Below are 72,089 nucleotides of genomic sequence, written 5' to 3'. Positions count from 1 at the left end.
AAACAAACAATCAATCACCAAGACCACCTCTCTTACCAATTCCACGCCACCTCTCTTACCAATTCCACAAATACTATAATAAGCTGAAAGTACATAAAATTACACACCAAATACCACACACGATGTACCAAACCATCACAGGTAAAAAAGATGCATAAAACAATGTAATAATTGCAGCTAATCAAGACCAAGAAAATCATAACAAAACAACATAGCATTAAAAAAGAACTCCAAAGCCACAGAACAACTTCTGAGGAACAAGAATTACCTTGAAAAGTTTTCCAAACACACCAAAATAGACCAAGGCCCAGCAACAGAAGCACAAAAAATTCTATCAGCAATCCTGTAACCCAACAAAAAGCAAAAATAAGAATTTTTAAAGTTATTATCCAACAAGCAGTTGATATGCCACCCATTTTTGAATCCCAAATTCACACTTCATTTGTTACCACTCCAAATAACACAACAATTTTTAAATCAACACCACATGCCAATCCAGTGCTATAAGGATGAAAGCACCAATGACACTGGAAAACACATTGCAACTCTATGTAATTAGCTATTCTGAATCTAAGGTTCAATTTAGCAGCAAATTCAAAGTACAATCATATACAGATAACGAGAATCTATAAAGTTCAATTTGTCAGTAGATCCGAAATACAATCCACATACACCTATATAAAATGCACAGCAGGTAATATAATGTCAAGCCAACAAAGAACAACCTCCGAAAGAAAGACTTCAGCACAGGAAACTAAGGTCACCCACATCCAAAAAAATGAGAATCCAGCTAAACTATATATAGACCATGGGGAAACAGTCCACCTCCATTGATAAACCCCAGAAACCAAGTACAACAAAGTCATCCCCAAGTGTTTTTTTAATTCCTATAACAGGACACTGAAGTAGTGCCCAAGTAAGGCAGTCCATTCCTAGAAAAACCAAACACCAATTCTAGTCCTAAGCTAACATACAACCGAAGCAAAGCTTCCTAAGCTAACATGCAACCGAAACAAAGCCTCCTAAGCTAACATGCAACCGAAGCAAAGCTGAGAGCCAACAATTTCAACAAGAAAAAGAGAAAAAAACCATACCAGTCACTCTTGAACAGCATGCCAAACCAAACATTTCCCCTCCAAACCTCATCATTCAGACCAACAACACGAAAACCCAACCAGCAAAAGAGAAGACCCAAAGCTAACACCACAGCATACAACCAAACGATCCTTGGAAAGCAATTCCTACAAGAAACAAGGACACCTTAGCTGGCAACCAAAGAAGTATACGAAGACCAGCTGTCTCCTCTGCTACACATGGCAAGCAAATGCACATATAGCTAAGGAAGGGCAATTTCGACAATTCAATAAATGCAAGGGTGTCTTTGTAATAGCACTACATGGAACTATTCATAAGAATAGTAGTTTCTTTTGCATATTTTATAAGGGTTATAGATACATGTGTGAATGTGTGATAGAATGAAGTGCAAGAATCAAAAGAAAAACAAAAATGTAATTGTGGATATTTACCCCATGTGTGTAAAATTAGAAGAATATTGCGATAAATTATTTCTAGTCTATGTTTTAGGGTCGGGCTAGCAGGTCGGGCCATTGATGATCACCTATACCTTGATTATAATAAATGTAAAAAATAAAAAACTCCTACTGCTAAATTACTTCCACTCGCCCAACCCTAGCACATCAATAAGTAGATAATTGCCCATCTTTCACCCTATTTAAGATAACATGCTGATAGATATTATAGGATTATTATAATATTTGTCGCAGAATAGGATATATTTGTATATATTTGTGATATAGTTTGTATTCTTATCGTACTAGGTTTCCTAACATGATTAGGACTAGTATTGTAACACTATATATATTATTCAATGGTACACACTCCAACCCAAGGAGTTTTCCCGAAATCTAACATGGTATCACAGCCTAGATTTTTTAGGGTTCCACAAAATTAATTTTTTCTAAAAAATCCGATCCTTTCTTTGTTTCTTCCGCACACTCTAATCCTTCGTGGTATATTTCATCACCTAAATTGCTACCTTTTTGCTGCAACATCAAGTTCCTTTTGTTTTTTAGCCTTATTTTGGTTTCCAGTAACATATTGTTTCGGCATAATTAGCAATGGCCAAGGATGATGACCCACAACCCACACCTCCTCCTCCTCCACCATCAAACGACTACCACCCTGCTAATTCTATTAGTAATATCAAGAATGAGGTCCCGGAAATTCTTGATCGTGACAAAGGGAATTATGGTAGTTGGGTTGAACTCTTTGAGATTCATTGTCATTCATGCAATGTTATCGACCATATAGATCCAAAATCACCTCGTCCTACGGACCTCACCTCGGTGCAGTGGAACCGCCTTGACTCAATTGTGAAAAAGTGGATTTATAATACAATTTCTGCAGACTTACGAAGCACGGTGTTGTACAAGAATGCTACGGCACAAGAAACTTGGGGTAGACTCGCTAATATTTTTCAAGATAATGGTGAAATTCGTGCTATATACCTTGAAAATCAATTTAACAATCTTTTTGTTGAGAATTTTCCAGACGTGTCTTCTTATTGTCAGAAATTGAAGGAACTCAAAGACCAACTTGCTAATGTTGGTCAACCCGTATCCGAGAGAACTTTGGTTCTTCGTCTTTGTGCAGGTTTAATTGACTCGGACTATGATGGAGTGGCTCAATCCATCACTCAAATTCGCCCTCTTCCCGGATTTGATGAAGCAAGATCAAGAATTTTGTTAGAGGAGTCAAGAAAATCCGCTAAAGAAAATTCCGGGCAAGCCTTTGCAGCGCAACACAAGAACACCACCACCACCTCCACGGCAGCCGCCCAACAGCAGCAACCACCGCAGCAGCAGGGCAGGGGTGGTGGTGGCAGTGGGCGTGGCAGCAAGGGAAGGGGAGGCAAACCCAAAGGGAAAGGCAGGGGGCGTGGCCAAGGGCAGAGCCAACAGCCACAAACGGCCCAGGCCCAAACCACTCCCCACAATCAGTCCGCCCCAAGTCAGCAACAGCTCTGGGCCAGTTTTCAGCAGTGGGCCCAGCAAGCTTCTTGGGCTAGACCTCCTGCTCCTTTTCCAGTCCAGCATCAGCAGTCGATTCTCGGCCAGCCGAGACCCCAACAGGCGTACTCAGCCCAATACGGGCAGCCCATGACACCAACGGAATTGGCATCCTCCTTCTCCACGATGACTCTTCCAAATCCCGACAATCAGTGGTACGTGGATTCAGGTGCAACATCTCACATGACGAATAACGCTGGTAATCTCTTGCCCTTGTTTAATTTAAGCACTAAAAATCATATTTTAGTTGGTAATGGTCATCGTATTCCAGTAACAGGTTATGGTCATGGCACCCTTCCCCATACTAAAACACCTCTTGTCCTTCGTGATGTCCTTCTAGCACCTCAACTCATAAAGAACCTTATTTCAGTCCGTAAATTTACCTCTGATAATTCTGTGTCTATTGAGTTTGATCCTTTTGGTTTTTCTGTGAAGGATCTTCGTACGGGGAACATAATAACGAGATGTGATAGTTCGGGGGACCTATATCCAGTCAGAACCACTCCGTCAGCCTGTCTTGCTACTTCCCTCACTGCTGTTTCACCATCTACTTGGCATAGTCGTCTAGGACACCCTGGAGCTCAAGTTTTTAGCTTTCTTAAGTCTAAAAATCATATTTATTGTAATAAGGAGCATGACTCCAAGTTTTGCAATTCATGTCAATTAGGAAAACATACTCGACTCCTCTTTGATAATTCTAATAATACTACAGTTTGTGCTTTTGATATTATACATGTCGATTTATGGACATCTCCCATTCGTAGTACTCAAGGTCACAAATATTATCTAGTTTTATTAGATTATCATACTCACTTTGTGTGGACAATTCCTTTAAAATACAAATCTCAAGCTTTTCAATCCTTTATCAATTTCCGAAAATATGTTGAAACCCAGTTTGAACGTCAAATTAAATGTTTTCAATGTGATCATGGTAGGGAATTTGATAATGACCCATTTAAGCAAAAATGTATTGACCATGGAATGCTTTTCCGTTTCTCTTGTCCACACACATCTTCCCAAAATGGCAAAGCGAAACGTATGATTCGTACACTTAATAATATTAAGCGTACAATTCTCTTTCATGCGTCTCTCCCCCCATCGTATTGGTTTTATGCTCTTGAAACGGCCACTTATCTTCAAAATATTTTGCCAACCAAAGCTCTTAAAAACAGTACTCCTGCTCTTGCCTTGTTTGGGAAAACTCCTTCGTATGATCATATCCGTGTCTTTGGGTGTCTTTGTTTTCCTAATTTGTCTGCCACAGCTCCACATAAATTAGCTCCTAGATCAACACCATGTGTTTTCTTGGGTTATCCTATCGATCATAGAGGGTATAGGTGCCTTGATCTCACCACAAATAAAATCATCATCTCGCGTCATGTCAATTTTGATGAAACCGTTTTTCCTTTTCGGAATTTAGCACAAATTCGAAACACTGACTACGATTTTTTGGTGGATGATTGTCCATCTCCTGATCTGTTGCATCCCTTTTTACATAGCCCACAACAAGCAGGCCCATATCCCTCTCCAACCCAAAGCTGTGGCTCACAAACCACAGCTCCTCACCGTGGCCCAAACCCACGAACCCCTCCTGGCAGCCCAACTGCGAACAGCCCAAGTCCAAGCAGCCCACCCCAAACTACACAAAGTAGCTCCACGGTCCAGTCTACACCGCAGCTAGGCTGCGGCAGCCCAGCCCACTCCGCGGCAGGCCTGCGGACCTCTCTGCCCCCACCGCTGCCCACCACTCCTACGGCCAGCAGCCCAGCTACCCCATCACTTGCTTACTCCCCGCCTCCTTTGCGTGGAATACCACCTATACAACCCACTCGGCCACCACCACCCTCTCCCCGAGTAACCCGTAGTCAACGGGGAATTTTTAAGCCAAACCCGAAATATTGTAACCTCACCGTTCAACCTTCGGGACCCCATCTTCATAAATCACCACTTCCAAAGTCCTATAAACAAGCTTTAAATGACCATAATTGGAATGCGGCGATGAATGATGAATATAGTGCTTTAATTAAAACAGGGACATGGGAATTAGTGCCTAGGCCTACGGGGGTGAATGTTGTTAATTGTATGTGGCTATTTAAGCATAAATACAAGTCTAATGGTGACCTTGAAAGGCACAAAGCTCGTCTTGTATGTGATGGCAGGTCGCAGGAAATTGGTGTGGATTGTGATGAGACTTTCAGTCCGGTAGTTAAACCGTCCACTATTCGTACTGTTCTCAGCTTAGCTTTGGCTAAAAAGTGGTCGATTCATCAACTAGATGTCAAAAATGCCTTTTTACATGGTGACTTGCAAGAAGCTGTTTATATGCATCAACCTCCGGGTTTTCTTGATCAGAAAGCGCCCAATCATGTTTGTCGTCTCCGCAAGGCTCTCTATGGTTTAAAGCAAGCTCCCAGAGCTTGGTACCAACGCTTTGCAAATTTTCTCATTAAATTGGGCTTTGTCATTTCTAAGAGTGACACTTCTCTCTTCACTTTCCGACAGGGTGATGATATGGCATATTTGCTTCTTTATGTTGATGATATTATATTAGCTATCTCATCTGACAGGTTGCGTGCAGGGATTATATCTCAGTTACAAACTGAGTTCCCTATGACTGACTTGGGTCCTCTGAGTTATTTTTTGGGTATTGCAGTAACCCGAAAACCTTCTTATTTGCTACTTTCACAGGAGAAGTATGCACAGGAGATTTTAGAGCGTGCAGGTATGGGCTCTTGTAAACCTGCAGCCACTCCAGTTGACACTAAGTCCAAACTTAGTGCAGATGCAGGGCCACCTTTTCGGGATCCTACTTTGTATCGCAGTTTAGCAGGTGCTCTTCAGTATCTCACTTTTACTAGACCAGATATTGCATATGCGGTACAACAGGTGTGTCTTTTTATGCATGATCCCCGGGAACCTCACTATGAGGCATTGAAACGCATTCTGCGTTATGTTCAGGGTACCATTGATCACGGCTTACATTTATATCCGACTGCTTCTCATCGACTTATTATTTACACTGACGCTGACTGGGGAGGTTGTCCCGATACCCGACGTTCCACATCGGGCTATTGTTGTTTTCTTGGGGACAACCTCGTATCTTGGTCATCTAAGCGTCAACATACTTTGTCAAAGTCGAGTTCAGAAGCAGAATATCGAGGCATCGCAAATGTTGTCTCAGAGGCATGTTGGCTTCGTAATCTTTTACTTGAGTTACATTGTCCTCTACGGCAGGCTACTATTGTTTATTGTGATAATGTCAGTGCAATCTACCTTTCTGGCAACCAAGTACAACACCAACGCACCAAACATGTGGAGATGGATATTCATTTTGTTCGAGAAAAGGTTGCTTTGGGTGAAGTTCGGGTTCTGCATGTCCCTTCAAGATATCAGTTTGCAGACATTTTCACTAAAGGCCTACCACGAGATTTATTTTTGGATTTTAGATCCAGTCTTAGCGTACGCCCTCCTCCCGCTACGACTGCGGGGGTGTGATAGATATTATAGGATTATTATAATATTTGTCGCAGAGTAGGATATATTTGTATATATTTGTGATATAGTTTGTATTCTTATCGTACTAGGTTTCCTAACATGATTAGGACTAGTATTGTAACACTATATATATTATTTAATGGTACACACTCCAACCCAAGGAGTTTTCCCGAAATCTAACACATGCGTATTTTTTAAATGCAAAACCCACATTTAATTTGAGGTGATATGGGAGAGATGACTCTATTTAACTTGAAACACGGATTTAATTTGCTCTTGATATTTGTTAAAGTACTACATACCAATCATGCATGTAAATATGTAATACAAACTTGTACTACTATATGTACTCCATTTTTGACATTTTGGAAAAGATTACGTATATACATAGCAAAAGTATGTTCTTAATAGGTTAGTTCTATATATAGTTTTAACTTCATTTTTTTCATATGATCCATGTTTTTTACTCCATCAGTTAATATTAGGCCTGAGAGTGTTATATACAAGTATTTTTATAGGTGGAAAATGAAAAAAAAATATATGAAATGCATAGTTATGTTGTATAAATAGGTGAGACATGCATGTCATGCAGTGAAATATGCATGTTGTAGCCTTGTAGGGTGTGGCTAGGAGAGAGATATTTCACTACCATTTGTTGGTTTGGTACCACGTACTTGCTTTTTTCTTCAGAAATACCCATTAATTCGGATGGGACCATGGAACAATTCCTATTCTTGCTTCATGACAAAAATTTTCCACGTGACTATTATTAAACTTTGGATTAGGATCGATGATTTTGGCAAATTGTAATGCTAATGATGAAGTATATATAGCTCATTTAATTCATTAATGCTTCCCGGCCCTCCTGATTCTAGAGGATTTGGGATTGATTCTCATCACACGCCCGGCCTTGTGGCTGTCTAAACACCAAAAAATTAAAATACAATTAAAAGATTTAGGCCTTAATTGTAAGGGAACATAAACTAAAGCTAGTATGTCAATCATATCATAATACACATTTGATATACTCCCTCCGTCTCTTTATTAATGTTCACTTTCTCTTTATTAAGTGAGTAATAAATGATAGAAAGTGGACATTAATAAAAAGACGGAGGGAGTATAACACAGAAGCGTAATTTTTTTACCAATATGATGAAATACTATTCGTACCAATGGTTAGGATGCCTTAAATTGAGGATGAAACAGTGTAACACACATTCCACTACTTATCTGTGATGGTCCAAATTCTTGTCTTATCTTACTAGATCGATTTTCCCCAAAGAACACATGTTTAAGATCTTTCTGTTGAGGTATGGAAACAATTGTCATCATGTATATCATTATCACCACTAGATCACCATTTACTCTGTAGGTAACCTTAGGATTTAGCTTGTCTAATACTCTAAGGGCCTGTTCTGATTGACTAAACTTAACTAAGCTGAACTGAACTTATTGGAGTTGAACTGAACTGAATATTTTATGAGAGAAGGAAATTAAGATAAGAACTGAACTGAACTGAAAATTAGCTGAAGAGAACATGCCCTAATTAATCTGAACTTATTTTTGTTAAAAGATATTTTCAACAGTTTTGATAATAAGTGAATAATGAAACTAGCTAATACGATTACAATTTTTACATGTCACAACATTCCTCATTTATTGATTTTTGTGGATCCATTGAAATTATAAGAGAAGAAGAGTGATTATTATAGTCATTGTGTTTTACTAGTGTATACTTTGTATTTAACATAAGGTCAGATAAATACCAACCCTAATTGATTGATGATGAGACTTCTCACATGTTTCTATTGTGGGTTTGTGACGCAAAACTTCATAATATACACTTCGCATTGGATTTATCAATAATAATTAAACAGGTCGGATTTAATTTCAATGGCCAAAATGTATATTATTACAGCACTTTTTTAAAAAATAATGACCTTAATTTAATTTCTATGTCTTACAAATTGAAAAACAATCAAGAAAACTATACCACGGGCCTGTTCTCTTACGTTGAAATTCAGTTCAGTTCAGTTCGGTTCAGTTCAACTCAATTCAGTTCAGTTTAGTTCAGCTCTTAATTTCCTTCTCTTATAAAATATTCAGTTCAGTTCAATTCAGTTCAGCTCAGTTCAGTTCAGCTGAGTTCAGTTCAGTTAAGTTCAGCCGAGTTCAGTCAATGAGAACAGGCCCCACGTCAATGTCAATATATATATATATATATAAGGATTTTATGTGCAAAATTTTTGTACTGAATGTGCATATTTCTTTAATTGAATGTGCATATATTTTTCGACTTAAATTTTATGTGCATAAATTTTAAACAAAATGTGCATGATTTTACTTCTACATATGCATATTGTTCGTTTACTTCTCTTGTTCATTCACCTGAGAACATGGATTTGGGCAGAGAGAGGCACGACAATGCTAATTCCAGGTTATCTTTTGGATTTAATTTAATTGCTTAGTTTTATTATTCATTCACCTAGAAACGCCCTGCTTCTCATTTTCCCGTATCCTCTATTTCCATTAAAGAGTTGTGGAACAACATTCATCGGCGTTGCGGGGAGCTAAAAATGAAATCCATGATCTAAAATAGTGTAGATGATCAGATTGCTTCTACTGGATGAAAGAATTGAAGTCAAGGAGATAAGGGCTTGTTCTCATTGACTGAGCTCAGCTGAACTGAAATGAACTGAACTGAACTCAGCTGAACTGAACTGAACTGAAATGAATATTTTATAAGAGAAGGAAATTAGGAGCTGAACTGAACTGACTGAGCTGAACTGAACTGAACTTAATTGAGCTGAAGTGAATTGAACTGAACTCAGCTGAACTGTACTGAACTGAATTTCAACGTAAGAAAACAGGCCCTAAATACTCATAAAATTGGAGGGAGGAAGAGAGAGAGAAGACGAATTTTAAAAATTTCAGTACGACGTTCGGTCTTGTCAGATGGATGAGTAGCGTTAATAAGTGGGAACTAAGCTTAGCTTGATATTTGATCAGTAAAGAGATGGTGAGAGAGATGGAGTAGAGTATAGTGTTACAAAATTTCTAGCAAAGTATGTAACCTTAAGTATTCCCTAAACCCTAAAATACTCGAAGAAGCTAATCCAATGAGATAACTGGTTTACTAAATTAAATTATAAACATATCGATAATTCGATACATGCAGACGATGCTATCATGTTATCAAATCTTCCTTGTATACTAGTCTACAATAGACAGATAACTTGTTATCAGGGCCGTCTTAAATTTTTTCGGAGCCCTGTTCTAATTCTAAAAATTGGGCCCTATAACAAAGATGTCATTTTAACTCATCTACAAGAAGTAATTTAGACTATGATTAATACAACTAAAAAAAAAATTGACGTCAAAGCAAAAAAAAACAAAATAATCAAACAAATAGTGCACTGCACCTAGAACACACAAATCAACCAGAAATACTTGCGTGGACCTGGTCCACAATAATATTATTGTGGACCCGAGATTTATACACACGCAACTGACTTTATATTAAACATAGTGACCCTTATTTTTAACATAATAACCTTATTTTTAACATAGTAACCTTTATTAAAAGTTGTATAACGTTTAATACGATTGTGAACTTGAAGTACGAGTTATGACCCTAATTTTAACATAGTGACTTTTATTATTTATATTGACTTTATAAAATATTTCATTGAAAAAATTAACCTCTTATAGCCTATATATTACCAAAATGACTTTTCTTTTCAATATAGTGACCTTCATTTTATTATAGTGACTTTTTTTATTTATTAATAAAACGACTATAGTTTCTCTAATGTTAGTGGTCCACAATAAATTAGTGTGAATCAGGTCCATTTAAGAATTTGTACAAATCAACAAATTACAAACATTAACAATTGTTCAAATTCCAAATACTATGTGTTAAAAAAAAAAGAAAAAAATCCAAATACTTTGTTTAAAAAACCTCATTGCCGCTAATCGAAGTTACATGTAACCGATTTCTTTTACTTTTCACTTTAAAAATGTAACAATAAACTCAAAGCAAATCACAAAAAACTGAAATTACATTATTCAATACTAGGGGGGAAAGTAGTAAATTACACATACCTCATAAGTAGTACTCCCTTTGTTTTTAAATACTTGCTCCATTTCTCCATGCGCGGAGTTTTAAGAGAAATTGAAAAAAGTATAAAATATGGAGGTAGTGGGGTGGGTGAAATAATAAAAAATTGTATAAAGTAAAAGTAGTGGAGAGAATTGGAAGAGAGAAAATATGAAATTAATAAAATATGATTTATGTTGGGTCCACTAGGTGGGAGAAATTAATTAAATATTGTATAAGCATTCCAAATAAGGAAATGGAGCAAGTATTTAAAAACAGCCGGAAAAGAAAAGTGGAGCAAGTATTTAAAAACGGATGGAGTATACCAATAATATGACTGATTTTCCTCATGGAATGAATTTTGATTTTTAACCGAGTAAAATTAAGTAATCCAATTAGAGAAATTTGGATTTATTTGATACATATAACTTAAAAAATTTAAATTTCTTTTTCTATTAGAAGTAATTCAAGGAGTAAGAAAATACTACAGTACTCCATACTCATAACTAGCCATTGAATTAGAGCTATTTAGAAAAAAACATTGAATTAGAGAGGAAGGTGGACCAGTGGGCAGTGGGAGGGAGTACTAAAAATTTCAATATTGTTATGGTAATTGCGTGAATTAATTACTAATGGAGGATTTAAAGATGGAAATTAAAGTTTACTGTACCATATTTATAAGGAATGCAAACTAATCGGAGTTATTAAGGGTTAGAGAATCACGAGTAATTGACGCTTCATACTGCCGCACAAAGACCTTTTTTTTTTTAAAACAAAGCTGGGCTTCTACTGGAATTGGACCCTCAAGATTATGGGGCCCTGTGCTAAGGGTCTGTTTGCACAGGCCCTTAACCGGCCCTGCTTGTCATTACAGATCAAACACAGACAAAAAAAAAAAACAAACTACGACTTGAGCATTTTAAATTATCAAGACACAAAAAAAAAAAAAAAAAAAAAAAAAAAGTCAATTGCATCTAGCAATGGTTGTACGCACGCAAACATAATACTGTACTCCCGCCGTCCCTAAATTACATTCCTATTTGTTAATTACACGGGAATTAAGAAGGAAAGAATAAGACAAATAACAATAATGAAATATTTCAATAGGAAATACAAAACATTAAATGATGTCTTTGAGTAAAACAAAGATAGATTAATGATTAATGATGCCATGCCATCAATCCTTTGCAAAAAAAAAGGACCAATAACATGCTTCTAATTGAAAATTAAGAACCAATCATAGTCATTAGGCTAGTTATAGGAAGTACAAACTTGAGAAAAACGATGGAGAAAGAAATAAGAGTGAGATTAGGATAGTAAGAGTGAGAAAACATTAAATATACAACAGAAAAAGAGATTTAATTTGGGATATTTGGAAGAAAAAAAACTTACTAAAAATGGAAAGGGGGAATGTAATTTTGGAATACCTAAAATAGAAACCAGAAATGTAATTTAGAAACGGAGGGAGTACTTCGTACTTTGAGTAAGTTCACCACTCTTTTAAACTTGCCTTTTTTTTCTGTCCAAAAAAAAATAAACATCTTATTTTTATTTTATTTATAAAAAACAAATCAACATGTTTCGTCTAATTAATAGAAATGATAATTTTGGATTGGCCCTTTTTTAGTTAGAAAAAAGACCCTACTAAATCAAAACCTACCTCAACTATGCAGGTCATCGCTAAAGTTATAAGTTGAGTTTTCTATCAAACATGCTTGAATTTGTAATCATTTTGGATTGGTTAAGTTCATATGTATGTTAATTTGTTAAGTTATATTAGATTATTAGGAGCAAATACATATTGATATCCTATATCAACCAAAATATGTTGATATAAGGGCATTTCCGACTTATCACTCATTAAAGTAAGGATAAGAATGGAAAGTGAATGTTACCCCATTGCAAGCCCTCCGTTGCACTCAATTGCAGACGTTAAACTCTCCTAACGTCTGTTTCGCTGTCCTGGTCAATAATGGTGTTGACCTTTTAACAAACACTGCGATTTTTCGATTTTTTGCGATAAATTTCAAATTCGATTCAAGGGGCGATGATTTTGAAGTTGTTGATTTCAATTGCAAAGTCGAAGAATGGTTGATTGTTGAAATCCATTGAAAACTCCAGTTATTAACGAATTCGACTGCGTCTATTCTTGAATTCGCATGCGAATTCAAGGTATTCTAGAATTGTTGAGTTCGACTGCGAAATCAAGGGCCGATTTTGGAATTGTTGAGCTCGATTGCAAGATTGCTTAGCTTGAAGTTCAATTGGTGGATGTGGAATTCGATTGCAAGATTCCTTGAAGTTCAATTGCTTGAAGTTCAATTGCAACAATCCATTGCAAGATTGCTTGAAGTTCAATTGCAACAATCCATTGTAGATTGTTGTTGAGTTCAATTGGTGGATGTGGAATTCGATTGCAAAATCATGGTTAATGTCATTTCTTTGATTAAATAGTTGATGTATTAATCGAATCAATAATTGCTTGAAGTATTGTTACTGAGATCTATAAAAACTGCTCTGTTACTGAAAATAATTGCTTGAAGTATTGTTACTGAGATTAATAATCGAATCAATAATTGCTTGAAGTATTGTTGCTCGAATAAATAGTCTAACATAGGTAATCTATAAAAACTGCTCTGTTACTGAGATCTTGAAGCATAATTAACCAAACAATTAAATCGACAATCGTCAAAAATCCGAAATATTCAACAGGTGCGAATAAACAAAAAAAAATTAAATATATTTTCATTTAATTCTCAATAACAAATTACAATTAAGCAGCACGCATAATTAAACTACATTAGATATTAAGGACAGAAAATTTCATCTATAATTTCTGACCTTGAAATTTCGGGTCTACTGATCTACACTTCCATGTCGAAATTTGGAACTATCTCTCTCCTGCAATCCATGTCTACAGCTACATAATGTTGCGATTTGAAACGAAAATAGAATTTGTATTTCAATTTGAGTTTTTCTGGGACGATGATACAGGGTTCACTCTTGCAAGAGCGAGCACGAACCTGTTACTCTCTCTCCTCATCCATCTGGGATCTCAACAAAAAGTGGAGGTGATGGCGTTAATCTCTCCGTCAACAATGTACCGTTACAAGATTTAAGTAAAAAATTGGAAAAACGGAGTCCACATCAGCATTCCACTAGTGAGCATGTGGAATTCAGCAAAAAGTTCCCAAATATTACAACAATGTCATTATATCAACATATTTTGGTTGATATAGGATATCAATGGGGTGTGGCTCAATTATTAGGCTTATATGTTTTACTTAGGATTACTTGGCTATTTTATTATAACCCTAGCTAGTTATGTCATGGGCTTAGGCCGGATTTATTCTAAGTTGTATATAATGCCAATTGTTGAGCGATACAACTCAAGGAAAATGAATTTGGATAGAACTTGTCAAGTTCAAATTTTATAAGAATTACATACTTCTCTCTCTCTCTCTTTTTTTTTTTTTTTTTTTTTTTTTTTTTTTTTTTTTTTGGACGAACACTCAAGTTTAATACGGAGTATATAATTACAATACAATAAATTAAACAAAGTATTACATTAAGTTAAGCTTAATGCTTACAAATTCAAACGAAGTTCAAATAAATGAAATTAAGACAGTGGACAAATAATGCAAAGAGAAGAATTGAACTTGTTCACTTTAGCTTAATTTCAGTTCAGTTAAGCTCTAATCAGTTTAGTATAATTTCTAATTTTTTTTCTCTTATAAAATATGCAGTTCAATTCAACTTCAATCAATTCAGTTCAGCTCAGTTCAGTAAATGTGAAAAGATCTTAATGTTGGAATAAAGAAAAGAAATTCAAGGGGTTAGGATCGGGCGCGAGTTTGTCCATTGGGTTCTCAACGACTCTTCTTGGATTCTTTCCTCTTGTTTTCTTGTTGATTCCTTGTAATAACTCCCTCACTTATGGAGATGATTAAGATGATTTAATTCTCATCTTTATGTTGATTTATTCACTCTCATTGATGATTATAATTCTTCTATTATCTTTCATTTTCTTCCATGCTTCATTATAAATAGAAGAATTATTTTTCTGATTTTATACACTTGAAAAATCACCTTCAAATACAAGCCTAAACACATACTCTATATTGGGCATAAGTTACTTGGCTCCAACCTTCCACCAAAAGGTGCTTTTGTGTGGAAGTGGTGTGTTAACGGAACGTGCCGGTAAATACAATTGTGCACCTCGGTTGCGCCGGAATTTCGTTTTCAAGTCAGTGATTTACATCACGACACACCGTACTAAATCTGTATTTCATAGTCATAATATCATCTTTTCGATCTTATTATTTTAATTCCTTTATAGCCTTGAAAATACTTCTTATATTACAACACCCAGGAGTACAAAAAAAAAAAAGTGACTATTGCTTGGAATTTGAAATCCTCCATACAACTTATGGAGTAGAGAATATTGTAGAAGTGGTTGAGAAGAGTAAATGAGGGCAATGGAGGAGCGTTGAGTTATAATAAATTAATAAATAAACAACCCCCTTTTTTTTTCATTTACAAAAATGAAAAAATAAAAAAGGTTGGAAGAAGAAATAAATAAGATGGTTGACAAGGGAGAGGGGGAATCTGGAGAGTCCCTAAAAAAAAAAGAAAATGAAGGAGGGCGACTGAAATGTAACTGTAAGTCTTTTGCAGTCAGACAAAGATTCCCTCCAAAATAAATTCATCCTTCACTGTTTTTTCTCCATTTATTACATCTTACACACTTCCCACACACTTGTGTTCGATCTCTGTTTCATTTGTACTCGTTTTATTCAAATGTTGGAGTACAATTTCCCATTTCTCTAACCATCTTCTTAATTCAAATGTACTATGTTTGATAAATTGATAGTATTAGTTTGTTCTTTTGCACTTATTTCTAGTTCAGCTCAATTTAATTAAGTTCACTTTTGTTTAGTTTATTTTTACAATACATTTAGTCTAGTAACTCCAGTATAATTCTAATGAGTTTAGGGCATGTTCTCATACGATTATCTTCAGTTCAGTTCAGTTCTAATAAGTTCAGTTCAATTCAGCTCTAATAAGTTCAGTTCAGTTCAGCTCCTAATTTCTTTCTCTTATAAAATATTCATTTCAATTCAGTTCAGTTCGGCTCTAATAAGTTCAGCTCAGTTCGGTCAATGAGAACAAGCCCTTAGTTTAGTTTGTATCAGCTCTACTCTATTCAATTATACATGATATTTTAGTTCAACTTAATTAATTTCACTTTAGTTTAATTAAATCCAGTTCAATTCGAGTAACTTGTGTTCGATTAATTGAATTGAGCCAAGTGAACTAGACCATAAGGTGACTGGATTTCCTAGATAAATTGTCTATATCTTCATCGTAGTTGACTCTTAAAATTAGTAGTTTTACAAGAGATTTTGTCTTGAGAGCGGAATTCTAAATTTGTTGTTTCAGCCGTTCTAGGTATTATTTTGAAGCTTATAAAAACCAATTATGGTTGTAAATTGATTTTTCATATAGATGTATTATGCATAAATCTATTGTAATTTCAACCAAGATATTTTTAGTTGAACTTAAGCCCACTATGTGATAATGTATAACTTTAACCATTAATATATCTAATTATGCATTATTTTAAGTTACAAAAAATTGATATTATAAAAATATACTTCATGATTAATTTAACAAAAGTTTTTATAGCAACATCAGTTTTTTATGCGTTAAATCAAGTCAATTTTAGTACGTGAATAATACAAAAGTCAAAGTGATGCACGTCTTTATATATAGAACTATCAACCAGGAGTATTTTGAAGCTTATAAAAACCAATTATGTATTATTTTGAAGCTTATAAAAACCAATTATGGTTGTAAATTGATTTTTCATATAGATGTATTATGCATAAATCTATTGTAATTTCAACCAAGATATTTTTAGTTGAACTTAAGCCCACTATAGGCATCACTAATGTATAACTTTAACCATTAATATATCTAATTATGCATTATTTTAAGTTACAAAAAATTGATATTATAAAAATATACTTCATGATTAATTTAACAAAAGTTTTTATAGCAACATCAGTTTTTTATGCGTTAAATCAAGTCAATTTTAGTACGTGAATAATACAAAAGTCAAAGTGATGCACGTCTTTATATATAGAACTATCAGCCAGGAGTATTTGATGCAAATCAAAGGTATCACGCTTGAAAAATTAATTACTACAAAGTACGTACTAATGTTTAATTTCGCTCAAATCATCTATTAACCATATGATTGAAACAAACTAATACAATTGCATAAACAAACTACCAATAATTGAGAGTTTTAAGTTTCAACATACAGTTCAATTAGCCAATCAAAATTACGTACATTTTTTTATGTGATAAGACTTGAGTTTTGAAGATCAAAAGGTTTAAATCAATGGACATTATAAACAATATTTACTGCAAAATTATTTATATTTTGGAGAAAAACATACCCTGCTGATTACTAACCACTACCAAGCCAATGTAAAATAAAAAAGAAAGCATGTAACCAACACCAGAAAGCTCCACACAGCAAGAGAATTCTGCCTTGAGATCACTAAGAAGCAGATACATAGCTTTGTAGATACTTGAGTCATATAATGCAACCTATAAACGTTTTTAACAAAGAGCATGTTGCAAAAAGCGTCGCTACAAAGTCAGAGCCAAGGGTTGAACAGCTAGAACTATATAAGGGACCAACATACACATTCTAGACACTAACATGGATTGACAAGAGAGTATTATAGTCCCCATTCATCTCCAGATAGCTTACAACAGTTCTCTTATCTGCCATAGGCACCAGAGCGACGCCCATATCCTCTGTCTGGGCTTCCATAAGGAGAGTATGACCTTGACCTGTACCTCCTTGACCTTTCAGCATAAGGGGAGCGACGAGGAGAATAACCTCGACTACCTCGATAAGGTGAACGTCTTGGTGACCTCCTATGATCATAGTCATCACGACCACCATACCCACCACGGAATTTACGTCGATGTCCTGTAAAATTATATAATTCAAATATAAAATGGAAAATATTTAGCTGGGTCAATACATTAAAAAGATCTGCAAGAAAAAGAAGAAAAAAAGAGAGAGAGTCCAGATTTTACCTAAGCCAAGATACTGTCCGGGTGTCGGTGTCCTTGGCCGTTTTCTCCTTGACTGAAAAGCAAGACAAACATCTCATTCAAACTTTTCTCAAAACAAATTCTAAACAGTGTCAAGTAAATGGCATATAGGCAGAAAAGCACTCTTATGTTACTCAAATAGTCACTGAAATCATACAGCACGGGAACAAAGAAGTTGAAAGCAGAACAGAGGAAAAAGGCAGCCTAAGGGTATACAATGAGACATAGGGAGCATGAGTACAACTGCATACCGTTTGCTATTCTGATTCCAGAGCAAAAATAATCAAAGTGTATACATAGGCTTACACCTTACAGTGCCCTAGGCGATATGGGTTACACCTTAGATGCACTTTAAGTGCAATGCGCCTCATCTCATTGGAGTGAGGCACACTTGATAAAAACAAAAAAGGTTTGTGCGCCGAGCTAAAATTGCCTCGCCCTTGCATAGACCAAAAGCCACATGGTCCATATCACCTTGTGCCTCAATGCCTAGGCAAGCCTCATATGCACTGAGCATAAAAAGAGAAATAAAGTACATTGTACTCCCTCCGTCTCTATATTAGAGTCCCCTTTCTCTTTATTATGTGAGTAATAAATGTTGGAAAGGGGACTCTAATAGAGAGACGGGGGAGTATATACTACGTATAATGTATTTCTTCAAGAAATGTAAGCATGCACCAGAAGACATAATAAACTTGTATTAGATAATTAGTGTATTCAAACTAATTACTCTTTTCAAGCTAAACACACTTCAAGGGGGGATATCCTCCCACCGAGCAATCAATCAATCAATCAATCAATCAAAGCCTTAATCCCAAAAGTGGGGTCGGCTAACATGAACCAAATTTGATTATTCCGTGTAGTCATCAACATAAATCTTTCTCCTCCATCCCTTACGATCCAAAACTTCATCCTCACGTAAATCCATGCACTTCATATCCTTCCTCACTCCTTCCAACCAAGTCATCTTTGGTCTCCCTCTTCTTCGTTTAATCCCTCCATGGTCCCACTCTTCCACTCTTCGCACCGGTGCACCCTCGGGTCTCCGTCTTACATGTCCAAACCAACGCAGACGATTTTCCCTTAATTTATCTACAATGCCCGCCACACCTACTTTCTTGCGAATAACCTCATTTCTGATTCTATCTCTTAAAGTGTTTCCACACATCCACCTTAACATGCGCATTTCCGTAACCTCCATCTTTTTAATATGCTCTTTCTTAGAAGCCCAACATTCTGTACCATAGAGCAACACTGGTCTTATGGCAGTCCTGTAGAATTTTCCCTTCAACTTTAAGGGAATGCTGCGGTCGCATAACACTCCCGTGGCCGCTCTCCATTTAAGCCACCCTGACTTAATCCTGTGGGTCACGTCTTGATCAATGTCACCATTCTTCTGGATGATCGACCCTAGGTACTTAAAACATTCACTCATGGTCAAATCCTTTCCATCCAAACTCACCACTTCATTGCTTGTCCCCCTCTGAGTGCCAAAACGACATACCAAATATTCAGTCTTACTCCGACTTAGCTTAAACCCTCTAGATTCCAACCTTTGCCTCCATTGCTCCAACTTGACATTAACCCCATCCTTAGTCTCATCCACCAAAACGATATCATCTGCGAACAGCATACACCATGGAACCTCATCTTGAATTGGTCTAGTTAATTCATCTAGAACCGTTGCAAAAAGAAAAGGGCTTAATGCAGACCCTTGATGCAATCCGATTGTAATAGGGAAATCTTTTGTCAACCCTCCGCATGTCCTCACATTTGTTGACACATCCCGATACATATCCTTAACTAGGTCTACATACCTTCGTGGGATACCTTTCTTCAACATTGCCCACCAAAGTATCTCTCTTGGCACCTTGTCATATGCCTTCTCTAAATCAATAAAGACCATATGAAGATCTTTCTTCTTTACCCTATAAAACTCCATCATTTGTCTTATCAAATGGATTGCCTCCATAGTAGATCTCCCAGGCATAAAACCAAATTGCCTCCATAGCAGGTAGGCTCTAACCTATAAGTCACTTAAGATCTATAAACAAAAACTCAAAAATTATCGTACCACACCTATGAGGACCCAGGCCAACACTACAGATGTATGTATTATTAGATACTTGAGCATAATTCCCAGAAACTAATAGGAAAAGAAAAAAATGGTATAACCAAGACAAAGACAAAGACTTCTAACAAGACAGAGAAACATAACCATTGGTAGTCAGGAGAGGGGAATAAAATGTAAGAAAAAATAAAAACTGTAACGACAAACCAAACCATGGAGGAATGTAGGGAGCTCCAAGCCTCCAATAACACTCATATCCCCAAATAAAAGAAAGAAAAAGGTAGGTTGTGAGGTACAGATTACCGAATCCCAGAGTGCTCACAACTATAAAGACAGGAAGAACTGTTGATATAACAAGGCTTAAGTTTTCAAAATCTGTTCCATGGCATATAAATATACACATATATGACACATAAAATGGCAGACAAATCAGCTAATTGATGTACGCAAAGGCATAAGAAAGTATTTCAGTTATATTGGAACAGCAGTCAACCAAACAAGCCTTAAGCTATATGAGAATAGCAATACCAACATATGGTATCAAGTACCATAAATGCTTGTCTAGAAATGTTGAATGTTGAAAATTTCCGTTGATTAGTTGAGTTGATGGTGAGTGCAGTTGTTCTAAGTTGTTGGGCAATATTTGCTATGTTTAGTTGATCAGATGCATGAGATATATGTTTAGCTGGCCGTTTGATCAAGCTGTTTGTCTAAAGTTGAGATGGATGAAACTCATCATCTTTGATTGCTGCCAACAAAGCTGATGCAATGTAGTCTGAATGTAACCAAAAACCTCCAAGTTAACGGAGAAGGTCAATATACCTCTTCCAATACAAAATGCCAACAAAAGCAAAAATACCTTCTCAACAGTGATGTAGCGACCTTCAAGAACAGATTGATTGAGGTACTTGATACAACGATCAGCATCTTCAACAGTATCCATAGTCACAAAAGCAAAGCCTCTTGATATGCGTGTACGTGGCTCCATAACCAAGAATACTGAGCTTACCTGAAACCAAAACAATACAATACAATGAAGAATATTAATATAATGGATTATAGTATGCAAAATGAAGCTCCAATGTAGATCCTAATTACTTCCTCATTTTTATTTTATTTTTTTTTCCTCCCCAATTGCAACTCTTGGAATCATGCACTATTCACATGCTCTTCTTCAATTAGTTTTGATGATTTAAAGTCATGGTGTTAAATTCGCCTCTCACACTTACGGTATCAAAGCTTTGATTGATTGATTAATTGATTGTGTTAGATTCGCCTCGATTTGTACTTTCTTACTATATCACATTTTAATAACTTTTACTTGATGCTAATTAGATATATAGGCGTTGATATATTGCATTGACAAGCATGAAATCAGAAGCATCACAAGTTTTTCAAAAAAAAAAAAAAAAAAACACTCATACACACACACAATAAAAAAGAAAAAAATACAAAGAATTTTGTTTTCTTCTTATCAAATTGATGTTGATACGTAAAACAACTTGCCAAATTAGAAATTCAGATTTGTGAGGTCCATCTCTATATTACTTCCTCTTATTCTTTTAACTTGCAACGATTCTCATTTCACGCTAACCAATGCATAATATCAATCATAAATATCTCTAATTACAATAAGTAATATATATAAAAATTGTACATTATGAAATCATAAACCAAGACGAATCTAAAAAGATCCTATGTGACAATTTTTACCTTAACTATACATCACTTAAGTCGGTCAAATTAGTGTGAGTATGTGAATAGTGTAAAAATCAAATCTCGGTAACACGTTTAGTCCGGTTCACTTCATTTTGCTAAACCCGTAATACGCGAAGCAGCTGAGCGATAGCTCTTCGACCTCGAATGAAAGATATGAGGAATTTCATTGCCTCTCTTTTCTGGCTAAGGGGGTCCCGTAAACCTAGCTCGCCATAGGATTGTGCGGGTAAGTAAAGTAATATGTATGTCATAAATGAGTAACCAAATAAAAATGAAAGAGATCTACCCGATCGATCAAGACTCGAACCGAACTCGCAATATTTAAAAAGTACTTGTTACCAAAACCATTTACGACGCTTCTTTTAAGGGATTCGCGACGATTGAGCAAGAGAACCCGGATCAGCAAGAGAGCATCTGTTGAGGCGTCAGCGAGCGCCCGCTCCCTCCCCGTGTCCACTAGCGCTCTTGGCCAGAGCGAAGAGAAGGCGAAAAAGCGCCGTCGAAGGAATGAAATGAACCCCCGGATGAAGAAAAAATATCCCCTCCCTTTTACTAAAGGGGAGCCCCTATAGACGTAAAGACTTGACTTCACTGAACCGGCACTACTATTTGTCTTGGGACGGCCCTAATGTTGTGTTGGCTTTGCCAACTTCTTGAAGTGTTACAAGTAAAAAGAGGCACAAGAAGTAGATATTGCATACATATTAAGAAAAAAAAAAACTACACCGAGCCAAAAGAAATCTAGTCTCTTTTCTAGAAGATCAAATTTTCAGAATGGATCTAGTAGTCACCTTTCCTTCCTTGGAAAAAAAATCCTCAAGTTCTCTTTGAGTAACTCTAGAAGAGAGACCAGTAACAAAAAGTGTATTTCCAGGATTCGTCTCAACCCTGCCAGTTGCATAAAGGATCAGCAGTCAAGCACAAAGGTGAACAATGAAAATAGTTTTAAGGCTTCAAGCTAACCTGCCACGGCTCGCAGACCTTGACCTTGAACGAGTACGAGAACCGTATCTAGGAGGAGACATTGATCTTGACCTGGATCTAGACCTGGACTGAGACCTAGATCTTGCTTTCCGAGGTGATGGAGATCTCGAATACCTACAGTATCCAACAAATAAGACAAGTTCAAGTGAAAGAAAACATAAGTTAAAGAATTCCATACATCAGTAGACTAAAAGACAGTCAAATAGCACATTTTCCAGGCTTCCATAGCATATGCAATAAGACATCGCAAGTCAAAAAGTTGAATCAATTTTGTATCAGTAATATCTATCCTTAGAATAGAAGCTCTAATAAGTTATCAAAGAGTTTGCAAATCCCCAATGAACCTAGAGATAAAACATATAACTGATTTTTCCTTCACAAAAAAAAAAACAAAAAAAAAAAAAAAAAAAGAAAGAAAAAAAAAAGCTTAGTCATCAAATTCCCAAGTCATCAAATTTACATCACCATTGAGCAGCTAAGTCTATAGCTACAAAAGCTAAGATATATAAAGAGGCACTGCACCAATTTCTCCACACTTCAGCTCATCATACAAATGCAAAATCTTGGGAGCAAACTACAGTATACACATCAACAGAAAGGCATATGCCTCCCCCTCCCTCCCAAGAGTTTCAAGAAAAAAGCGACTGCCATTCAAAGATCATCAATAGGCCAGATCCTCATGTCTTAACAGTGTGTTTGGATAACATTAGAGGAAGGAAAAGAAGGGGAGGGAGGAGGGGGGGGAGAGAAGAATGGTGAGTTTTCCTTCCAACTTTCTTCATTGTTGGAGGGATCATTTTCCTATAATTTAATCCCTCCATCTCTCCCCTCCAATTCCCTTCCTCATTTGTTATCCAAATGAAAGATAACACATCTCTCCATTTCTCTCCCCTTCTTTTCCTTCCATTTCCTTCTATCCAAACACACCGTAAATGCTTATAAATCCTTAAGAAGACATTCTGAAAAAAATAGCTTTTATTTCCTATTACTCATCTTTTCCCCTTAAATTTTACTCATTTCTTCCCCCTATTGAAACCAACTACTATAATCTTCCACCCAAGAATGAAGAAAAAATTTATTATTCCCAGAGTAAATGGCATAGACATTTAATTAAATAAAGAAATCATCAACAAAATCACCTAAATGTAATCTAAGTCAAGCTCTCCTGTTATTAAATTATACAAAGTAATTTTTTAATCCCAACACAGAATTGATAGCATTAGATACATAGATGTAAAATCGAAATAGATATAATAAGTATAGTACGATCACCAGCTTTCGTAAGAAATTCAAAAAATAGCTTTACTAAATTGCATATAACATTCAAAAAATTATCAGACAAACTGAACTCTGAATGACAATCTAAAGGTAATATAGTCAAAGAGGATAAATCAGTACCCAAAAGTTATTAATTTACAATTCAAACAACAATTAACATATTGAAATCAAGGAAACCCAATGCAAACAAAATTCTAATTGATGCACCCTTAATCGCAAACCCCTAAATTTAGATTAAACTCCATCAAATTGGGCGGATCGCAGAAATCAAAACATCGAAAATTACTCAAGGAACATAAATAAATATCTTAATAGCGATTAATTTAACAAAATTAAAGATTTCAGGAGAGATTAACCTCTTGCGCTGAGAATCGGCCTGCAAAATTGAAAAAGGGGAAAAATAATCAGCCGAACAATAAAATTGATGAAAAATAACACTGCTTTGATAAATTGGGGAGAAGAAATTGCGAGAAATTTACCATTTTCTCTGTGATTTAGAGAGAGGAAAGAGGAACGATTTCGGGAGGAAGAAGAAAGAGGGGTGCCAAACTGCCAATTAGGGTTGTAGTTGTGCACTTGTGCAGCTGTGACGTTTTTAGTTTGGGTAATGTTCCGAGTAAACAGGGCTATATGGTTTTTTTTTTTTTTTTTTTTTTTTTTTTTGGTGTTTCAATTGTTGTTTTTAAAAAATTTAAGGCAAGTAATTTCAATTCATTAAATTAAATTTTGTTTAGTAATGTTTTTTGTAATTTTCATTGATTAAAGTCGTACGCTACTTACAATTGATGATTAACAACAAAGAAAATAGATTTAACAAAATCAAACAAGAAATAATTGGAGAAGGGCTAAGAATCCAAATACATATATATAACAATTCGGCATATTCTGGATTCGTTGTCTCATACAACTTTTTGCGTGGATTTGTCGTTGCTTCGTAATTTTGGAGGAAGAAAATTGTTGTGACAATTTTATATCATGTATCAGAGTAACCAATATCAATCATAGCTCCGCATAACTTGATATTATTCCAAGCGCAGAGAATACGTGGCTTTTGAAGGAGATGGAAAAAACCTTGTATTTCAAAAGTGAAAAACCCTTTCTTTTGAGGGAGACAAGTTTCTCGAACAATGGAAGTATGGAACCATTATTATAAGCTTAAATAAAACAAAAGGCCAAAAAAACTTAGGGCCTGTTCTCATTGACTGAACTGAACTCAGCTAAACTGAACTGAACTCAGCTGAATTGAACTGAACTGAACTGAAATGAATATTTTATAAGAGAAGGAAATTAGGAGCAAAACTGAAATGAACTAAACTGAACTGAACTAAACTGAATTGAGCTGAACTAAACTGAACTTAGCTGAACTGAACTGAACTGAATTTCAACGTAAGAGAACAGGCCCTTAGATTGGGGCTTTCCACCGGCAAAATATGATGGAAGCCCCTCAAAAATTAACAATGGAGGCTAAAAATTAGAAGGAAGGAGAGAAGAGTTTGGTAAAATGTTTTTAGTTCACTAAAAAGCAGCAACTTTAAAAAAAATATAATGGGAATCAGTAAAAATTAATTCCAATTCAGTATTAATAATTTAAGTTCAACAAAAATGATTCCAACTCAATAAAAAACTGAGTTCAGTTCAGCAAATAAAAGATTTCAGCTCGATAAAATTAATTTCAGCTCAGTCAAGAATGAAATTAAAATTTGTTGTAAATTTAAGTTTCAAATCTTTTTGGTGGGAATTTATCCGTAAATTTAAGATATTTATTTTTATTTATGATTTAAAGATTTATCTAAGGCCCTGATCTTTTGAGCTTCTGGGCAGAGCAGAGCAGATTTCAGCAGAGCAGAGCAAAGCAGAGCAGATTTCAGCAGAGCAGAGCAGATTGAAGCAGAGCAAAGCAGAGCCGAGCAGAGCAGAGCAGATTTCATTATTATTATTATTATTATTATTATTATCATCATCATTATTGTTATTATTATTACTATTATTATCATTATTGTTATTATTATTAATATTATTATTATTATTACTATAATAATAATACTAATGATTTATTATTGTTATTAAATATTTAATATTATTATTATTATTATTATTATTATTATTATTACAACTACTACTACTACAACAACTACTACTACTACTACTACTATTATTACTATTATTATAATCATTAAATTTTATTATTAAATATTAATTATTATTAATAATATTAATATTTTTAAATATTAATTATATTATTATTCTTAATAATATTATTATTATTAAATATTATTAAAATTATTATTAATATTATTATTATTAAATATTAATTATTATTATTAAATATTAATTCTTATTATTAAATATTAATTATTATTATTAAATATTAATTTTTAATAATATTATTATTATTACTAAATTTAATTATTATTATTATTAAATATTAATTATTATTATTATTAAATATTAATTGTATATTATTATTAAAAATTAATTATTATCATTAAGTATTAATTATTTATTATTATTATTAAATATACATTATTATTATAATAATTCAATATTAAGTATTAATTTTAAGCACAGCAGAGCAGAGCAGATTGAAGCAGAGCAGAACAAAGCAGAGCAGATTTCAGCAGAGCAAAGCAAAGCAGAGCAGATTTCAGCAGAGTAGAGCAGCTCTAAAGAACGGGGCCTAAGTTGAAATGCAACTTGTATTGATTATTTTAATGATTTTGATTGGTAATACACTTGTTTCATTATATATATACAAAAATAGATTATCATGTCGAATTTGGGTTGACCCGAACTTGGACAAATCATGTTAGAGTTGAGAATTATGACCTAAAAATTTAAACAGGTCAAATTTAGGTACGGGGTTTCAACCCGAATCTGAACTTACCCAAACACGAAAACAACCTAGCTGATATGTTTGCCACCTCCAGGGTGAAGTATATTTTACAATTTAAATTTTTTTACTTTTAAACAGGTAGAAAAACCGATAAGCCTTAATGGGATGGGTTTGGGCATCAAGTTTCAGTCCGCTGCCTTGCTCGGCCCGACTTGACTACATTATAAATGGGAGATGGACTAGACTTGGACAAAGTGACACGTGGACTCCCGTAACATGAACTTAAGTGGACATTGAATTGGACTAGCAATGAACAGGAGGCGTTTTAAACCGTTAACAGTGAGCCGCAAAATAATATGTCTCACAAGGATTGAAATTACGCTCTCAGTGGTAGTTGTCCCGTTATTTTATTCACCTTTTCCACATGAATAAACTTAGAAAACTTTGAACTTGGACTTTGACAAGAGTTAGTGGGCTTAAGATCTAGTATTGGACTTACATTGGATTGAGCCTTTTTTATTTATAAAATGGCTTGACTTGTTGGGCCTAGGAATTTACAAGGCTCGAATTGAAGTTGGACTATACCTTGGTAGGACTTGTGGTCTAACAATGGTTAGAAATCGCAAGACTTGAGGTTAGATGACTTAACTTGAAGCTTAGATCATGGTTTGACTCAAAGTTAGGCTATACATGTCTTAATTCGAGAGTTGGACCATGGTTTGACGTGACTTAATCACAAAATGACTTGGGTTTTAAAATCTATAACTAATACTATTTTCCAAAAAAAAAAAAAAAAAAAAAAAAATCTATAACTAATACTAACCGCTGATGTCAACTTTTTTTTCAAAATTGTACACACAATATATCATGAAAAGATTTCCCGCTCAAATGCTATTTTTTTAAAAACAAAATGCTAATTAATTTTAAATAGGTAATAGCTATTATTTAGGTAATGAATTTAAATAGATACCTATTATTTTGGTAATTTATGTTAATATTAGGTTGTTGGAGTCTTTATAGGAGTTGTTAGCATAGTGTGAATCTTGTGCATCGCACGGGTGCTATCCTAGTTGACAAAACATAAGAAAGATAAGAATAGAGTATATAAAATAAAAAACAAAAAGGGCAATACATAAATATAGTAGGAAGATGAGATAAATTATGACTCCGATTTGACGATTAGAATAGGATAAGAATTTTGAAACCCTACTTGATATGAGTTGACATGGATCATAATCCTAAATGAATTGAGAAATCTATTATGATTTATACCTAGACAAGTTTGACATGAAATGATATAGAAGTTGAACATTTCTAAATTGGAAATGTCAGATTTTTGTTAGATTTTGGTAAAAACTTTCTATATGTGACTCTAATTGGGATGGAATCAACCCTAAATGAAATTTAAAATTTGGGGCTATAGATCCATAGATGCCACGACACGTAATTATTTCTAGAATATGGAATATGATAGTTACAATATGAAGCTCATGCAAAGTACAAACAAATTCAAGTTGAATTAGACTTAGACGAAGGACTCTTAAGGATCGACTCTATTGTGATAGTAAGCTAGACAAATAAAAATTTAATAAATAAAAAACAAAGCAAAATAAAAGAATAAGTAATGTTATGTACTTGAAGGACATGAATTTTGCAACCTAAAGGCCTACGTTTGGATCTATGTTCATATCATGATTAGGCTTAGGATACTCAAAACTCAAAAGGGTCGTCCATAGACTTTGTGCGTAGAGGCCAAGGGCATGCTCGGCGCTAGCTTTTGAGTAGCTTTTAGTGGTTTGACCAAGTCAAACCACTATTTAACAAAAAATGTGAGTGTTTGGCAAAGTAGTGGTTAGGGTAGCTTTTAGTGGTGGAGGTAGCTTTTATGAAAAGTTAGAAAGATTAACTTTTGGAATTAGAGGTAGCTTTTGAGGTAGCCGTTGAAAATTTAATCTATAGTTTTAAAAATAAAATATTGATTTTTATACATAACAGCTAATCAACCGCTACTTTACCGAACATTCATATCTAAATTATTTATCTTCACAGCTAACAGCTTGTTGACAGCTAACAGCTTGTTGACAGCTAACAACTACCTACACAGCTGACAGCTGCCTCCACAGCTACAGCTACCTTCACAGCTATATTTTACCGAACACGTCCCAAGTCATTGCCAATCTGCCATTAAAAATTGTACTCTGTACATAATTATTCATTTTTGTTGAGTTTGAAATTAAGCTAATAAACTAAATTAGGGTATCAAGGTCATTTCACCATCAAATATATCCTTCTGATATGTTTATTTATTTACACCATGATGATGAGAGTGAGGGATAACTCGAGTGGTTAGAGCTTCTCTTCTGGTTCTAAGAGATCGTGGGATCGAATCTCACCCCTGCCTTTGTGACTCTTTAAATACTATGAGTCCATACATAACATAGCATGTTGGGTCTTATTTGATTCGTCTCAATGAATAGATTATTTATATTTAATTTTATGGTCAAAGTGTTACATTGGCAAACGTACACAATCCAAATGAGAACTATAAAAAGGGCGTAGGGAATATGAGTTTATGAGTGCTTACTTTTCAAAACTTTAACTAATAAGCTATAAAATGTTGACAAAGTATACCTCATTGACTATTTTTTAATTTTTTTTTTTTTAATTTTCAACAATAACAAATAGAGAAGTTATTGTTTAAGGTGTAATTAACTTTTTTTTTTTTATTTGATATATTAAAGGTGTAATTAACCTAGACAATGAAATACCTTCTTCTTCTTTTCTTTTTTTTTTTTCTTTTTTTTTTTTTTAATTGTTATTTTTTTGATACAACATTTGTTTACCCTCCCAAAATTCCACAACATCAGATATAATCTAACAACAACCAATAAAAAAGCAGATAGCACCCCTAATTGGCCCACAAATCACAAAATCCATTTATCCAAAGCCACTAAAATTTCCCTCCAATTCAAACCACACAAAGCAATTAAAGCATACCACCATATCCTCCATTTTATCACCTCTTATTAAATCCCATCCTCACTCTCTTCACTCTTTGGCAATTGGCATTTTTTCTTTACACCTAAAACTCCTCTAAACTCCTCTTACAATGGCCACTGTCTCTTCCTCTGCCGCCGTCGCCGTCCCATCTTTTACCGGCCTCAAGGCCGCAGTTCCCGCCAAGGCATCAACCGCCAAGGTCATCCCCACCACCACCGTCGTCCCAAGAATGTCAATCAAGGCATCCCTGAAGAACGTCGGCGCCGCCGTGGTCGCCACCGCCGCCGCCGGAATCCTCGCCGGAAACGCCATGGCCCTTGACGTCTTGCTCGGAGGCGATGACGGGTCATTGGCTTTCATCCCCGGTGACTTCACCGTTGCCTCCGGCGAGGAGATCGTGTTCAAGAACAATGCCGGATTTCCACACAACGTCGTGTTCGACGAAGACGAGATCCCTTCCGGTGTTGATGCTGGAAAGATATCGATGTCCGAGGAGGATTTGTTGAATGCAGCTGGTGAGACATACAAAGTTACCCTCACTGAGAAAGGAACATACAAGTTTTACTGCTCCCCTCACCAGGGTGCTGGTATGGTGGGAAAAGTTACCGTTAATTAACTAATATTTGAATAAATTGGTTTTTATTCATATGAGTTTGTTGTAGAGCTATTATTATATTTAAAAAAATCTTGTTAATTGGTATAATTAGCACTTTCGTGTAAATTTTTTTTTCTTCCCTTTAATTATTGTTTTATATCTTGTGTAGTTAGTTGTATGAGTTAATAATTTTACAATTTGCTATTTGAGGCTAATGATTTGCGACGAAAATAAGTTAAATCATACATAAACTGGTTACATTAAGCAATGCTACCTGCGTATCTAGTACTCTATGTGTAGATTTGACACAAATCTCTCTAAGAATAACGTAGAGTTCAAAATTAGTATAAATTTATTGGGTGTTATTGCAGTGATAATGTTGGAAATTAAGGAATAATAAGACTTAAAGAGTACATTATTAGTATGGTAATATGAGCTATTGCAACACGTAGCAACAACCGAAATTGTGGCTAGAAATTAAGCTCGGATGGATATTGTTGCTAGTAAAGAAGTAACCAATTTTTTTTACAATGCCCACTTATTATTGTAAAATTCTATTTGGTTATTAAATCATTGGTCCATATTGCTTGTTAAAAAAAGGAAAAAAAAAAAAAAAAAAAAGAATTCAGTGATTAGATTGATTATGGGATTGATTTTGATTTAGGCAAATTTATACCATGAAGACATCAAGTTTGGCTAAGTGCCCAAGTGCAAACCGGAATCTGAACTTACAACGCAAATGCCACCATCATATATTTTCTTGCATGAATTCTGCTGAGATTTTCCAGAAACATAACTTAAATCAATATCTGCAGGAGCAAGTGACAACTTCTGGCGCACAATTACTAAGTAGAAATGAGAGTGTAACATTAATTTATACACTCTTCTATACAGTTTACATCTTTGTTACTTCATAATTAACAATATTATGATTTAAGTAATCTTCTCATCTTCACAAGTTCAAACATCACCCGAATAACCACTTGGAAAAAAAACAAGGGAACGAAAAGCAAAAAAAAACTGTGCCATTTCCTAAACCTTTGTCATGTGTTAGTTATGTTAAGGTCAGTCTGTAGTTTATACACAGGTATTATATGCAGAAGAACAGCATGATCAAGCAACAAAAAATGTTTCAACTTTCAAGTAGTGAGTGCATCTGGAAGGGAGTTAGCAGCTCCTAGCACCTTACCACCAACATCAGGGAAATATTCGTGCCCACGTAATGACTGAACCTTTCCATCCTTATCCACATCTAGAGGATATCTAAGGAGGTGTCCTTGCAATGGAGAATAATCTTCTGCTACAAATTTCTTCCAGTTTTCATCAGCTATATTGTTTACAGATCTGACACAATCCAAATTTTCGGCTTCCTTAAAGAGATCGTCTAGCCCTCCTAGATGCTCTGCCCACAATGACATTCTATACCCGTAGACCTGAATTGAAACAATTACATACAAAGGTGTTGGTTCTTTTTATCATAATGAAAAATGTCATCTCTCATCTCACAAACCCAAAAAAATGGACTAGTTGTGATTACTAACCTGGCCGAGTGGATGTCTCTTCTTTCTACCCCAAGTGTGATGCGGTTGATAAGCACCCATAGCTATCTCGGTGTCTCTTGAACCAGCCATTGATCTCTGGTTGATGTTGGCTGACCCCAATATCACATACTCGTCATCAACTATCATTCCCTTGGCGTGGACATATATCATGAATCTTCTGTACTTTTGTGAAGGTAAAACCTGAGAGAATGACGCAAAATCTAAGAACTTTTCTCATGCAATTTAACAATTTTTATAAAATGAGGAACAAACAATAATGTCAAAACAACTTGTTGTATCATGGAGCCTTAACTTAATAGTCAACAAAGAAGATTAAGGTTTTATAATAAAGGGTAAAATCTAAATATAAATTTAAAGCTTTGTATCAACCATCAAAGAGCTTAAGAGTGTTACCCCTTCACCATTTTTGGATGACAGTGGACTATCTCCCAAGACCAGGGCTGGTTCGCGATTTCCTAGACAATAAAAATTTAAGTAGTCTTGTGGGTGTGCATCCTCAAGGTTCATTGCTTTAATCTCCTGTGCTATTATGCTGTACATCATTTGCATGGTTTCTCCCTGTTAAAATGCACACGTTAGGCTATATTGAATCAGTCCATAACAATCCTGAACCACGACCGGTTTAATATATTACCTGCCAGAAAAGAATTTCTTGCACGGAAGCAGAGGTGGTTACGCCCTCAGGCCACATAGGGATGACAACATACACAGCAAATCTCTCTTTGGCTCGGATTTTGCTAACAATCTTCAGTGCCAACTCCATTGGTATCAAATGATCAGCACCTGCCAGTACATTTTTATCATTAAGCACACTTGCTATCGAATCCAACAAGAACATTCACATTTTCTAAACAACTTCAACAGCAATATAAGAAAGGGAAACTGAAAATTTCATACCAGCATTTTTGTAATTTGGCCAAGCATATGATGATCCAAGGAAATACTGGTTTTCTATATAAATGAAATGTTGAGCAGATCTGATTGCTTCAATGTATGCTGTTTGGATGCTCTTGTCTATCACCAAATTCTTTGCACAAACCAGGTTCTGCAATGAATTCATGTACGTTGAATCCAAATTGATTTCATTATCAAATATACGACAAATATACGTAGCTAACAGTACAATTAGGACAAAAGCAAAACATCTTGTTGACGAACCTGAGACTCAGCCTCCTGAACATCCTTTGGAAATCCTTGTACAGAACCTGAATCTATAGACCGAAAAACCTACAACACAGTTTTAGATAAAAAGTTAAAATTAGTTGCACATCTAGGTACTACATCCATTCTTCTAAATGTTCCCGGTTGTATTTTTCTTGAAAAATTTTGGCAATAATCATGCCTGACAATACTCATATTTGACTAATTAGCACAGCAAGAAATCAGGATAGAGTTATTAGTTACCTGAACTTGCCAACCCTCTGGATCATTCTCTTCACAAGCCCAAAGTAACGGGTCGTTAGGGGATGTACAATTAACAGGGCTTAGTATCCAAGATATACGCTTTATTTTCAGTAAGGCATCATCATGCCAGTGAGAGATGCTCTTGATTTTACGTCTTAGAGATGATTTTGTGGCTTTTCTCCATCGCTGCTCAAAGTTTGTAAGCACATCATATGCTGCTGGCCCTTCGATTTTGCAGTGAAGATCATGCCATGGTTCTCTAGGACCCTTTGTTCCCTGTCAAAAAATATAAACAAAATGTTTAGATTAAACTCTGATTTTTTACTGCTCCAAAGGAACAAGCCTTTGTTTGTTTGTCAGAAACTCACTTCAAATGTAGGATTGTGGTAATCATCATTGAAAACGGTGTCAAGGTCACGAAAGAGACGATGCCCTGGGGTATCATACCGGCCATCACAAAGGTCTAAACCTCCCAAAAAAGCTGTTATCTTCCTGTTATTCCCAGGTGCTTGAGAATCCACAATGACACATTTCTGATGGTGTGTATACAGGGTACCAACAACCTGAGGTCAAAACATCATCATAAGCATCAATACAACCAATACTTAAAAAGGAAAAAAAGAGCTTAGAAAACAAAGCATTCATAAATTTTTCTTCTCAATACCAAGAAATATTAGATGGATTTTGAAACAGAGGAACTTGCTGAAATCATGAACACGAATAACAATTTTATTTTAAAGTGGCAAACTGGTAACTCACTCAATGCATACTTATCAAGAGCCTGTTTGGTTTTAGGACTATATTTGCAGATTAAAGATCATTAAACAGCATATATTAGTTATTATTTCTATAAGAAGAGAATAGAAGTTGAGCTACCATAAATATAAAGGGTTTGTAACTTTGTATGGATTGGTCAAATAGACTAATCTTTGATGGTATGTGATTTACCAGAATGGCAGGAACATTTTATTCGTTTCCTAAAACAGTTATGGTTTATGATTGGAAGTCTAATAAAAGTATCTTAATTGTTCTAAGTATTATAAGCACTTCTCCATATTAGAGATGAATATACTCCATGCTTAGCAAAAGCTGAATTATTGTCATTTCTTGTGCAGCGAAATTCTTTCCGTTAATGTCACAGAAATGAGTAAACACAGAAGCAAGAACCAGATACAAAAAACATTTAAAGAAGGATAAACAATATACAACAAAAGCATGCCTGCTGCTTGATAATGCTAAGCTTACTGCTGGCATAACGCGGCGACAGAGTGCAAATGACAGAGGAATGCTTGAAAAACTTCTTTGTTTCTTCATCATGAGTTTGCATTACACCTTGCTGCAACATAAAAAGGAAAATAATCATATGAAAAATCAATCGGTTAAATCAAAACCTTAAGCATATCAAGCTCATAATAAGATACATACCGTGTTGATGAAGAATTTACTATGGGAAGTCTTATCATCCCAAACAAGCAACAACACTCTGACCCCTTCCTGGGACTTATACTTCAATAGGTCCCCTAGACTCAAGTCCCCTCCATTAGGCAACGGTCTAGAAGGCTCTCGAACCAGTTTAACCTTATGGTAAACTGACCACCCTACAATGTACACCAAGTGATGTGCCTCCAATATAGCATGGCATATATCCTCCCAACACCTCCCATGTTGATACTCCACCCCTTGCTCTAGCTCAATCCTTGGCAAGTCGTCGTCCAGTACATGAGCGTCTTGGTACAATGTCACCCTCCCCCCTGGTCGCGCAGGGAAGTAGCTCCGTTCCACCCTATGTTCCCCATCTGCGTTGTTCTGGTTGGCATCACAGGGGATGAATCTGTACACAATTTTGCCATGGAATCAAATGAGCAAGTCTAGGTTGAAACTGTTTGTTACCACAATAAATTATCATTCCAAAGCTCTAAATTTAGAAGGAATCTTTGAAATTCATGTAGAGTATGTCACTAATATACTTGCAACACTAGATTTTTTCCTTCCTTAATAGGACTATATTCTACGGAATAATAAAAAATATAAACAAATATTATGTACCCATTACCCAATTCATAAAGCAATCATTTTTACCCATGTTTAAAACAATCTTATTGTGTACTCATTCATAGATTCCCCTTTTAATGAACTAATTAAGTAAGGAGTAATTATACATAGGAAGGGCAACTCAAAGAATCTAACCAAAGTTTACTTCTACAACATACTATACAAAGATAGCTTAGAATGCAAATATGAACTCGACTCTGGTCGAGTCCATACGAGCTTTTGTGCTCTAGATAAAACTACTTGTATAAACAAAACCCAAAGAAGACCTGTTCCAAGTTTCTATCCACCTTCTCAGATCCCAAAATCCGGAATTTCTTTGTTGAAAAAAATAATCCCATAGAATATTGAAGCTGGGAAGGAAGGTTCGAAATTCAACCAATCAAATATCACTATCTCTATCAACCACCATCATCCTCTACATTATTATGATCAGTTACTGAATATAGAATTTTCTTTCAAATAAAATTACTTCCATTATATGGTCTTTTACTCAATTCACACACTTCTCTACCAGTACTTGTAATTTCTATGTACGGAAATAGTGTCAGATTTAAATTAGTGAATACTTTTTTGAAAAATTGAAAATTTTAATTACTAAAGTTGTACATTAATAAACATAAAACTTTTAAAAAAATATAACAAAAAGTCAAAGAAATTTGTACATTGATAAAACATAAAACATTTAACAAAAATAAAAAGTTGTGCATTGACGAACATAAAACTTTAGAAAAATTTAACAAAAATAGAAAGTTGTGCATTGACGAACATAAAACATTTGGAAAAATATAACAAACATAGATATAAAACCTGAGACGTAGATGAACCGCTGCTTTAGGCTTAGGAGGTTTCCCGTTATCTCTAAGAATGGGGAACCAGTCGTCGATCTCCTCACCTGAAAAAATCGACGAAGCCGGGACGGTAGCGATCCCGATCATGTCAGCCCCAAGGACATCATTATCCTTAACCTTAAACTCAATATCAGACACAGCATGAGCTAAGGGGATACTAAAATGCTCCTCCCATTTCGGGTTTTGCGAGTTCGATATCACACGGGTACGTGCCACCGTGGCCCCTCCTATATTAACCGTTACGTACGGGTCGCTCGTGATGATCTTATTATTCTTTAAATGAAGTTTATGATCGGGATCGTGGTTTTTCCCCTCGGATGATACTTTCCTCCTCCTAGAGAAAGGAGCGCGACACGAGGAAAAAACCCGACGAAAGTTCTCGGAGAAGAGGTCCATGTTGGGGAGACAACGCGCTTCAATAATGTGGAGGTCAAGATCACCGTGAAGGTAGATCCCATGATTATTTTCCTTTTCGTTCTCCATTAAAATGTGAATTATGTAATAAAATGTTATTTAATTTTAGGAAGAGAATGTAAAGAGGAGGTTACCGGTTAATGAGGGGATGTTGACGGTTACATGTAAGCAAGGAAGTGCGGGTCAACGGTTCCCGGCAAAAAATGTTCGCCGGTAACCGGTGGTTGCCGGTTAATGTAAGGAAGAAGAGAAGTAAATTTGAAAAGAAGAAAAAATAAAATAAAATAAAAATAATGTTGATGGTGTTTGATAATTGGGTATGGGAGGCGTATGTTGAGATATACGTGGGGAGGAGAGAAAAAAGTTGTTAAACGGCAGAGTTTAATTAGGTGAGTGTTTTATTCTGTTTAATGTTGTGTATATATATATGGTGCGGCTATTTTGGAGAAATGGTCCAAATAATTGGTAAGATTTATCAAAAAGGAGGATCTTCGTTGAGACTCATAGGATCGAGTACGACTGTACTAGATGATATGGTTAAAGTTATTATGTGAATAGTTTCAAAGTTACAAAATAATTTGGCATGAGCATAATAATTTGTCTGGACTCAAACTTGATAACTAGAGCCAACCCAAACCCTTATTAGTGAACTTCTAGAAGATGGAGGTGTTAAGAGAATCCTCACCCAATCGGCAGCCACCACCTAATTGCTTCTAATAGGGATTAATCCCATAATTTTATAGTTGTAAGATGTCATCTATTTAGGGCTTGTTCACATTTACTTATTTCAGTTCAGTTCAGTTTAATTCAGCTCCAATCAGTTCAGTTCAGTTCAGTTAAGCTCCAATCAGTTACTATGGCCGCTTTATATATTATAAATTGGTCTAAGACCTGCCACGTTGTCCAAGAGTGTTTTGGTAAGATTTTCAGATAGTTATTGTATTCAGATTTAAAGACGTAATGTAACAGAATTTGCATCATTATTGACTCATCGTGAAAGCCGTGATCTCTTCCATAACAATTTAACAAATAAAATAAATAAAAGTCATAATCTTACAATTTGCACTTGGCAGTTGTTGCAGTAGCTGTTACAGCTAATGCTCTTTATGCTTTATAATATGGTTTTGACAACATCTTTTTAAGTAATTAATCCTCAGTGTTACGTCTTTAGTAGTTTTCGTTATATTTTGATAGGTTATTAGATATTGCTAAATGAATTTGACGGTTGACTTTGATATGTATGTTAGTTGTAACACTCTTTTTCACTTAAGAAAGAAGGAGTAGAATCAATGATCTTACCACTCCTGGCCTCCAATAAGATACAATCCCATCGAAAAAAAAAACAGATATGATAAAAATACGTACAAATTATGTTACTTGCTACTTTTATACACTGTGTGATTGTTTCATTATTGACATATAATAAATTAATAAGAGAAATGAAACTTTTTAAAAAATTCTAAGATGAGAGTGATGTTTAGCTTAGGTAGTTAGAATTTTCCTCCCAATTCCAAGAGATCGTGAGATTGATTGTGTCATCACCTGTCTCGTAGCTCTTTAAAAACCAAAAAAAAAAAAAAAAAAAAAAAAGCAGCTAAGATAATTTTGATTGACATATATATTTGGTGAAATGGGAAAGTGAATATATATGCCTGCTTCATTCACAAATAAAGTGTAGGAATTTGCTTCCTTAAATTCCCTCTTGATAAATGGTAAGTAAAAAAAATGTGTTAAGCTACTTTATCCATTGCTAATCAAATAACCTTTCCATAAATTTTGATTATGAAATGATTCAATGAGGTCCCATACAAATTCTTAAATGAACCTGGTTCACACTAATTTATTGTGGACCACTAACATTAGAGAAACTATGGTTGTTTTATTAATAAAAAAATAAATCACTATAATAAAATGAAGGTCACTATGTTGAAAATAAAAGTCATTTTGGTAATATAAGGCTATAAAAAGTTAATTTTTTAATGAAATATTTTATAAGGTCAATATAAATAATAAAGGTCACTATGTTAAAATTAGGGTCATAACGTTGTACTTCAAGTTCACAATAGTATTAAACGTTATATAACTTTTAATAAAGGTTATTATATTAAAAACAAGGTTACTACGTTAAAAATAAGGGTCACTATGTTCAATATAATGTCACTTGCGTAAGTATAGACTTTGGGTCCACAATAATATTATTGTGGACCAGGTCCACGCAAGTATTTCTGTGAAGTCCCATAAATTTGAATTTTATGGATAATTCTGTTTTTCTAAGGTACAAGTGTTTCTCCTTTTATTGAACACTTTTCTCCTCATCCGTAACAATCTCTCCCCATTCATGTACTTTCCGTTATTATCATACTTTTTAGAAACTTGAATCATAAATGCTAGTCTACTTGCAATCGGAAGAATAATCTCTTCTAGATCCCAATTATAATCATGAACATTGGTTGACAAAATCAAGAATTTCAATAATAATAATGATAATATAAAAAATTAATAATAAATAACTTCTAAATAAGTATTTCAAAAAAAAAAAAAAAGTAAAAAATAAAAAAAAAAATTTGTAATTTGGAAATGATATTTCTATGTTTTAGAAGCACTTGTTTATAATTGAGGGCCTTCTTTATTTTAATCGCACAAGGGGAGCCAGCTTGTGGAGTTCAAATTGAGAGTTAATTATGTTTGGAGCTTCTAAATGTGTCGTGTTGTGTCTAGCTGAATTTGTATTCGTGTCACTTATCAATAAACATGCTGAACTTTTTTGAAATTAACACGATGACATGTTTAATTAATTGTGTCAAAATTCTTGACAATAAATTGATTAGTTTGATTAAATGGTTGGACAATGGACAGATCTAACTTATTTAAGCTAAAACTTTGAGAATGTTAATACAATATAATAATTTCTAATGTTTGATTTGCTACATTATATTGTTGTGCCAATTGCATGTTTAGGTTAGGGTAGCCCTAAATTAATAATATGTTAACAGTTTGAAGAACTAGAGTACTAGTTAAAATGATTATAATGGATGGAAGATAGTTGTTATAAATTAGATAAAAACCTCAAATGAAATTTGCAATTATATATTGATAATATGTCATTTTGTGAGTTTATTTTATAAACTGTACAAAGTACATTATTATATTTCAAAATCACAATAAAAAATCAAAGATATTCTCATATACATACTACGTTACTTATTATGTTTAAAAAATAGTGTTTGTGATAAGCGGCCGAGCTAATCAATGTATCATACATTCATACTCTACGAGAACATATTTGATTACCAAGGTATTCGGGGCAGATTTTATTCCCTTTTGATTTAACTTTGTAGATTCTAGAAAACATGATAAGTGCATAGTCCATACTCTGTCTTTGGATTATAGGAATATTCTTTAGGCAACAAAACATGATTAAATTGGACAAATGTAACAACATACAAAATAGTGAAATACTTCGTATAAATTAAGCTAAACATGTGCATCCCACGTCCTGAAATCCTGACTCGGCAACATTGGATTTGTTACTCTAATACCGTACCACATTACCACTAACTAATGTTTCTTAAACAACTGTAATTAGGGAAATTAAATTGAATGAAAATATGAACTTAATTAATAGATCGGACCACATTTCATGTCTCTTTCAGCCTTTATAAAATGTGGGCATGCAATTCAACTTTCTATCTACCTCTTTCAATTTGTTGCTCGTATGATCTGTGACCATACGCATGGCTCTTAGCCATCTATTTGTCATTTTCTTTTATCCACCACCGTCTTTGCGTACGCCTACTTCGTACATGTTTTTGTTATGAAAGCCTTAAGGTTATCAACACTGTCTATTAGATAATTATCCTACCTTTTAAAAAAGTATGAGATAATTCTTGTAAATAGTGTTTGAACAATTATACCATGTAAAAGGTTTATTTATTTAATTGTCTTCATTAATACGTGATTAATTAACTACGGAGTATTTTTTAAAGGAACTTTTAAGAATAGTGCATTTATAGCCCTAAAACATTTGTTTACATATTTATCCTAATTAATGCTACTAACAACTAAAGTTGTGATGTAAGACTAAATTTAAAGAGCTTCCCAAATACTGCAAGTTATGGTATGCGCATAGCGCACGTTAGCCACCCTACTAAAGATAAAAATGTTAACGAGTTCATATACTCTTAGCCATCTATGTGTCATTATCTTCTAGCTAGCCTAGCATAACAGGGTACCCTGTTAATTCCGAAAACCACAACCATAGTGGCTTTTTGCAACATTTTTTAAAAAAGTGGTTATATGGAAAAAAAAAAAAAAGATTTAAAAGGTAGTTATATGTAAAATTTTCTAAAAAATATTTATCACAATTTCAAAATTTCTAATTTACTTCGGTAGATTATTAGGGGTCCAATTAGTAATTTTTCCAACAGGCCGGCCACCAAAATACTAGAAACGGCCTTGGAGAGGAGTCGTACACTTAAACTAGATATGAAATCCAAAAAAAATGTCTTGTGGAAGGTCTTTTTGTAAAAATGTATGCAAACTGATATCTAGTAGGAACGTGTAGAGCCTGGATGTTTCCCAAAGCAACCTTTTCACGAACAAAATGAATATGCATCTCCATAAGTTTGGTGCATTGATGTTGAACCGGGTTGCTGGAAAGGTAGATAATGTTGACATTATCACAATAAACAATAGTAGTCCGATGAAGAGCGAGGACAATGTAGCTCAATTATACAAGAGACTATGAAGCCAACAAGCCACAAAGATAACATTTGCGATGCCTTGGTATTTGTCTTTTACACTCGATCTGGATAAAGTAGGCTTATGCTTTTATGACCAAAAAATTTTAATTCAAGTGGATTGAATTAATAAAAAGGAAAAAGGTCAAAATAATATTTGAGATCTAAACCTAATTACCTAAGCTTGTTTGTAATTTTTTGGAAGGGGGATTTGTGAAGAGATCGATGGACCCGAGGTGACCATAGCTTGGTTATATTTTGGGTTCGGCTTGAAATTAAAATTCCTTGTTGACTATGGGTGATGTGGGTTGTTAGTTGAGGGAAGTGGTGACCGACTGGGCTGAATAGGGGATGTTAAAGATATGAGATATCGGAAAATATATGTGTGATATATTTTTCGTCAATACCATTAAGAGAATAATATATTTATGTTTATTTATGTTAAAGATATTATTTAGCCTTTAGGTTTATGGTTATGTTAGTATATCTTTTAGAAATATTGTTTTTTATCTTATGAGCATAAGTTTTGTATAAATACTCTACTTATTGCTGAATAATAAACAAAAATTCTATTCTCTCTATATCCTATTTTGGGCTTGTTTTCTTCAGCTTAATTTCAGTTCAGTTCAATTCAGCTCCAATCAGTTTAGTTCAATTTAGCACTTAATTTCCTTCTCTCATAAACAATTCATTTCAGCTCAGTTTAGTTCAGTTCAATTTAGCTTGTTTAGTTCAGTTCAGCTCAGCTCAGCTCAATTTGTCAGAACAAGCCCTTTACCGGGGCAACACCACGTAGCGATGGTGGGGTGTGTGGTACGATGGATGGCCGACTGTGGGTGTGGCAGGGCTGCCGGGGGCGTGGCTGAAATTGGAGAGCCACGGGTACCCTGTGGAATGGAGTACTTGAGGAAGTAGCTTTGTGGGATTTGTGTTGGCTTGAATGTTGGGCCGCATGATTTGTATGATGACTTGATGAGTGTACCGCATGAGCAAAGGTGAATTTTTAAATTTATCATCATGGCCTAAAGAGTCACGAAGTACGTAGTATAAATTATAATCATGTAAACAAAAGGAACTCAAGTTTTTGTAATGAAATGATTGTTCATTAAATGTGACGCCCAACAAGTCTTCTACTTTTTTGCGTGTTTGAACACGAGATGTGATGTTAAGGCCCTATTCGACCCGATTATTTAATCACCTCTAGCCAAACTATCATATCCCATCATGTGGGACAATACATTTCCTCCAAAAAAAGAAAACAGCTAAAGCCTCCTTACTTCCTTAGCATTATTTCCAACAATATATGTTGTCTTTTTATGAATTTGAGATAGCAAATATCACAATTTAATTGCTAAATTGATATAATGAGTTGTAACATGAATATATAGTTTCAAATAGAATGAAAGTTAAAATATATCAAGAAATATTCAAATTACTTCATCCGTCTTTTATTAGATGCATCACCTTTAAAATTTCTGACTCTTAGACAATTTTTGGAGTAGAGATGGATAAAGAGAAAAAAAAAGTAAAGAAGGCACATGTGACATGTGGTACAAGATAAATAGAAAGAATCTATTGACCGAAAAAGAAATTGATGCTCTTAAATTGAAACTTTCATATGTAGAAAGTGTTGCCTATAAAAATGGAGGAAGTATTATATATTGAATTGATTATAAATTTATGAGAGATTAACATTAATATTAAGGAAAAATTATTTTAATAATTGCATCTTTGACCGATTTTCTTTAAATAACCCCAACTTTTGATTAATTACAACTTATATAGGTATTTTCTCATAATAATTTGAACTTTTTATTTTGTTATAAATAATTGTCTTAAAAGGGATCAGCAAAAGCAACAAAATAACACTTCAGATTACTTTGGAAGATACATATATAAGTTGGGTTATATAAGAATAATTAAAAGTTAGGATTATTTAAAGAAAATCATTCAAAATTGGGATTATAAAAATCAAATTTTTTCATACTTAAAATAGAGGTAGATTTGGAAGTTTAAATTTTAATGAAATTTAAGTCGTCCTACAATAATTCAATATGCATTTATCACCATGCCACCAATCTGTAAAATCAATAAATTTAATAAAAAATTTTATAAAATTGAATTTAATAAAATAATTTCAATTGAGAAAAATTATAAAAGTCTTATATGTAGCTGGCCACACGGCCAGACATAATAGGGTTACATCGTTATTGTTACATGGGTTACACGTTAGTGTTACAAGGGTTACTTCATCAACTGTTATAAGGGTTAATAGGTCATAATTATAGGGTACTCAGTTATTATTATAGAGTACTCAATCATAATTACAAGGATTACTCGATAAATATGGTGTGCCCAGCCGCTTACAAGACACATCGGAAAATTTTAAGGTAAATAAGATTAAAAATTAAATGAAAATAAATACAGACTATGTCCTTCAAGTATTCAACAAGGGTCTGTTATTGTCAGCTTAATTTTAGTTCAATTCAGTTCAGCTCCAATCATTTCAATTTAGTTCAGTTTACTTCGTACTGTACTTTGTAAATGTGAATGAACGATCGCCGATGATGTTATTAGATCAGACGGTTGATACTGTATACGTCACTAAACTTCCTTCTATGTTTGCATTTTTTTTTTTTATCCCTTTAAAGCTGTTCATTTTACGCTGCAATTTCTCTCTCCTCCATTGAAGCGTACTCTTCAGTTCTCCATTGAAGCGGCTTCTGAGCTTTCTCTCCTCCATTGAAGCAGTTTCTACGGTATGATGTTTTCTCTTATCTTTTAATCACTCAGTATTAACTGTCATTATAGTGAATTTAGGGTTCAATTTCTCACTTTCGGCAATTTAATTGTCATTATAGTGAATTTAGGGTTCTTCTAAGGTTGATTTTTGAACTATTGGCTATAATTACTCCAGTTGTGAAAGCTTTTGATGTGCAATTTTGTTGCTAGAATTTTGCTATGTGCAGTTTACGTTATTTCTTAAGCTAGAAGAAGTTTATGTGAATTTTTGAGCCTAAATTGATAATTGAGTCAAATTTGGTTGTTAATGTGCTGCGTTTTTCTAGCCTACGAGCCGAACTGAACTGATTGAGGCTAATTGAGCGTGAGCTTGAACCTAGTTTGATATTCGAGTAGCATTTGGAAAGAGTAGTTATTTGTTGTATATCTATAGTTCTATACCATTGATTAGTGATTAGACCATTAGGTGTAGGTTTGGGCAATGTAGATAATAGTATGTTGCTGAAGGACTCTAGAAAAAACTTTGGTATAGTTAGAGTGGCAATTGAGGTGGATGATGGATACTTATTCTCTTTGGAAGTCGGGTATAAAGTGGAAATAAAGATCATGATATTAGATACTAGGAAAATTTCACAAGAAAAATCCAACCTTTCGCTGGTTCTCCCAAAATAACCCAACTTTTAGATTAACCTTGAATAATCCCACCTTTAATTATTATTTTCCCACACCGCCCCCAGCACGTCACCATACCCCCTATGACCGGTTGCAAGCCACGTGTTAACTTCTAATTGGTTTGTTTGTTTTTTTTATTTATTTTTTATTTAAAACTTAATTTTATAAAAAAAAACTCTAAAAAATGAAAAAAAAAATTCCCAAAAATTGAAAAAAAACCCAGAAACCCACCCTTAGCTTCCCACTATCAATCCCACCGTTAATCCACCATCATCTGCACCGCCACAGCCGCCCAAAACACCATAGCACCATCACAACCCCACCATCAATCCACCCACACCAACCCACCTCCACACCACCATCAACCAAACCAGAAACCCCCACTGTCCCAACTTCTGTCTTCTTGTGACAAAATCAACCAACCTATAAACCTCCACGCACCATCAACCAGCCACAAACCTCCGCACCACCATCAATCAACACACAATCCCCCGCCGTCACACCAAAACCCATGGAAACCACCCCCTCCTGCCTCCTCTTTCAAAACCTCCCTTTCCCCGTTTTCCTTCTCTCTCCCTTCATGGTAGTCAACTAGTGATTGTGGTTTGTAATATGGAGAAAAGATGAAGGAGGTGAAGACGAAAATGGAGGTGGTGGTTATTGTGGTTTGTGGTGATGGAAGAAGGATGAAGGATGAAGGACAAGGTGATAATGGAGGCTAGGATGAAGGTTGTGTTCATGGAGGAAGGAGGAAGAAAGGTGTTCATGGAGGAAGGATGAAGAAAGGTGTTCATGAAGGAAGAGAGAGAAAGAAGTGGTCATGGAGGGAAAAAAAAAGGAAAAAAAAAAAATTAAATTACCTAATCTTTAGGTAACACGTCACTTAGGTTCAGTATGGGAGAATATATACCAAAGGTAGGATTATTTAGGGTTAATCCAAAGGTTGGATTATTTTAGGAGAACTAGCGAAAGGTTGGATTATTCTTGTGAAATTTTCCTAGATACTATTAAGTTGTTGGCCTTTGGTGTTTAATATATCATGGTACATACTCCCTTAGGCCTTAGCCCCTATATTGGATCTTAGCTCTTTTGTTGGTACATATTCTCTTGGTAAATAAATTGCATACTCTTGGAATGGAGATTAATGTGAACATATAATATGGAAGTGGCAACTTGGCAGGAAGTGGCAACTTGGCAAGTGGGTGGGGAGGAGAAAAAGCGCATGTAAGAAAAATGTTTACGTAGAACAGATTGTGGCACTATTTGAGAGGTAAAAATAAGAGAGGTTCTAAGGCGAAGCAAGTAGAAAGATTGAATTATAAAAGACAGGTGCAACCGTGCGACATGTTTTAGGATGTCCAAACTCCAAAGTTAAAAATATAGCAATGTAATTAATTGTTTTGAGATGGAGGGAGTAATATATTGTAGCAACTGGATTTATGATGTTAGATAGGTATTGAGGCAATTTTTAGGAGTTGTATATTTTTGCAAGTGTTTGGTTGGAGTCAAGGCAATATCAATGTATTTTACATGTGTTTAATTGATCAAGTTTTCATCTTCTCAACTTTGGACAATTGTCCCTTCAACTGTTTGTTATTTTCTTTTGAGGAAAAGGGTGTGGGGTGTCTGGTTGGGATGCAGTCTATAGTTTCTATGTATGATGTTGCAATTAACCACTTGCAAGTTGCAGGCTCTTGGGCAGTACTCTTTGTGAGCTTTTGGCAAGTCAAATGGCCATTTCACCTTGTGGAACCACATGGGGAGTTCAGTGGGGTGTTCGCCCCCTACTTATGTCAAGTCATTTGGTGGAAAGTAAATTTGCAACCATTTCAAGTTGGTGAGAATTCAGCACATTCTTTTTATTAAGCTCATGTCTCGTCAATTTCCCTTGAAGTTACACCAAGAACCTTAAGTATGGTGAATGACCAATACCTACTGTATTAATTTGATTTTTCCTTACACAGTTGTTAAAATTTTTGAAGTGTTTGTTGTTGCCTAAGCATTAATAGTTTCACATCATGTACCTGAATTGAACTTTTTTTTTTTTTGATTCATTAGTTACACACTTTGGCTTTGTTTCATTCAACTCATTTTATCAGTATGAAGTTAATTGAACTAGTTTTGTCTGTGAAAAAAAAAATAATTAACTGTCTTAAAATGTCCTACCTGTCTATGATATTGTCTAATAAAATTGTCTTGCCTTTTTCTTTTTTTTTTTTTTTTTTTTTTTTTTTTTTTTTTTTTTTGGCATAAAATTGTTTGAACTTATCGGAATAAGTTAACATGAGTTGAATATAATGGGGCCTGAGTCACTTATTCTTGTCGATAGAGGGCCTTAAAGGCTAAGATGCATGCCTTTCGGATACAAGGTGCACCATTTTAGTTGATTTTTTATTTCTCTCGTATTTAATTTTTGGTAAGGAAAACAATCCCAACTTATACTTGTCATAAACTCACAGCAGGGGTGCAAAAGTAATTACAATTAAAAAAGTAAAGGGGCGAGGAGGTGAGAGGAAGGACTGAGGAGGGGGTTCAACAACCTTATTGACTACTTTAGTCACTGGCTCACCACTTTAGAAGGTGCGGGGAAGTGGAGAGCTACCTAGATTAGGGTGACTGAAAGAGGCCATAAAAGAAAGGTGCATTTTAAAATTTAAACGGTGTTGAAGCTTTCAGATTGATAAACAAGTGAACTTAAAGAGTGGGAATGATTGAAACTTAAAGACAAATCAAAGAGATAAAGATAAATTAAACAGAGAAAAATACAGACTGAAAAGAAGATATAAGAGAGAAAAAGAGTGGAGAATAAGAAATTACATACCTCACATCAACAGCAAGTGGAGGTTGGAATTTGATCGTCATTGGCAAGAAAATTATTAATGAAAATTTTATCATGGATTTGGGGTTATCTTAGACTAATCCTAAACCATGGTAGGTAACTAGGTAAGTAAGTCATAATGAGAAATCTTAGACATACCTTGAGAATGGATGTAGACCCACTTTTATTAAAGATCTTTGGCATTTTACCTAGTTTGAATCGTCCTTTCTTTCTTTTCATCCTTTTAGAAACCCAATAAGTCATTCCTTCTCTTTGTTGCCTCCGATATTTGAGAGGTACTCCAAGTGTTTACACCCTTTATGGTACTTCCTTTGTTTCGATTCAATTGCACTATTTTAAAAGGCACATTGTTTAATAAAGAGGAAACAAAATGTAAACATGTGACGCTACCCTTGTATTGTTGAGTAAAGAGATGTGAGTGGGGTCATGAAAGGAAATTTGAAGGGTAAAATAGTCTCTTGTCATAAAATACTTACCGAATAAGGAGATAGTGCAATTATAATGACATTTCCTAAAAAGACAGAGTAAGTATCCTCACCAATAAGCATATTATCAACAAATGTAAACAGGTGAGCATAATTACTTTTACCTTTGAAAATACATTCCTCTTGTGCACGAGAGTATCAATTTTTTAGTACAATTCCTTTAACCTAGCTTTGTTTGAGCATGCATATTGTGTTTCCTTGCTTGGAACTTGAATTCATTTGGTTTCATATTTGTCTCTCATCTAGATTACCATGTAGAATTGCGGTATAATCTGATGAGAAAATATAGCCAACAAGGCAACAAAATCCAAAAAGCAACAAGCTTCACAATAACTAGCTTTATACGTGGAGCATCAACATAAGCCTATTGTTGTTAATCATGTGGGGCAAGTACAATCCCATTGAGGAATAAGAACGTCATCTTTTGAAATTCCCTCCAACTCTACTAACTCCTCTTCAAACTTCATATTTTTGTAAAAACCATAGTCCTTATACAATTTTTGTCTCATTAAAAGAAACATTGTAGTGTCTCAAAAATTTTCTTCCTCTTGGTTTCTAAAAACGATACTTACATTTTTCCTAACAATATCCTATAAAGAAGCTTTTTTTTGACCTTTGGGTTTAAATCCTCACAAAATTATTTTGAAGCAACATAATCAAAAAATTTATATTAAGAAAGATTCACCACTTTTCCATTCCATAACACTTTTAAAACTGACGGCCCTTTGTTTACCCAACTAATATGATGTGTTAGGCCGTCATTTCCCCATATTCCTATATCGTTCTATTTGTTTCCTATTAATCCTCTCAAGAGTAGTCCTCTTTAAATTGATTTTGTATTTCTTACAGTGGCGGATCCAGGATTTTTATGGTTATGGGTGCTGGGTCATCGTGAACCATCGACCGCTTAGTTTCCCCAAATCCAAACCCCTAAAGTGGATACGATCCAATGAGTAATTGCATATTTATCAATCACAACTAGTAAAATTGAACAAAGAGCATACCCAATTACAAGACTACTATTTGTGGAAAAAATTACAAGACTACTAGTTGTCAAAAAATTACTAGACTACTAGTTGCATAATATTGCTTTTCAGCCTCCAAATTAATAGGAATCATAGTCATAAAATTTCACCTAATTTGGGTTAAAAGTTGACAAATTCCTATAGAATTAACTTAATATGGTAAAATTTATTTTAATTTAGATAACAGTTACAATGTAAACAAAAATAAACTTAAATTTTAGTATCACTTTTAATGACTTTAGCTAACTAACCTCATTCCACCCAAGTTCTCCTAATAATAGGAAAAACAACTTTCAAGTAGTATTGTTAATGGAAGCAACTCTAGTGGGCTGCAGAGTAAGTGACAACAACCCAAGATTTAGTGGTGGTATGGTTGTGCGGAATAATCAGCCCAAAAATTGGAAAAAAAAATATATAAAGTGTTTGGTATGGGGTTTTGGTCCCGTGCCAACTAGGTTTAGGTAAGAGATCAATGAAAGCTTTCAACCACTGAACCATAGAAATGCATGTGTAATATTCTTGCTTTCAATTTTATTCTAACCCTTAAATTTACTGGGTCACGTGACCTAGCCTGAACAACGCTGGTCCGCCACTGATTTCTTACCCCATTATTATACATTTATACTTAATGTGCCTAATTTTATCTTATCAATCTGATCGACTTCTACTTATCACTTTTGAAGGTATCACAAACCTTGGACTTATGCTTAATGAAATAAACTCACATTTTCCTATGTTTTTGTTGTTAGATGATGCGAGCTGTCAAACATTAGTGGGCACCAACTCTAGTTTTCTAGCCTTCAACTCTATATTGGCTTTAGTGAGTGTTAGTTCCCTTCGACTCTTTTCAAATAAATATACCGCTAAATAACAATAGCACATACAATGTGTCTTTTTTTTTTTTTCCTTAATTAATACTCCCATCCGTCCCTTAATAGTCCTATTTATCTCTAGTCATATACACACGTATCTAGGAAATGAATTTAAAAAACAAAAGATGGTGGTGTTTGTTGATTAAAGATGAATATAAAACAGAATATAGTGGGGTTTGATTAATTAAATTTTTTTTTTTAAAAATGTGCGCCAATATCAATTAAACCACCCAAACACTTGTCTATTTGTCAGGTTGATACACCTTTTGGTACAGGCAGGTAGTCCTTAACTTGCATCTTACAAAAGGCATAATCTTTCCCATTGAACTTCTCAATCTTTGCATCCTTTATTGTTGATTGTATCTAAATATAGACATTTCGCATCCTTTATTGTTGATTGTTTCTAAATTTAGACATTTCGCATCCTTTATTGTTGATTCTTTTTAAATTTAAACTATTATTTGATTGATACTACTTGTATATAGCAACTGATAATGCAATCTATCTAATAACAATCAAACAATAGTATCTTCAACCAAATGATCAAAGTAAATGATCTAGACTATTATTTGATTGATACCACTTGTATATAGCAATTGATAATGCCATCTATCTAATAACAATCAAACAATAGTATCTTCAACAAAATGATCAAAGAAAATGATTTTTTAAAAAATTATTTTATTTTATTTTATTTTGACGGGAAGAAAATGATTGAATGAAGGGACAAAGGGTTTAACATGAAAAAAATCTCTTCTTTGTCATAAAAGAGTAAAAAACCCAAACGTGCTCTAGAAGTGTAAGATGTTTTATAATGGTGTACAAAAGCTCTCCAAAATCTTCCAAACGCTTTTTTTTTTCTCTCTCCTAACATGAGAATAATAATCTAGTTATTGTAATAATAGGTTATTATGTAAGTCAAAAATTCTAATGTTTCGTCAAAGAGGTAGGATATGTTGCATCAAAGAGTTAGGTTATGTTGCTTATGTGGTCGCTTGAGGTAGAGTTAAACTAATGGAGGAACTTGCCCTGCAAGCAGACCCCTCCTTGAGCAAGCCGAAATCCTCCTGGCCAGTAAATTCTAAAATTTAGTTAATCTTCTGTTTTTCACCTCTTAATATCTTCCTATTATGAGTTGCATTTACTTGAGACGTCTTTCATGCTTAACCATGTCCACACACCAAACCTTTTCCTGTCTATTTAGATGGCCATTGAAATTTCATTGGACTTCAGACCATATTTTCATTGTTAATGTTAATAATGAGAATTAGAATTAGTGCTCCTGCTTGTGCAGAAGAAAGAAAGAGGTAATATATGTGACAGTGTATGCCTGCAAATGGGAAAAGGACTATGGGCAGAAGAGCAGAACTGCAGAAGTTCCTTTTATTAATTTAGTTTTGGGAGGTGAGAGGGGAGGGGGGGGGGGGGGGGGGCGGGTAGTGATGGTGGTTTTGAGACACATTTAAGGAGGTCAAAGACGTTTGGAAGGAGGGAGTTAAGTTTGATATGAAGAAATTGGTTTATGTCTCTTGAAGTTAGCAATGAAGGGGATCTTGTTGACAGCTACAAGTGATTGTTTGGACTTGGGCTCCATGATCAGATGCATTTGGTAATTATGATCATACAGTCACTTATCACTCTAAATCCAAGATATTTTTTTTATTTCCTTGAAAAAAAAACTCTTACATAGACCCCTATAGTGACTCTCATATATGGGTGCCACAGGTTATGATATGTTTTTTGCCTTTGTTAGTTTGGTAGAAATTGGGTAATGTTGTGTGTGTATGCTTGTGTCTTATTGTCATTAATTTAACACAGGACTTGATCTTATTATATTGTACTTAAATGTGGCACTTTGGCTGCTTTAATGTTGTGTTTGCAGTGGACCTATCAAGATAAGAGCGATTCATTCCCTGAGTTCCAGCATTTTTTCCCCTGAACCGGTGCATTTAATATTTAATGTGAGTTCAGCTCGAAGTCCATGCCATAAAAGGGGTTTCCGCTTCATTGTTAGAGCTGAGTCTGTGAGTATCTCATTCCACTTTCTATATTTCATGCCTTATTTGTTACCAAGTATTAAATATCGGTTCATCTTTTCATGAATGTGTGTACTCATACATTAGAATTCACAGGACTTCTATTCAATTCTAGGAGTATCACGAAATGCCAGCAAATCAGAAATTAAAAGCGGTGAGTTGCAGTTTTGCTTCATGACCTTAATGTTATCGGTGTTCTCTTTAATAAGCGAACTTCTCACTTTACCATGATACTCATTAAAAGATGGCAATTTGTGATTTGTTAGAATTTGTACTCTGGACCACGTGTTGTGTTGTTTAATCATATTATCCTCATGTAATTATGACTACATTGTGATGTGAATTATTGATAGATGTAGATCTGTTCTTACAATAAGCTTAACAGGAGAGACTGATGTTGGTTTTACAATCATACATAATTTGTAGTAGAATTGCAATTAAATGGTTAGTAGATGTTTTGCAAATAACATGAAAATAGTGAAATTATAAGTTGATTACGAGGCAATTGGAGAAATTACATTTGAGGAATAAACACATTTGAGGACCTCATGCCAACTCGATGTCATGAAGCAAATTTTTTTATGAAATAAAAAACATAAAGGAGCTCAAACCTTTGAGTAGGGTAACCTATTCCCTCAAAAATCCGCTGTTTCTTTCTTTGTAAACACAATATTGTTAACTGAACTATCTTGTGCACCTTTTGTTATTCTTTCTTCTTTTCCAATCTACAAGAACTTCTTCTACAAAAAGAACTTAGTTAGTTCATCCCATATAGACTAATCAATAATGCCAATGAGAAAAGAGAAGATGGTAAACCGTGTCTTCCCCAGGGCACATACTACCAACTACCAACAGCTGGTAATGTAAACATTGCTTCATTTAAAAACAACCATATTAGGGATGAATAGTGACTGCCGCCAGGAAAAACAACAAGATTTAAGTGAAACTGGCTTTGCTAGATATGAATTGGGAAGACCATGGACATAAAAGGTTTTTAAGAAAATCACAGAAAGGAGCCAGTCTTGCCAATTTGCCATGTCACCAAAATCATCTTATCGCTTCCCTTTGCAATGACCTTTCCACCTTTACAGAATTACAGTACTGATTACTTCCGAAAGTTTCTTTATTTCGTTTATTTTTGTGAAAGTAATTACATGTTGTAGGCAATTGTTTGATAGGTTTTTCGAGCACTTTTTTTCCACTCCCTCTCTCTAGAAGGTTCCATGTTGCTTCTTAAATTTCTAATCGATGTAGGTTTGTACGTAATATTTACTTGTGTATAGTCTTTGAAAGTTTTCACAAGAAGCCTGTTTGTTTTTATACTACGTATATGTGTGCAATAACAGTGTTGCCTCTTCCTTGCTTTTCATTTTCTTTCTCATCTGCCTACGAGGTAGGCAGCTATGTTGAGTGATGGAGTCTTCATGACCATAAGTATTGATGATTGAAGGGCTGCAATGTAAAAGAGTATTGGTTTTGTGTATATGGTCTTCAGTTATTATGGCTTGATTTTATGATTATATTTAGCGTGTTATTCGATACCTCAAGTACCCGTGTTGGACACTCGGACATGGATATGGCACTTGCACACTTCATTTTAGTTCAAAATCATAGATCGTTTTCACAAAATAGCCGAGTTGGACACTTGGACGCGTACCTCGTGTTGGACATGGGTACCGAGTCCAAGTAACATAGATTTGGCCTACGCTTAATTGATTCAAAAGGTGAAATCCTCATATTAAGGCATGCTTTGGGATAAGTAGACTTTGGCTGTGCAAAAAATTCTAGAAAACCGAAAATGAACTTAACAACAACTTGAGGATGTGGGTAGACCTACAATCCCGACCCAGACCCGATGACTTGACCCAACCTGATTGACCCGACCCATGACCCTAGATCGACCCGAAAACAGTGACCCGAAATTGACCCAAAACCCGAAATCAACCCGACTTGACCCATACCTGAACGGCCAAACCAAAGTGGAATTGGCCCGAAACCCAAAACGACCTGATCTGAAATGACTCGAACCAAAGTTGACCCAATACCCGAAGTGACCGACCGGAAGTTGACCCGATACCCGAAGTGACTAGACATTAATTTTATCTTGAATTAATTAACCCAAATAGACCCGAAACCCAAAGTGACCCAAACTAAAATTACCTTATACCTGAAAATCTGAAATGACCGGAATCAATTTAAGCCAAAGACTTGACCTAAGCAAACAGAAATAGAAAACAACCGCAATCGAATGTCTGATAGTGTCTATCTACTCTTGGTCTATAAAGTATATATAAGATATGCAGAAATGTCAAATCCTTCATGACAACTCTTTTATACGCTTTTCATTTGAAATAATTGTTAATCACATCCAATTTAAGCTGCTCATGAAGGATCTGACCTCCATTTGAAATGTCTGATAGTGTCTATCAACTCTTGGTCTCTTGACTTTCTGGTGTCCTTTACTCTTAAGAAGTGAGTCTTTGAATCGTGATATCTGTTTTTTAGTGTTGGTATGTATGGTCAATGGATGCTTGTTCATAGTCATAACAGAGATTTTTTTTTTTTTTTTCCAACCTTTCACGTGCTATGGAATCACCATATAATATTGTGTTTTGATGTGGATTGAGTTATTCTTTTATAAGGACTTTAAATACTGTGAGTTGAAGGATTATATAACATTCTTTAGAGATACTTATAGATCTGTGAGAACAAGATGCCTTTGTTCTTGTCACCCTAATTTGGTTAATTTTAAGGATACATAAATTCAGATAGAGTCATCAAGTTAAGATTAGGAGTTTTCTAGTGAAAAAGATTGAACCCCAAGTCCATTTCTATCCTATCTTGTCCCGTCTGCTTGACCTACGGTTGGATTTTGCTCTGTCATTTTAGTATTCTCGATTGTATTGTTGATTGTTATTCCCTTTATCCCACATTAGTTTTGACACTTATATTGTCACATATTTCCAAGTGATAAACTAGTGTTAAGCCTTGATGCCCCGGTTCATACATTATATATTATTGTATTATAGTTTTTATGTATTATACTTATAAAGATGAATTTGTCTGACATATTGTCCCTAAGAGGTTTGAGATAATAGTTACATTGAATATTTATCGAATTTACTTTTTGAGTATCTTATTTTTATTTTACAAAAAAAATTGAATCTTGTGCTTTTTAGTTATATACTTTCTTTTTTTATTTTTATTATTTTTTTATTTTTTAAATTTTTAATTTTTTTATTTAATTATTTTTTTACATATTGATAACGTGGTTGGTAATCGGCTTAGGCAGTTAAGTAGTCATTCTTGTTATAAGAGGTTTGGTGTTTGAATCTCCTTAACCTTATCTTTTTATAAAGATAATTGTTGGTTTCTTCGGCGACGTGGCTTAATAGTTGAGATTGTTAAAGGTGACGTGGTATCATGAGATGTTGGGAAGCTGATGTGGCGTAACTAAAAAGAGCCTACGAAGCACATCGATGTTCTTACAAACGCCTTTTAATATATTGTATAGATGATAAGTTGTTTAGTTATCAATAGTTAATTACCTAGTTCGAGATTGTCAATGAGTCTTACCTGTACATTCTGCTTCCTATATTTATAAAATTTCTTGCAAACTGTGAAATGTTATAATTTAAACCAAGCAGGTTTTTATTATGCTTTGCTGAAGTGGAGTATATTTGCATTGTGCTATGTCTTGCCAATCTGGAGTATTCTAGTTAGGAGCAAAATTTAGTAGATGAAAAGTTAAATGAAAGACAGAATGTCATGAAGGCATGAAGCTATGGGATATTTTCTGTTTGTTTATGCAAATTATCTGAAGACATTAGCTTCTCTGTTCTCAAGAATGAAGCCATTGCCTTTGATCCTTATTTGACCCAGTCATGAGTTCCTGTTGGTCTTTCATTTCATTTGTATATTTTTTTTAGTGAGATATTTTATAATCCTGAAAGGATTTATTATCCCAATTTCATTTTGTATCCTATTGTGTTATGGCATTCATACCTCATGCTCATTTATCCGCTTTTTAGCTGAAGTGTTACATTTCTTGCCTTAAAGTGAATAATGTTATTTTGTGCTCAGCTTACCGGAAGCTTGCAAGGAGTTACCATCCTGATGTTAACAAGTGAGTTATTTTTTCTTTTTTTTTTTTTTTTTTTGCACAATTTTTCTATTTTACTATGAATGCAGGTGATTTGATTTTCTTACTTTTTGAGTAGTTATTCAGTATTTGATTTACTCTGTATACTTTAGCTATTCAGGGTTCTCTGTATGTTTAGTTTCTGTTGTTTCTTTTTTTGTCCGATAAATTTTATCTATCACTTTTCACAAGCATCATTATCAGTAGCTGAGAGAAGAGGTTCTATTGTTGTGCCCATAAAATTGTTTGAATGATTTTAATGGAAGTAAATTGGCTTTCATTTTATTGTTTCACGAGAAGCAACCTTGGTGATTACATTTATTTATGTGCACCTTCAGGGCTCCCAGTTGAGCACTTGGTTGTTTAGTGCGTAAAAGTACAGGTGAATGTTATTTCAACTTCCTCTGTTGTGTTTGAGTCCTAGTTTCCTAAGGGCTTTCAGCAATTTATTTTAGCCAGCCTCCTGAAGTCTCAATAGAAATTATGATTCGACATTACTTCTAGAAAAGGTGAAGGCAGCAATCTCCACCTTCATTCTTACAGCATGGGAAAGCTGCTGTTTAATTTTGATCATGATGTTCGCCTGTCCTTTCAGATTTGTTAACAGTTGATTACTATTGAGTCCGCTTAAATGAAAGTAAATAAGAAATACAACTATACAAGTAGGCACAATAGAATGGGAATATGAAGCAGGGGATGGGTCTAGATAAAAATTATATAATGTCAGCAAGAGAATCTACCCATTAGACAAACTAAAAGCATAGGTACATCAGAGTAATTGCTACCTAGTTTGTTCTGAATTCTTATTATTTTTGGCACTTGCCCTTTCATCGAGAGTACTGGAACTTGTAAGTTTAAAGGCAAAGGTGTAACACTGGACTTGTGATAGGATGATGATGCCTATTTGAGATGGCCAACTCAGTGCAAGTGAAGAACTGTACTAGCTGAAATAGTGAGATATGATGAGTTAGGATTTTGAGGCATCCTTGAATGTCTTATTAAACATTTAGGTTTGGTAGTAAACACATTGGAGCTGATTGCCTCCTTTTTTGTGTAAAAAAGTCTCATAATGTCTTATTAAACATTTAAGTTTCGTAGTTAGCACAGTGGAGCTGATTGCCTCCTTATTTGTGTAAAAAGGTCTCATAGTCTGGCATTTGGGCTTTCATCGAGGAGTGCAGTATCTTGTGAGTTTGAAGGCATTATACTATACAAGACCTCTGATAGCACAGTGGTGTCTCACTAAGAAAGTCAGCTTGACACAACTGAAGAATGGTACATACTAGTTTGAACTTTCAAGAAATCTTAAATGTCTTTCTAAACGATTTGGACTTTGGAGTTTATCCTTAACAAGAAAATAATATATTTGGTAAGCTTTTCTAATGGCTGTACTTTATCATAGCTTGGACATAGAGCTGTACTACTGCTACTGATGTATAATTTACATGACAAGACCACAGCTTCAATCCTTTTTGATGCTGACATATCTCACTGATCTCGTATTCCTTTTTGATGCTCTGTTTCACAAATGTCACATGCAACTGATGTTTAATCTGTACTCCATATAGGGAAGTTATAAACTCTTCCAGAAATTGCATGTTGGATTGCACATATTTCCTTCTCTTACCAATGCTATTAATCATACACTGATTTGTGGAACATACATTTTGTCATGTTAAGCTCTATGTTTCTCTTAATAAACTGTTTAGTCTCAAAATAGATTTTTTTCTTACTCATTTCAGGTGTTCCTTTCTTGTGAGCTTATCTTGTACATGTGAGTTTTGTTTAACTTTAACCTTGTTATACTGCTTTATTTGCACTGTAGAGAGCCTGGAGCAGAGCAGAAATTCAAAGATATCAGCAATGCTTATGAGGTATGTATGATAACGTCATTTACTTTGTGCTGCCCTTCATTGTCAAGTTGTCTGGCAGTTGCACATTTTTTAGCTCACTTGATTCTTGTCTTTAGGTTACTGTGATTTATAGTCTCCCACTTTATAACCTAAGTTGACAGGTAATAATATTTGTAGGTCTTGTCAGATGATGAGAAACGGTCAATATATGACAGATATGGGGAGGCTGGTCTTAAAGGAGCTGCAAGTGGCCCAGGGGTAAATGATCTTTTTAACTATTTACTCCATATATTTTTTGGTGGTTGTGAATTCTTGGTATTAAAGTTTTGCTGCTCTCAACAGGATTTCTCAAATCCCTTCGACCTATTCGAGTCTATATTTGACCTTGGTGGTATGGGAATGGGGGGAATGGGAGGACGAGGTGCTAGAAACAGGGCCACTGAAGGCGAAGATCAGGTTTACAATCTGGTGCTAAATTTCAAAGAAGCCATTTTTGGCATTGAGAAGGATATTGACATAAGTCGTCTGGAGACCTGTGGTACCTGCAATGGATCAGGTGCCAAACCTGGTACTCAGCCAACCAAATGCAGCACATGTGGCGGCCAAGGACAGGTCATCTCTGCAGCACGCACTCCCCTTGGTGTTTTCCAACAAGTTTCCACTTGCTCAGCCTGTGGTGGGACTGGGGAAAATTCAACTCCTTGTAATACCTGCAGTGGTGACGGACGGGTGAGAAAATCAAAGCGCATTAGCTTGAAAGTCCCAGCTGGTGTTGATGCTGGTAGTCGGCTGAGAGTTCGAGGAGAAGGTAATGCTGGAAGGAGAGGTGGGCCCCCTGGAGACCTCTTTGTTGCCATTGATGTCATACCTGACCCTGTTTTGAAAAGGGATGATACAAATATTCTCTACTCCTGCAAAGTTTCTTACATTGATGCCATCCTTGGGACAACTATGAAGATCCCAACTGTGGACGGGTCGGTAGATATGAAAATACCACCGGGCACACAGCCCGGGACAACTTTGGTGATGGCTAAGAAAGGTGTGCCAATGTTGAACAAGCCCAACATTAGAGGGGATCAGCTGGTGAGAGTGCAAGTTGAAATTCCAAAACGTCTTAGTGATGACGAAAAGAAGCTTGTTGAGAAGCTTGCTAATTTAAATAAAGCCAAGGCTCCCAACAGTAAAAGATAGCCCAACTGATAAGTTATAAAACATATTCTATTGTGTCGATGGTGATTTTGCTCGACTTCCCCTCTCTGATTGATCTCATTAAGAACACAGAAATGCCCTCCCCACCTTAAGCTCTAAGCTGAAGTAGATGGAATAGGGATATTTCCCAAGGCGAATTTTGTTGCACGTATTATACAAATTTTTGAAGAAGGAAACAACTTAGGTATCTGTTCACATTTTCGCTGTTGTCACATCTTTTTGTTTCCAAATTTTTGACTTTGCTGGGAATATTGTATATTCATTGGTGCTATAGCCATTTAGAACTGGTGTAAGGTTTTTTCAAATAACAGTAGCGAATATAGCAAATTATTTTTTATCTGAGAATGATGAACAAGGCCTGTTCACTTTTATTCCATACTTTTCAGTTTATCTTGGCACTTCATCTATTTCCAGAGCTTAAAAACTGCTCTTTTAAGTTTTAAAATGCTTCCCTTCAAGTCCCTTGAAAACCTGTAAAAACCAGAGATGGAAATGGATCAGGTTTGGGGCTGGTGGGCCATCACCCGCATCCATCCACCACCTGCTATAACATCCACTCGAATTTTATAGCTGTTTTAAAATAGGCCAGCCTCTTAGGATGAACCTAAACATCACATTAAGAGGAATGTGTCATGTGTGCACCTGTAGCCGAGGTGTATGTAGAACCTCAAACCGGTTTTGGGTTGGCCCGTGGTGGGTTGGTATTTATCATCGGCTAGGGTTGAAATGGTTTAACTTGGTCAAATTGATTAGGACATGTCACTATCAGGATGAATTAAGTCAGTTATTTGCTTGCTTGAGTATGATTAATGATTAGATCATGTCACTATCAGGATGAATTAACATCCACTCGAATTTTATAGCTGTTTTAAAAAGGCAAGCCTCTTGGGATGAACCTAAACATCACATTAAGAGGAATGGGTCATGTGTGTACCTGGAGCCGAGGTGTATGTAGACCCTCAAACCGGTTTTGGGTTGGCTTGTGGTGGGTTGGTATTTATCATTGGCTAGGGTTGAAACGGTTTAACTTGGTCAAATTGGTTAGGACATGTCACTATCAGGATGAATTAAGTCATTTATTGGCTTGCTTGATTACGATTTGGATTTTAGTGGAGTTAGGTTAGGTTGAGTATAATTATTACAAATATGAAATTAAAGATATATGATAATATACCAAAGCTTAACTCGAGTCACGGATTGTGTCTTGAAGCGTCATATTGATATGTCTAGTTTGACAAGTCCATTAACCCAATTCATTTAACACTTTGGTATCTACCTTCTATACCATAATGAGCTCGATTTTGTACAATGTAACATGTATAATTAACGATAAACTCTTGCTATGTTTCTAACGAATTTAACTACCCACAACCAAATATCCCATTAATGCAATCTCTACTATGGGCAGTTAGCTCTTGCCGCTCACTTGTGAATTGCCAAGCAATCCATGCCGTAGTAATCAAATCCCAATTCATCAATAATGGCTTTATTGGTGATCGTTTAGTATCAATATATACGAGTTTGGGTTACAACGATTATGCACGTAAGCTGTTCGATGAAATTCCTGACAAAGATTTGGTTTCTTGGAATTCATTCATTTCTGGGTTTTCTAAAAGGGGTATTCTTGCTTTATGTTTGAATGCGTTTCAACGTATGCGAAATGAAGCAGACCTCAAGCCTAATGAGGTTACTCTGTTGTCGGTTATTTCGGCTTGTACGGTTGATGGAGCTTTGTGTGAAGGGAAATGCTTTCATGGGTTTGGTGTAAAAATGGGATATATGGAGGAAGTTAAGGTTGTTAATGCCTTGATTAACATGTATGGAAAGTTGGGTATGTTAGATGCAGCTTATGCATTGTTTAATAGCATGAAATCGCGCAGTTTGGTGACGTGGAACTCCATTCTTGCTTTACATGCTCAACATGGGCATTCTGATGAAGTTGTAGGTTTATTTAACATGATGAGAAGAGCTGGAGTTAAGCCTGATCAAGCTACTATGGTTGCTTTACTTCAAGGGTGTACTGAATTGGGGGTTGTCAAACTGGCAACAGTTGTTCATGCTTGTATATTCAAGTGTGGGTTTGAGGGTGATATGCTTGTTTCGACTTCTCTAATGAGCTTATATGCGAAATCAGGACAGTTGAACGCTGCGAACGTTGTTTTTGGAGAGTTAACAAATCCAGATGCAGTAGCTTGGACGTCTATGCTTGCAAGTTATGCTATGCATGGGTGTGGGAGTGAAGCAATCAAGCTTTTTGAGAACATGGTTGATGGTGGAATTTTCCCTGATCATGTTACCTTCACTCATTTGTTAAGTGCTTGCAGCCATGCTGGTCTTATTTCCAAGGGAAGAAAATACTTTGAGGATATGTGTAGAGTTTATGGAGTTCAGCCTAGGATAGATCATTATTCATGCGTGGTTGACTTACTAGGCCGTGCTGGACTTCTTGAAGACGCTGTTAGTCTGATTAGGAGCATGCCAATGGAGCCAAATGTTGGTGTTTGGGGTGCCCTTCTCGGAGCTTGTAAGATTCACAACAATGTAGAGTTAGGGAAGGAAGCAGCAGATAATTTGTTTCTGTTAAACTCATCTGATCACCGAAATTACATCATGTTGTCAAATATATATTCTGCCTCTGGTCAATGGAAAGATGCTTCCAAAATTAGGTCTATGATAAAAGGAAGGCGTTTGGTTGGGGACCCTGGATATAGTCTGATTGAACATGGAAACAGAGTTTATCAATTCGTAGTAGGAGATCAGTGTCATCCAAATTCGGACAGAATCTACGCAAAATTGGAAGAAATAGTCAGGAAAGTTCATGAAGCAGGGCTGGTGCGGCAAACAGAATTCATCTTGCATGATGTTGAGGAGGATGTCAAGATAGATATGATCAATAAGCACAGCGAGAAGTTAGCTCTTGCTTTTGGTTTGCTGGTGACTAACACTAGCATTTCAATTACTATAATAAAAAACCTTAGAATCTGTGGTGACTGTCACTCCGTGATGAAGCTTGTGTCATTGATAGAGAAGCGTACTATTATTGTCCGGGATCCAAAACGGTTCCATCATTTTGCTAATGGGATGTGTTCTTGCAACGATTATTGGTGATTATATTCCTTGGCTTCTGCAAATAGTTGCCACCGATGAGTTTGGTACTTCCTAAGACCTGAAATGAAAGGATTTCTGTAAATTACTACACTAAGGTGAACATGGTTCGTGCTCATCCGTGCTGTAACCTCTTATACATATCTGCCTTAAGTTTATCATGCGCCTATCTGCACTTCTGTTTCTGTCATATTGAAGTCTACACTAGCTTTTAATTCTAGAATGCAGCCCATGCCTTTTCACTCAATCCAAATATCAAGCTGATGCAAGCACACTTTTTCTCAGCTCGTACTAGGGCACAAGTGCTCTTCAGATTATCACCTTGGACAATATATTCTGCGAAAACATTTACTTATTACCATTATACCTATAATGCTTTCAGGAACTTGGAGATGACCATCAAAATCCAAGTCCCCTTCTCCATTGAATATTGGAAATAGCAAATATCAAATAGAAGTCCTGCTGTTAGGAAAATTAAGCATCAAAAATGAATTGGAGTAGTTGTATGGTCAAAAGAACTGGAAGATATGCATTGAAGACTTCATCTTCATGAGTGTACATCAATCATAGTTGCATTCTTAAGTTTGAACAAAAGACACCAATGTAAAAGGGTATTATACTATAATGCATCTAGAAAAATCAACAGCTTATTCTCTATTTAAAATGAAAATTTGTTAGGTAAATGAACGCCTCAATTACTTACAGAAAACAGGAAAATTAGCTGTTGCGAACAGGAAATGTCATGTGTGATGCAGCCACACAGGTACAGGGTAAAACCAAAAAGGATGAATGCAAGGATCATAGTATGTCAATCTGTGTATACTAACGGTTTGAAATTTTATTTGACATCATTAAAGGAACACTGCAACCTAAACGATAGAATTACTTAAAAATTTTCAGGAGTAAGTAATCCTGCCCTACAAGCAATAGCAGCATTTTGAGCTTGACGAAATTGAGATCTTGAGACCTTCTGCACACAACACCAATTCAACTGCAAAGCTTGACCTCTTATTTCCTGGATTGTCCATAATAGTGAAATGTCCAGTGGCATACTTCCCTGTAAAAGCTGTACCAGATTATGAGAACCAGTGTAGATGCTTAGGTTATGTAATCGTTGTGTTGCTGCCCATTTGATACCATGTAAACAAGCCAAAGCATCCATCTGTAAGGCAGAGACTCCGGAGGTCTGCAAGCAGCTACCATGTATTGTCTGCAATCGATCATCCTTCATAATCCAGGCTGCCCCGCCTGTCATAGACCTTTTGTGCCATAAGCCAGCAATTTGCAATACAGTATCAGCTTCTCCACATGGATTTCGCCCAATATTTGCTACTCGGGGATCCAGGCGTTGAGCTTCAGGAAGTTGGTACTGCATTACTGAATTTGATGCTTCTGCTAGGATACTGGCTGAATCATACGGCAAATTCCTGAACACCGCATCTCTTGCTGCAAAATTACCCTTTGAAACTGCTTGAAATAGTCTCAAGGACCCCATGTTGGGTGACACTCAATATTTGAAAGCAACGCTTTCGCTCTCACCCCTGCTACATATATGAAAACTCAGTAATCCATTTCGACAAAACAAAATGGAGGAAGTTGCATTCCTATGAAAATACAAAATGAATCCCAATCAACATAAATGGGAAAAACTCTACACTATATTACCAACAAATTAGGGAAATTGCATATCTCACAAAAAACCTGCATATCATATAGTCATCCAACAATGTATTGGGCAATTGATTTGTCTCAGAAAAAAAAAAATGTTTTGGGCAATTGATCATAAATTAAATTCAGAAATACTCCGTAAAAATTCACTAGGAACCCAATTCCGGTTGATATAGGATAATTCCCCATAAAAAGCAGAATTATAAGTTTGAACATGTAATAATCAAAATATAAGTAGCTAATAAAGTAATTAAAATAAACCAAGAAAGATGTATTCCTACTAGGTTAAAATGAGCAGCACGATTTTACAGAGTAATAACACGAAAATACATATGAAACAAAAGATAAATTACCAACGAAGATGAGGAGTTAAAATACCTGCAGTTGTTTCTCTTTTAATCGAGGTTTCTGAGTTGAGAGAACTCAAACAAAGGGTCGAAGTAATAAAACCAGAAAATGATTGAAAGTTAATTAACCTAGAAGAACACTAATTCTTAACACCTACCCCCTAGTGTAGCTCCCCCCCCCCCCCCCCCCCCCCCCTAGACGCTGCGTTTCACGCAACCTAGGAACCCCACTAACCCCACACTAACCGCAGTAAAAAACTAACCGCACAGTAACCGCACAGTAACCGCCCCTACCCCACATTATATATATATTAAAAAAAAAGGAAACCCAACATTTTCTCTCTCTAAAACCTTCTTCCATTTTCTCTCTCATAAAATTCAAAAATATACGAAGCATTTACGGCAAAAAATTATTCAAAATTACTTGAAATTTAGTACAAATGTCTGAAATTCAAGATGATAAAGGAGGATCGGAACAAGATTTAGCAAAAGAGTAAGTAATTTGATAATATTGTTCATTTTTTTTGCAATTTTAGTACGATTTTGGATATAAACCTAATTTTTGGTTCAATTTCTTGCGATTGAAGTGAAATTTCACAAAAGGAGACCTTAGAGAAGATTATTGAAGTTGAAACTGCAAAATCGGAACAAGAGTAAGTAATGTTGTTAATTTTGTTCATTTTCTTGCGATTTTAGTGCGATTTAAATATGAAACCTAATTTATGTTCAATTTATTGCGATTGTAGTTTGAGTTTGGAGAAGAATATTTCAGAGAAGAACATTTTGGAGAAGAACACTTCAGAAATGAGTACTTCTGGAAAAAATACTGACGAAGTGTATGAACCCTAATTTTGTTAAAATTCTTGCGATTTTATGAATGAACAATAATTTTTGTTAAATTCTTTGCAATTGTAAATCGATATTATGAAAATTAACAAATATTAACAATTAATTAAAAAAACAGAGATGATGATGATGTACCTCTTCAGACAAGAATGGAAAAAATGAAAAAAAACCGTGAAAAGACTCCAATTGTAGATCCTAAACTTTTAAAAGATAATGACAAGTCAAGTGGTATAGATTTAAACATGTCTCCAATTCCAAGGTATATAATCATTTACAAAATAGATAATGTTCATTTATAATATGCTATTTGTTTCTGATAATATGTTTTAATGATTGTTTAATATGCTATTTGAATTTGATCATTTATAATGTTATCATGACCTTAGTTATATCATTATATATGATCATATTTGATACTCATAATGTTCATTTATAGAGATAGTTATGATTTATATACTTATATTTATTCTTTGAGTATTCATTGTGACTTAACTATCAAATGCACATTTCATTAAAACTCCATGCATATTTAGTAATCTGATAATAATCATTTCAGTTGTATGCATTCAAACTAATACCCTGTAATTAATTTATATTGTAGTGATGTACCATTTAGAGTGATACACTTGCTTCAATTTAGAGATGGAAAATCTGAACCATTAACTCTAAAGAAGGTTATAGAACAAAATGAAATTGGTAGTAGTTGTCAAAGATACACTTTAAACAAGTAAGTTTATATGTATGAAGTAGTTGTTTTATATGCAACAATTGTACATTGTGTATATATATCAAACTTATTAGGTAATTGTTAAAATTTTAGTGAAAAAAAAAGGTTCGAGTGAAATTTTTTATGTCAAAATCAAGACCACCAGAGACAAAACAACAAATAAGGTATAAAAACTTTATACCAAATGAACTAGTTCTCTTCTTCTTAATATAAATTATTTCATACATGAATATCATTTTTTTATAAAATAATCCTAATTTTTTTAGTGAACAAACGGAGAATGTCTCTGCTACTCAAACTGAGATTGGAAATCAATCTGCACAAGAGAGTAGGGATCAATGGTATGCTAATGCTCACTTTTGTATTCAAAAATGTTCATTTTACATACAATATATATTCATTTGTTTATTTAACCAAATTATAATTGATAAATATATACAATATTCAGTGACAAGATTGTGGAGCAAAAAGAGGATACAACTACATCTGAAAAAGAAAAAGATGATGTTGATCAAAGGTATTTATAACAATGTTCATTTTACATACAATATTTGTTCACTTGTTTATTTTACCAAATTAGAACTAATAAATATATACAATATTCAGTGACAGGAATGTGGATACAAGTGCATCTGAAAAAGAAAAAAATTATGTTGATCAAAGGTATTAATAACAATATTCATTTTATTATAGATATAATGTCTATTTTGTGTACCATTTATGTGTTTTTTTTTATTAAAAGTATCCCTTCCTTAATTTTGATTTCAGCAAGGTAAAAGAAATTGAATCAAAGGGGAAAAGCAATACAGAAAAAGATACTGCTAAGTCAAAGTAAGCAATATTAAATGTTCATTTTATATAGACTTTATGTGCATTTTATACTTATTTAGTAAAAATAATAAATTCAAACATGTTTTTAATGAATTATCAGAAAAACTGAAAATGATGATCAAAAGAAGCCAAAAATTATAACATTAAAGGAGAAGATGCAACAAATACATTTAGACATAGAAGAAAACCCAAAGTATGTTTAAATTTGAAGAACTGAATTAATAAATAATGTATATATGTGAATATTTTATTATAATATTTCTCAATTACAGGAAGTACAGAGAATCCACAATGTTAATCATGAAAAATATCAAAAAGAGGGATTTGTTGATGAAGAAATATAAGCAAGGTAAATGTTCACCTCTATAGAACACTTCTATATAATGTTATACCTATCTATAATATTAATCATATTTATTTTGCAGGGGAAGAAAAACTAAAGGCAAAAGGGCCTATACCAAAGAAAATTCATGATGAAGAAAAAAGCCCTGAAAAAAAAATGAGATTGTATTACCTTAGCAATAGCAGAAATATTTGTAGATGTATGTCCACTAGCATTGGCTTGAACACTCTTTTGCAAAGAAGGAAGAACAGAAGAACGTATGGGAACTCTTGAAGCTGTACCAGCAGCATTTTCATTCACAGAACCAAAATGAACCTTTTTGGGAACATTTGTAGATATATGTGAATCCTTTTCCTACACAACAAAATTAAACATTATAAGACAATTAAATGTTCAATTTCAAAAAACAAAATGAACAAATGAAATTGTATTACCTTAGCAATAGCAGAAATATCTGGATCAACAGATATATTGGATTGAAGAGAGCTTTCACCAGTAGCCTTTAAAAAAACAAATTTTAAAAATGATAAAACTGTACATAATAAATGGAAAGTACAAAATGCAAATATTAAAAATTTTGTACATACCTGATCAACCTCATTTAGAACACTTTGATCAGAATCCTTTGAGCTAGAAGGAATATCTACAACCTACAATTTAATGGTATAAATTAATTTTTATAAAATAAATATAATAATAATCATAAAATAAAGAAATTAACCTGATGTAATGGGTTTTCAAGAACAATCAAGTCAGTAGGATCATTCACAGAATTGGCATAACTAATTGCAAATCCATTCTCATCAAATTCCTAGCAAAAAAAAAAAATATATATTATGTTTGAAATATATAAGCAAATATAGTTATATAAATGTTCATTCCTGAACATAATATTGAATGTAATGAATTAAATGAATATATATGATAACATAAATATTCACAAATACCTGAAGAACAGCTTGACCTTTAGCTCGTATATAAGGAGTATAAATTGCCTTTCTCTTCCTCCAATTACCCTTTGCTTTGTTGCATGCTTTCTCTAAGGCACTCTTTGGCCTAAAATTCCTCTCACCAGCAGGCCTTGATTTTGGTGGATTCTTGACTTCATGATCGACAATTTCTATACCTTCGGCAGGCTCACTAAAATCTATAGCACCAGAAACACTCTCAACCTTTTCCTTTAAAAGGTTAAAATAACAATCAACCTCTGCTCTTGCATTCAATGAATTTTGACAACTTGTTACCAACTTGACAAATTTCCTTAGTGTTTGTGACCTCCACACACTTGTAACAACAACATTAGTTCTCAAAGTTGGTTCTTCAATACCATGACTACACATAGCAGCCTTTGTCCAGCGTTTCATTATGTACTCTTCTGGAATTTTGCGAACACAATGCAAATGATATACTCGTAGAGAATGAGAGCAAGGCAAACCAGTTTCACTAAAGAACATGCAAGTGCAAAAGATTGCATGTGTTTCTTTATTAAAAACAACTTCATGTTTAACAATGTCCTTCCCAGGATGCCAAAGATGATACGAATATTCGGGAAAATGCAAACCAGAATCTCGATGATCATATGCAGTACCTTTGATGAATTGCTCTTCAAATAGCACATAAGCTTGAATAGTATATATAGTTCTTGCATGAACTAAGATCCCAATGTTAGCAAAAGCTAAATGTCTATTTCCCCTCAAGTTATTGTAATCTATAACACCTTCCTTGCTTCTCCACTCAGAAACAACATCTAGAAAAACATGGTAAAAGTCACATAGACCTTGTGTCTTATTAAGTCTATGAGAAACTGACTTATTAGTAGTTTCACTACGTTGAGAAGATAAAATACCACCAGACCAAAACTTCTTAGAATAAGCTGGACACCACATCTCCTTTATTTTGTACAAATCACACAACCAATCATCATTTGCACAATTATATTTCACCAACATTCTGTGAAGCAGAAATGAACATTTATCATTTCGATAAAGAACATAAAGAAAGTAATAGAATGAACATTTATATAAATGTAAATGTTCATATATAAACACAAAATTTAAATAAGATAAAAATGTACAGATTCCAAAAGATAAAAGAATGACAAATGATCAAATTTAAACAAGTAATGCACATATATGAATAATAAAATGTTCATGTTAAAAAATTATTAAATAGACAGAAAGAATAAAATATAAATATATTACCTTTTCCAGAAATACTCAAACTCAGCAGGGGTTTCACAATATTTCAATAAATAGCTGAACAAATCTGTAAAACCATCCAAAGCTCTCAATGCTGCAATATGCTTCTTTGAATTTTGCTCAAGATGCCATACACATAATCGATGATGGACAGTTGAAGGGAATATGTTTCTAATACCAGCAGCAATGGCTTGTGCTTGATCAGTCATAATAGTAATAGGACTTTTCTTTCCCATTGAATAAAGAAATGTATCAAATAACCAATCAAAAGAATCAGTGCGCTCATTACGAATAAAACCCATACCAAACATCACATTTTTACCATGATGGTTCATCCCTACAAAAGGAGCACAAATCATTCCATATTTATTAGTTTTATATGTTGTATCAAAGACCAATAAATCTCCAAAATAATGATAATCTCTGAGCATTCTTCCATCACGCCAAAAAAAACTAACCAAGGCACCACTATCATCTTGCTCAAAATCATAATAAAAATCTGCCTCATCTACATGTCTCTTTGCAAAATACTTAATCAACTGATTGCTATCACATCCATCAAGTTTGGCAGCTTTATCAGATGATAAAGCATTATACACATCCGAAGCCGTAAAAGTAAGGTTATGAGACCCACCAACCTCCTTCTTTAAAGCCCTCAAAGAATCAGCAACTTTTACTCCACTCATTTTCAATGTAGAAATAAATCGAATTTGTTTATCATTAACACTCCTTTGAGACCTTATTAAATGCCTCTTTTCAACAGGAATCATATCATGATTATGAACCATTTCATGTCTTGAACATGTCCACACACCATCATGATCAACAAAAAACTGTATAAAGGCATTACAACCAGTTCGACAATCAAGCTTCTCATAAGCCCTACGATTCCTACACTTATCATCCTTATAACCCTCATTAGCACAAAGAAATCGTTTCTTCAATAATGAGCCATCTCTTCTCCTCTTACACTTCCCAACTCGAACTCCAAAACCCTTCATAAAAGCGTACTCATTATACATTTCATAAGCTTCGTCTTCAGATTTAAATTCTTTATACAATAATTCAGACTTCTTTGCCTCTTGATATACAATACCATTCTTTTTTTCCACTACATAAATATGTAAATAAAATTATGATCAACATCAAAGCATAAAATGTACAATAACAAAACAATAAATAATCAACTATAAATAAATTTAAAATCTAATATAATAAAAATGATCATGTACACAAATGATCATTTATCAATTTAAAATGAACAATACTTAAAATATATCACTAACTCAGTAACAAACAATAAAACATATGATAATATTAAAATGATTATTTAGCATAATACATTTGATCAAAAAAACTTTAAAATGTTTAACAAATTAAACAAAACAAATTAAAACACATTACAACATATAAACAATTTAAATTAAGATCTAGCAAAACAAAATGCACTAAAATGTACTCCGATTCTTAACATGCAAAAAATCAAATCGATAACATATGAAAATAATTAGCGAAATACTAAACATCAAAATACAAACAAATCACAATTCCTTAACGAATAATCAAAATCACAATGTACATGCAGAAATTATAAATTACGATATCAAAATCAATTACAAAATCAAAATCAATTACGAAATATCAAAATCAATTACAAAATCAAAATCAATTACGAAATCAAAATTACTGAAAACATTCATCAATTACAGAATTAAAGAGCATCAAAATACGAACAAATCCAGAAATTATAAAAAATAAAGTAATAAAACAGAGCATAACATAAACACAAAAAATAAAAAAATAAAAAAATACATAAATTTGGATCATAATAGCTCACATTGATGAACAAATGAATCAACCAATGGAACACCAGATGGAAGAACAGCTTCACAATCTCGATCAAAATCAGCATTAAAAGAATCATCCATCACGAAAAACGCAGAAATTAGATGAAATCAAATTGAAGAGAGAGAAAAAATAAGAACAAAATCAATTGAAGAGAGAGAAAATAAATGTTCAAAATGATATATATACATAGCTTGAGTGAAAAGAAAAGAAATTAAAAAAAGGAAAATTAAAAAACTAGCCAAAAATGGCAGAAAAAAAAAGGAAAAAAAAAGATCATCACAATACCGAGAAAAAGAAAAACGACGTCGTGGGGAGGGGGGGTGCAGGTAGAGGAAGCTACACAGGGGACTAGTGTAAAAATTGTAGAACTACACAGGATTTTTTTTTTAATTTTTTTTTAATTTTTTTTTATTTTTTAAGGAGAAGGAACCTGTCTGTAACGGTTTTTTTTGGTCCGTTAATTGAGGGTCAGACACTTTAAGCATGAGGGAGAAGGGTAAGGGATTCACATCCACAAAGTATCTCTAGTGGGGATTGAACCCGCAACCTTAAAGTTGGAAGATAATACCCTTACGATTAGACCAAGTTTAGCTTGATTAGATGAAGACACGTTGCCCAAGCCTGGTCACTGGTGCAATCTTAAATTCTTTATTTTATTTTTTTTTACGTAGAGTAGTAATATGGAGCATTACAAGTAAGTTTTTTTTTTTTTTTTTTTTTTTTGGGCGAGAGTATTACGAGTATACAACTACGCCGCTACGATGATGTTAAGGTTGTCAAAAGCTGACACAACACGAAATAAGCGGGTTTGGGTCAAGTATTCTCGACTTGTTTACATAATTCGGTCGACACAAACCTGACACGAAATTAAACGGGTTAGGTTTGGGTTGAAAAATTCAACCTGAACCGACACGCATAACCCAGTTATATAAATGGGTTGAACGACAACCCGCTAACCCGAACCCGACACTTAACGCTTA

At 34.5% G+C, this 72,089-nt stretch overlaps 6 protein-coding genes across 7 annotated transcripts; 3 read left to right on the top strand and 3 right to left on the bottom strand.

Annotated features, from left to right (window-relative positions):
- Positions 1-17,221: 17,221 nt before the first annotated feature.
- On the bottom strand, positions 17,222-24,483 carry LOC145614633 (serine/arginine-rich splicing factor SR45a-like). The gene is made up of 7 exons (XM_081669694.1): positions 24,355-24,483; positions 24,232-24,251; positions 22,577-22,711; positions 22,405-22,501; positions 20,754-20,903; positions 17,806-17,857; positions 17,222-17,695 (listed from the first exon to the last, which is right to left on the bottom strand). Exons 1-7 carry the CDS (start codon positions 24,355-24,357, stop codon positions 17,481-17,483), a joined length of 672 nt encoding a protein of 223 aa, XP_081525820.1. The 5' UTR covers positions 24,358-24,483; the 3' UTR covers positions 17,222-17,480.
- A 5,256-nt stretch (positions 24,484-29,739) lies between these two features.
- Positions 29,740-30,429, top strand: LOC145613463 (plastocyanin, chloroplastic-like). The gene has a single exon (XM_081668571.1). It carries the CDS (start codon positions 29,818-29,820, stop codon positions 30,322-30,324), a length of 507 nt encoding a protein of 168 aa, XP_081524697.1. The 5' UTR covers positions 29,740-29,817; the 3' UTR covers positions 30,325-30,429.
- A 694-nt stretch (positions 30,430-31,123) lies between these two features.
- LOC145613464 (phospholipase D delta-like) lies at positions 31,124-36,961 on the bottom strand. The gene is made up of 11 exons (XM_081668573.1): positions 36,129-36,961; positions 34,695-35,100; positions 34,489-34,605; positions 33,638-33,832; positions 33,270-33,545; positions 33,024-33,092; positions 32,763-32,910; positions 32,500-32,648; positions 32,259-32,423; positions 31,845-32,045; positions 31,124-31,736 (listed from the first exon to the last, which is right to left on the bottom strand). The coding sequence occupies exons 1-11, from the start codon at positions 36,650-36,652 to the stop codon at positions 31,443-31,445; spliced, it is 2,544 nt and encodes an 847-aa protein (XP_081524699.1). The 5' UTR covers positions 36,653-36,961; the 3' UTR covers positions 31,124-31,442.
- A 6,964-nt stretch (positions 36,962-43,925) lies between these two features.
- On the top strand, positions 43,926-59,574 carry LOC145614708 (chaperone protein dnaJ A6, chloroplastic-like). The gene is made up of 8 exons (XM_081669783.1): positions 43,926-44,081; positions 46,427-46,573; positions 51,840-51,981; positions 52,090-52,147; positions 56,077-56,119; positions 57,960-58,008; positions 58,165-58,245; positions 58,330-59,574. The coding sequence occupies exons 2-8, from the start codon at positions 46,467-46,469 to the stop codon at positions 59,176-59,178; spliced, it is 1,329 nt and encodes a 442-aa protein (XP_081525909.1). The 5' UTR covers positions 43,926-44,081; positions 46,427-46,466; the 3' UTR covers positions 59,179-59,574.
- Positions 59,575-60,552: 978 nt separating this feature from the next.
- On the top strand, positions 60,553-62,354 carry LOC145615607 (pentatricopeptide repeat-containing protein At5g40410, mitochondrial-like). Its single transcript, XM_081670679.1, has one exon. The coding sequence runs from the start codon at positions 60,583-60,585 to the stop codon at positions 62,302-62,304; it is 1,722 nt and encodes a 573-aa protein (XP_081526805.1). The 5' UTR covers positions 60,553-60,582; the 3' UTR covers positions 62,305-62,354.
- A 621-nt stretch (positions 62,355-62,975) lies between these two features.
- LOC145615494 (uncharacterized) lies at positions 62,976-64,436 on the bottom strand. 2 transcript variants are annotated; one of them, XM_081670572.1, is made up of 2 exons: positions 64,348-64,436; positions 62,976-63,842 (listed from the first exon to the last, which is right to left on the bottom strand). In XM_081670572.1, the coding sequence occupies exon 2, from the start codon at positions 63,794-63,796 to the stop codon at positions 63,188-63,190; it is 609 nt and encodes a 202-aa protein (XP_081526698.1). In that variant the 5' UTR covers positions 63,797-63,842; positions 64,348-64,436; the 3' UTR covers positions 62,976-63,187. The 2 variants fall into 2 exon arrangements, with proteins under 2 accessions (XP_081526698.1, XP_081526697.1); XM_081670571.1 differs by having other exon boundaries at positions 62,976-63,845; positions 64,348-64,425.
- Between the last annotated feature and the right edge of the window lie 7,653 nt (positions 64,437-72,089).

The sequence above is a fragment of the Chenopodium album genome, chromosome 25 (genome assembly GCF_948465745.1).
Source record: "Chenopodium album chromosome 25, dcCheAlbu1.1, whole genome shotgun sequence".
Classification (NCBI taxonomy): Eukaryota; Viridiplantae; Streptophyta; class Magnoliopsida; order Caryophyllales; family Amaranthaceae; genus Chenopodium; species Chenopodium album.
Note: the sequence above shows the minus strand (reverse complement) of the source record. Positions and strands in the feature narration are given on the sequence as shown.

Excerpts from the sequence above, each read along its gene's own strand:
- LOC145614633 (XM_081669694.1), bottom strand. Across the intron at positions 22,712-24,231 it reads GCCGATTCTCAGCGCAAGAG|GTATTCGAGATCTCCATCAC; the intron begins GTTAATCTCTCC and ends TGGATACTGTAG. Across the intron at positions 17,858-20,753 it reads GCTACATCACTGTTGAGAAG|TCAAGGAGAAAACGGCCAAG; the intron begins GTATTTTTGCTT and ends CTTGCTTTTCAG.
- LOC145613463 (XM_081668571.1), top strand. The coding sequence starts at position 29,818 with ATGGCCACTGTCTCTTCCTCTGCCGCCGTCGCCGTCCCATCTTTTACC.
- LOC145613464 (XM_081668573.1), bottom strand. The coding sequence starts at position 36,652 with ATGGAGAACGAAAAGGAAAATAATCATGGGATCTACCTTCACGGTGAT. Across the intron at positions 33,546-33,637 it reads ACCACAATCCTACATTTGAA|GGAACAAAGGGTCCTAGAGA; the intron begins GTGAGTTTCTGA and ends ATTTTTTGACAG. Across the intron at positions 32,911-33,023 it reads TTCAGGAGGCTGAGTCTCAG|AACCTGGTTTGTGCAAAGAA; the intron begins GTTCGTCAACAA and ends AATTCATTGCAG.
- LOC145614708 (XM_081669783.1), top strand. The coding sequence starts at position 46,467 with ATGGCCATTTCACCTTGTGGAACCACATGGGGAGTTCAGTGGGGTGTT. Across the intron at positions 51,982-52,089 it reads TCATTGTTAGAGCTGAGTCT|GACTTCTATTCAATTCTAGG; the intron begins GTGAGTATCTCA and ends TAGAATTCACAG. Across the intron at positions 52,148-56,076 it reads CAAATCAGAAATTAAAAGCG|CTTACCGGAAGCTTGCAAGG; the intron begins GTGAGTTGCAGT and ends TTTTGTGCTCAG.
- LOC145615607 (XM_081670679.1), top strand. The coding sequence starts at position 60,583 with ATGCAATCTCTACTATGGGCAGTTAGCTCTTGCCGCTCACTTGTGAAT.
- LOC145615494 (XM_081670572.1), bottom strand. The coding sequence starts at position 63,796 with ATGGGGTCCTTGAGACTATTTCAAGCAGTTTCAAAGGGTAATTTTGCA.